Here is a 60,948-nt window from a genome sequence, read left to right as displayed (position 1 = left end):
GTGTCAAGGTTAACGCAGTCAGTGAGGCCACAGGTCCTTGTGCAATAAATCAAGCTGGTTGAAGAGCGACTGAAGTATGCCTGGTATCTGGACTAGCTCAGTTATTCTGCCCTACAGCAACACTTTGGAATGACTAATATTTTTCGCTTTGTACTCATCCATTTTCTTCGATAACACCTCTACACTACAGCCGTCATCACTAACATTAGAGATGGAGCTCATCAAATCAACTTTATTTATAGAGCACTTTTCATACACGGGAGTGCAGCACAAAGTGCTTTACACAAGAAAGATAGAACAATAATAAAGAAAAGAAAAGCCCCTCCCTCCCACCCTCCATAATACCCACACACACACACACACACACACCTGCACACTCTTACTACTGGCAATAGGGAGACATGGCAAGGCACTGAGGATTGAGGAAGCGCCGTCTTTGGGGCTGTCCACACTGGGAGGAGTCACAGGCTGTGCCATGGGGGGCACCAGTGCCCAGGCTCCCCGACCCTGACAGACAACAGCTGGCCGGGCCAAGGGACCAAGGACAGCACCCCCAGCAGCAGCCCAGACACAGCTCCCAGTGTGGAGGACCCCCCTGGGGAAACTCTGGAGTTAAACCTTAAAAACTAAAGACATAAGATAGGATAAAAACCCTGACAAAAGATAACTAAATGGAGTGATCAGTTAAAAGGATAAAAATACGTAAGATAATAAATGAAATAAAATAGTACAGAAGATAAATAAAACAAATACAATTATTTAAAGCGAAACTCTCGCCAAAAAGCAACCGAGGCTTTATTTGGGATTGAATATGAGTCAAACCTTCGTGTAAAAGCATAATTACGACGAAAGAGGCACTTTTAAGATTTACCGTAGTTTCGGTTTTGGGCACATTAATTTTGAACGGGAGAGCTCGGGGCATGAAACGCTAGCATCAAAATCGCTATTTTTAGAACACTAAGAAGGCTCGACACAACATGAAGCTTTGAGACCCTAGTAATGCTACGAGCATATGTTTTATGTTGTGTCGAGCCTTCTTAGTGTTCTAAAAATAGCGATTTTGATGCTAGCATGTCTTGCCCCATGCTCTCCCGTTCAAAATTAACGTGCCCAAAACCGAAACTACGGTAAATCTTAAAAGTGCCTATTTCGTCGTAATTATGCTTTTACACGAAGGTTTGACTCATATTCAATCCCAAAAAAAGCCTTGGTTGCTTTTTGGTGAGAGTTTCGCTTGAAGATTAAAATTGTCTCAAAAAACAAGATAGAAGGAACAACATAAATTGAGACATAGAGAGAAGGGTCAACTTTCTGTAGGTCTACTACTCAGCTGTCCCTCCTATTGTGTACAGGGCCACAATGTTTTTATAAAAGGAGTTCCCAATTAAAATATTTTCATCATCTATCCATCATCCACAATAAGCTAATCGTCATATAGTCCTTAGAATAGTCATATCTAAGGTCCTAATTACTGGAGAAGTGAATATTTCAATCACATAAGAACCTTATGTGCTTGTAGTGATTGTCTCAGGAATCAGTCAAACTCTCAGGAGTTGCTTGTGAAAAACATTATACAGAGTTCGTACACATTTTTCAAGGTCAAATTCAAGCACTTTTCAAGCACTTTTAAGGGTCATTTTCAAATTTTTCCAGCACCATATCGCTGGGGTAAAATACATGATCTACAGGAATATATAAACTCATTTTAATTTTTTTTCACTTTTTATCACAATTATGTACATTGTGTTATGCTGTAAACTTCTAAAATTATGTTTCATAATAGCAAAAAGTTTAGAAATTAAAGGAGAACACAAAGTTTTATCCAAAAAAATGGAAGCTACTTGCCGTTCTTCAGACACACTCGCACCGAGACAGAGAGACCTGAGAGACCTGAGAGCACCCTGTAATTTTTTTTTTTGACATAAATTTGTATGTTTCAAAATGCATCGTTGGGAGTAATGCATTACAGAAGTAATGCAATCACTGTAATGCATTACTTTTTGCTGTAACGCAGTAATGTAAGGCATTACAAAAATTTTTTTTTACTTGGTACAAATCCCAGTAACGCGTGTTACAATGCATTTTAAACCCCGAAATTAAGTGGTGTGTTGTTTTTATACAAATTTGCCAACAACTTCCTGTTAGTGCTGGAGAACTATTGATTGAGGAGAAGACGACTGCAGCAGCAGACAAGTTGGACTCTACACTCGCAAGATGGACATACGCTCATTATTTTCAGTTCCTCAGAGACAAGGATGTGAAGAACATTATAGCTACGTGCACTTTGTGTGCAAAACCAAAAGATCTCTCTACCTCGCGAAACAACACAAGTAATTTAACGAAACATCTAGAGCGGTGCCACACTAACATTAGGCTAGTAACCAAAAGAAAGCAAACTGAGGATGAGAGCGGAGAAAAAACTAAGCAGCAAAAACATTCTCCCGTTCTGCGATGCTTGAACCTCAAGAAGTGAGGAGACTGTGGCAGAGTATGTTGTCGAAAGTATGCTGCCACTTTCAACAGTGGATTCTCCGTCTGTTAGAAAAATTGTGAGCAAGATCCCCGTCCAGGCTAGCAATAACAAGGTAAGCTATCATTGCCTCAACAGGTTAGTGCTGCTGGGCTACTGACTATAATATATCAGCCAATAGAACAGCGACATAACGTCAATCTGTTTCACATCAGTCTGTATTAGGGTTGCCAACCGTCCCTTGAAAAACGTAATCGTCCCGTATTTAGAAACAAAGTTACGCGTCCCGTATTGAGCTTAAAAGGGACGCACTTTGTCCCGTATTTCCGTGAGAATCAAAATGGTCTTTAAAATGTCAATGGAATCAATGAATGACAGGGCGTTTTATATGAAAATATACGGTAATCTTACTGCCAGCCCTCTCCTGCTCTGTGACCAATGAGCCGACAGCACACTCACACACGAGAATAACAATGCAGAATCCGGCTCTTCTCATTGGTCGAGGTACTGTCGCTTGCAAGAAGATACCGGAAGACAAGAGACAACTGGCAAAACAATCCAGCATGGCTCACAACGACACAGGTTCACAGGACACTGCAGACGGTACGCCTTCCACCATGCGCAGTAACGTTACTCCCCCGATAAAAAAAGAAAAGGCTGCAAAAATACAGACTTGAATGAGAAAAAGAAAACGTGGCTGGAAATAGTGTAGATAATGTCTGCCGGCGCACTTTTTCTGTAGCCCACGGTGAACTGTTTGACGTGAAACAGCATGCATCTAGTGGTCTACACGTGAGGGACAACCAGGTGGACCCTTGACTGGTTTGTTGTCCACCAGGCAACACCAGAGGCAGATATGGAATGTAGAAAAAATAAGAATGTTTTTTAAGTTCAATAAATGTCAGTATTTTGTGGCCAAAAAAATGTTTAGTGTAATAAACACATACAACTGATAGATGAATACATAAAATAGATAAATATTACATAAAAGTAATACATAGATGAATAATAGATAAAGAATACACACTATACTATACATACATATATACAACCTTACACATGTCAGTTCAAACAGTCCATAGATAGATGTGATGTGCATAATTTGTACTGCACAGGCAGTTGATATACACATGAACTATATATCAGTAAGAAAGTAACAACTTTCTATTGTTTTCTGTTATTTTATACTGTTTTCAGTTAAGCAGGACAGTTCTGTTAAATCAGTGGTTCTCAAACGGGGGGGGGGGGCGCGAGTAGGCTACAGGATGGGAGGAAAAAAAAAAAAAAATCATAAAAATTCCCCCCATGTCGAAATGCAAGTGGTTGGACTATTATTATTTCTGGCGATGTTTTGTCAAAAGCGACTAGCTACAAATCTAGTGACTTTTACTGGTGTTACTGGAAACTTTTGTTGTGTTTGGAGACTCTGACTTGAAAGCACGTATCACTCTGCAGTTACTGTGCTCAACGAGCAGCGGGTGCTGCCGTGAGTCCCTCCCCCGTTCAAAAGCACTCACAGGCGGTCAGTCTCTCAGTACCTCGTGCAGCAGTCCAGCCTGCAGTCAGAGCAGAGAGGAGACACACACCACTCCGCCTCCAGGCTGTAAATGAATCGCGGATGCGCATGGCCGCCGCCGCTCCAGCGTAGAGAGCGGGGTGTAAATGTACCATATATTGCCAAATAGGCGGGTTTCAATTAACCGCAGGGTCCCCTCAAAATGCCAGGTGCAGGTGTATATTTTGATAAATAACCTACGGTTCCAAATAAATGCCGAGTCTAATTCATTTTTTTTATCAAGGAAGAAAACGTGACCACTGACATTGCACGTTTTTCTTCTTCGCCTTTTTCACATATTGTGCTGCTTTCTGTCAGTCAGTATCACATTGATGATCGCCATGGCTCCGGTGCAGCAAAAAAATAAAAAGTACGACTAGAAATTCAAACTTTCTGCTGTAAAATATGCAGAGGAAAACTCGGGAGAAGCAGCTGCTAGATGTTCCTCTGTCGACCCCAAGACAGAACCCCTGTGTTAAATAAATAAATATCTATTTTATTCTGTCAAGTTAAGCAGGACAGATTTCTGTTAAAAATATCTTTTATTTAGCACAAAAAAATTGATTGTTGAATAATATTTTTTCCATGTATTCGTATCACTCAAAAACATGCATCAAACTAAATTCACATTCGAGTCAAATTATTTGGAAATCGTTTCACACACAAAAAGGGCCAAAAAAAAAGTTACCAAGCCAAGCAAGGGGGGGGGGTTCCCTTATTTATTTTTCAGGGAGTTGGCAACCCTAGTCTGTATCCAAATAAAACATACAAAAACTTCATAAACATTAGCTAAAGGGCCTTACAATGTAGGCTAATCTTACTTTATTAGAAGTAAGTCATGAAAATGGGAGAAAAGTGAACATTTCCTTTTCACACTTAAACCTCTTAACGTATGTTAGTGCCTGGTGTGACGTTACAGAGACAAACTGAACAGTCAGTTTCTTAACTTAACTTACATTTCTTGTGACTGGAGAGCGCAGGCTCTCCCATTGCACAAATCTGCAAATCTTTTTTGCAGACCTTGCATGACGCCACTCTTTGATTCGGTCTTATCTTAACCATAGTTTGTAGTTACCATTTTCAAGCCAACGCTTGTTAAAACAGCAGTCTCCCGGCATTTTGTCATCTCCTGCTGTCTCTCTTCGAAAGGGGCGGGGTCACACACAGACCGGCAGGTCGCGGAGAGGAGCAGAGAGGCTCAGCGGAGCCCAGGAGGAAACATCTCCACATACGGTTCTCTTACTGATTTTATTTCTCCTTGTTATAAGCAAACTATCCAGTCTGATCCCAGTTTTGTGAAAGACGTAGAGTATATGACATTAGCATAGACATAATGTCAAGCACTTTCAAGCACTTAAACTAAAATCCAAGCACTTTTCAGACCTTGAAAACACAACATTGAAACTCAAGCACTTTCACGGATTTCAAGCACCCGTACGAACCCTGATTTATAATTTGATTACAAAACACACAAAAATATACCACAATCAATATCTGGGAATTGATGGACTTCTCTGAGGCAACCCTCCTCTATGACGTCCATTAATTCCTGATAATGCGCAGCTCATCAGACATTACCATTACTGAATCCCAGTGTAAACAGTTTGATTTGATGCTTGCTTACAATGCTACAATATACTACTCAGTTAGGTTGAAGAAGACATACTGTACATCAACTGCTAGTGGGATTACAAAAAATAGACCTGACACCGTATTCTGTCAACATGACATGACTAAAGAAATAACCAATTCTGTTCTGTAAACTAAATCACTTGCGCACTAACTAGTGCTAAATATATCTCAACACTGTTCCAAAAACATAGGAAGACAGCATTGTCACATTCCTCAGCTTGCATGGGGGTAGGGCATATTAGCAGTTAACACGGCATTGTGCATTTTTGACACAGTCTTTGACTGATTTGCAAATTTCGTCAGTGGACAGTAAATAAACTGAACACCAAACACAAGATACGCTGGGATCAGAAGACAATGTTTTATTAAAACTATACATTAAGAAATACAAATTGATGAGATATCGTTAACATACATAGTATGTTTGAAAGCCTTACTCCCACAATTCAAAGCATCTATCAGAAGCTGGTGTTTGAGTTTGTGTCTGCTTGAGACGAGCTGGTCGGCAGGTTTTCTCAGACTGGAGACATGGGCTCTTGGTCCTTACAGGGAGTAATCTTCCTTGCATCTCTAGAAAACACAAGATGGTTGGTTTTAAAGGAATTCCATTCGAAACTACTCCAACTCTTATGTTGGCTATCACAGTGCCAGTTTGTTTCCATCATTTTTCAATGCAAGTTGGAGTCTGTCTACTTTCACAGTGTTTTTTTTTAAACAATGTGAACAATCTGGTTTCTACTTCAGTTTGCCTCGAAAATGTACTGTGATGAATAAGCGGAGCAAGGCACAGACATTTGGCTACTGTCTACCGACCCATGAATTAAATTCCTTGCTATTAAATTATCTAAAAGAATTTATACTCTGTGACAAGCTGGGTGGTAAAACCTGGTGTTCACCCAACTGTGTGTAATTACACTATAAATCCCAAATAAACTTTGAAATGGTCAATGGACACTGCCTTACAAATGTTAATGCATAGAAATAAGCCCTCTGATGGATGGTTCCCTTTCTAACAATTCACTCAGTACAAAACCTATTGGATGGGATATCACACCCTCATGTGGTCTGACTGAAGACACCTCTAATCATACCTTTAAGGCAGATAACCTGTGGTGACATACACTACCGTTCAAAGGTTTGGGGTCACTTAGAAATGTCCTTACTTTTTAAAGAAAAGCACAGTTTTTTCAATGAAGATAACATTAAATTAATCAGAAATACAGTCTAGACGTTGTAGAAATGGCTGATTTTTAATGGAATATCTACATAGGTGTACAAAGGGCCCATTTCCAGCAACCATCACTCCTGTGTTCTAATGGTACATTGTGATAGTTAATCATGTTAAAGGGCTAATTGATGATTACAAAACCCTTGTGCAATTATGTTAGCACAGCTGAAAACTGTTGTGCTGATTAGAGAAGCTATAAAACTTGCCTACCCGTGAGCTAGTTGAGTATCTGGAGCATCAGCATTTGTGGGTTCGATTATACTCTTAAAATGGCCAGAAAAAGAGAACTTTCTTCTGAAATTTGACAATCTATTCTTGTTCTGAGTAATGAAGGCTATTCCATGCGAGAAATTCCCAAGACACTGAAGATTTCCTACAATGGTTTGTACTACTTCCTTCAGAGAACAGCTCAAATGGGCTCTAACCAGAATAGAAAGAAGTGGGAGGCCCCAGTGCAAGACTAAGCAAGAGGACAAGTACATTAGGGGCTCTAGTTTGAGAAATAGACACCTCACAGGTCCTCAACTGGATGCTGGCCTTCTAGGCAGAGTAGCAAAGGAAAAGCCATATCTGAGACTGGCCAATAAAAAGGAAAAGATTATGATGGGCAAAAGAACACAGACATTGGACAGAAGAAGACTGGAAAAAGTGTTATGGACAGACAAATCTAAGTTTGAGGTGAGGCCATGCCATACCCTGTGGACAGCGCTTGATTGGAGTCAGTGTCCTCCTAAAACAGGACAATGACCCAAAGAACACCTCCAAACTATGCAAGAACTATTTAGGGAAGAAGCATTCAGCTGGTATTCTGTCTGTAATGGAGTGGCGAACGCAGTCACCAGATCTCGACCCTATTGAGCTGTTCTGGGAGCAGCTTGAACGTATGGTAAGTAAGAAGTGCCCATCAAGCCAATCCAACTTGTGGGAGGTGCTTCAGGAAGCGTTGGATGAAATTTCTTCAGATTACCTCAACAGATCTACAGCTAGAATGCCAAAGGTCTGCAAGGCTGTAATTTCTGCAATGGAGAATTTTTTCAGCAAAGTTTGAAGGACAAAATTATTATTTAAAAAAAAAAAAAAATCATTATTTCGAACCTCGTCAATGTCTTGAGTATATTTTCTATTCATTTTGCAACTCATTTGATGAATAAAAGAAAAATACTTATTAGTATGAATTAATGAATCATCAAACATTAATAAGGTAATTACTTACCCCTTTTAGACCATTAACAAAGGAAATCAAAAATGGTTTGCAAAAATAGACTTCTAAGATGCCTTTAGTCTCAAGTAAGCAAGCCCGACTCAAATACATCAAATTCAAGAAACCCTTGTTAGGGTGAAACAAAACTCCTTACCCGTACATACAGTATAACATGCAACAGGAATTCGTGCTCCTGAGACGTTTGCAGCTAAATAGGCTGTCACAAGCCTCATTGTCTGTCTAATGGTGAGGAAGCTCTGTAAACAGTTGAAATTCTTCTTGTAAAGAACTATGATTCATGGCCCAATGATGGATATTTAAATGCCAAGATGAATGGTCTCCTCAAGCCTGATAAAAAAATAATTTATTGAACTACATATATTTATTAAAAAAGTAACACAAGTACTTCTTTTACTTTTTGAAGCTGAAGTTCTTCCAGAGGCTGCTGATGGTGGCCTGGACACCAGGCTTATTCTCATTATTGGGAGAGGTTTTCCTCCCACAACCTACAAGCCTTTTCCTCAGTCCGCTGGCCCTGGCAGGGCCCAACGTTTGCACCTTCGCTGATTGATGCCGACTGCTGGATTTAAGCTTCGACAGACCTGAGACCTGTAGGGAGAGAGACAAAATTAAAATACCAAGGAAAATCAACACAATTCTAAATTGAAAACAAAAGACAGATTTAAAACCAATCCATATTCCTGTGTACACAACAAGAATGAGAACATGGCAAGCATAAATACTGGAAGTACAGGGAAACAGCTTAAAGTTTAAATATGTGCAGATTAATTTGCTATTAAGGCTGTAGTCTGTAACTATTTTTTGGTTATATTTGTTAAAATTGTCTTTATGATCTGACAGCAGAGTAAGATACAAGTCAGCTATGTAAAAATCCATTGTCTGTAGCTCCACCCAATGGCTGTAATTTTATTTTTCAAGAATCTACCCATCCCGGTAGAATACAACCAATCAGAGCCAAAGAGAGTGTCTGAGAAGTGTCAATCACTCTCCTGCATACAATGCTGGGGCACTGCTCCTCCCCCGCGCAGGCGCAGTACCTGCTCTTACTTGGTCGGATATGTTCAAGCCCAAACTGTAAACAATGGTGGAGAACAGACAACAACAACAGAGCCAAAAAATGCCTCACCATTGCCCTCATCAAAGAGAAGAAATAAGAAGACTGACGAAAAAAAGCAGTGTAAAAAGAAAGAAATGGACTGAGCCAGAGAGAAAACACGGATAAATATCGGAGCGTCATTTCAGAGGTGGAGAGAGCTGAGGGATTTGTAAGGACTCAAGAGTGACGCAGAGTTAGCAGCTTTTCTGCTGGACAAGTAAGGACCCCTGCTTTATATATGTTTCATTCTATGTTTTAACCTCAAGGCTACGGTGGCGGCGGTTACAGTGAAACTCACAAAAGCACATATGGCTGTATGATGTTGCAGCCGAGCTACGTAGCTTGTTGCTAAATCTAGCTTGTTAGCTTGTATGCCAACTCCAGTGTTTAGCTTTGCGTTTATGGCTACTGGTTAGCAAAAGTGTCTTTCAAGTGACCGGGCAGTTATAATCTTAGTTTGTGTTCTGTATGCTTTGAAGTGGTTGAATTATTTTAGAGAAATAACGTTACTCATGCTTCAGAGAAAAAATACTGCGCCGGGTAATGATTAGCTGGTAGTTGTATTGGTCAGAAGGAACACAATCAGGGCTTATGTTGTTGCTATTTTGAATGCGCTGTCTTGGTTATCTGGCGTCCTCTGTTACCGTGGTTACAAGCCTGCTCGTGCATGGCAGGCTCCTCTGTGGGGAGGGGCTTTGAAGGCAGGGCTGCAGCAGCAAAGAGGAAGAAGGAGGGACCTGGGAGCTGTATCATTCAAATTTTCAGGCTAAGTCCACTTTTTTCTCAACACTCCAGATTGCAGCTTTAAATGTACTAAGGATCAAAGTGGATGACTGAGCACCTTCATCAATGTAAGGATCAAATATTTAGGATGATTAATATTTGAATAGTAGCTTTGTACTCATTTTGAAGTGTAATTTATTACAGTCATTGCATTTTACATGCAAACTTCGCTGTAAGACATAAAGTGGATTATATCACAAAATTAAGGATTCATTAGTTTTAATATACATTGATTGATGCCTGTGTTATGACCTAATGTACCAGTGAGGTATTTTTGATTCATGCAAATAAACATCTAACTGAACATAATCTAGGCAGCGATTCAATACTCCATAAAACCTTATGAAAACAGCTCAGTATTATACAAATGGTATCACTAGGAGATAGCATGATTATCACCAATGCATACGTCACAGAAGAAGAGTATTTGCGCTGCATCTTTGAGATGGCTCTGCCACAGTGTAAATAAAATGAATTCATTCATTGATTCAGCCCAGATGTCTGTATAGAAGTATGGCACAAACCCACCTTTGATCTTAGCATGCCAGTATTCTTATCTGCATCTACTGAATGCGAGGGACTCTGCTCTGGCTCAGAATCTTTACTTGAATTCATATCCTAAGAAAGCACAGGAAAGACACATGTAAGAACACAAAGCAATGCTACAAAAATAGCTTTCTGCAAGCTCACTCAATGAGGCATGAAATTCTGATGAGTAATGTGTGAAGGCTTGTAAGGAGATTTGTATGAACGTACAGATATAGCATCCACCTGGTAGGATGGGGGGGGGCTGAAGGTGGAGTCTCCCTCGTTGTAGCAGGAAGCAAGGCTAGGCTGGGACTGGGAGAAGAAGGCACTGTCCTGAGATGGAGGGGAATCTGGGAGGTTGTCCTTGTCCTCTGGGTTTCTGTCAGTGGAGGATGGACATGGGGCTGATGTTTCCCCAGAGGATATGTGGGTTTTTGTGGAAAAGGAAGAAATGTCCTTCTTGTATTGAAACTGCTGCAGGGCAGCCAGGCTTGTAGTGGAGCCGGGCTTGCTTGAATGCTCGTTCGAGGTGGTGCTGCCTGACCAGTGAAACAGCCTTAGGCCCTGACTGGCTGATCCAGGAGACGTGGTGCTAGGTGATGGTGGGCTGGGGGTATCCACAGACGAAACATCAGGACCATCACTGTCAATGGTCTGAGCGCTGAGAGAGTTGATCTGAGTGGGACTGAAATAGCTAGGCTCCACATGCTGAGGTAAATCCTCCCACGCAGACTCCTTAGTGCTCAATCTGACTCCTGATCTACTGAAAAATCTGTGTGTGGGTATAAACACAACTACATCAGTGCAATTAGTGCATGCTGCTGCCACACAAGGAAAAAAAACAAAATACAGCAATTGTCTGTGGCCTCCACATGCAAAACTATTCCCTTGTTGGGGGTGGCCTTGCTGATGCCTCTGCATTGCACCGGTTGTCACTTCATTAGCACCAAAGCAGGTGAAACTGATACACAAGCCTCTTTCACACTGCCGTTTGCATGCGGGGATCCTGCGCCATTTCTCCGCACCCTCCTCTGTGTGAAAGTTTCAGATGCGGAGAGGGGGGAATTTTCGCTACGGTGCTGATCCGCCTCTGGAGGTAGTATCAGGGCTGCATTATTGGTGAGCCGTCCCAGTGTGAACGGATAATCCGGAGGCGTGGAGCGGGGGCGTGTTGGTCTGACAGTCTGATAACTGCACAGGTCCTTCACTCAACTAAATACAGAGAAATGTCCCACAAAGCAACGTTACAGGACCGAACAAAAGTAACGTAGTAACTGTAACTGTCTTTAGCAACTTATATGAGGAAAACAAATACCACAGCTGTTCATGGAGAAGCGTCTGTCCTACTGACTCTTCCTCACATTTCTGCTCAAAAAACAGTGCCTGTCACCAGCAAAAAACTTTAACTCACCGAGTGTTTTTTATGAAAATAAATCACTTCGACCGTCAGCCTCCATCCCCGCGAGTGACAGAGTCAGACAGCGTCCTGTTTACTGATGGTGATTATGTATAATTATGTAATTTAGCATGAAAAACTTAACTCCGTCACTTTCCAGGATGTTTGGTGGGTCAGGATCTCAATCACTACACATTATAACAGCATCCATATGATTATAAACTGTCCGCGGGTTTAGATTAACAGGGGAACACCTGGGAAACACCAACGTCATCAACATGACGTGTACTGTCACACCTCTTTAGAAGCCGCAGTGCTGGCTTTCTGTGTGAATTACACACGTGAAGGCGGAGATGCTTCGCTCTGTTTGAATCACCATCGGCGGAGAATTGGCGAACCACCGCGGAGACGCTGTTTAAAAAGGGCTACAATCACTTGTGCTTCCTAAATGGACAGATTGATGTCCCTGAAGTTTCGGGGCTGTACAGAGTACTTACACAGTGATGTCAACCATGCTTAATAACAGAAGAATCTTTTTTATTTTTTAAAGTATTTTTTGGCCTTTTTGATAGTGCAGCTGAAGAGGGTGACAGGAAACAGGGAGAGAGAGAGGGAGAGTGACCTGCAGCAAAGGGACCCAGGCCGGGAGTCGAACCCGGGTCTGCTGCAGAGCCTCAGCACATGGGACGCCTGCTCTACCAACTGAGCTAATTGGCGCCCCAATAACAGAAGAATCTTGCAGCAATGATTTAATCATGTGAATGAGATAAACAGCACTATAACTTTTCATGTTATTACAATATAGATTATCACGATTTAACGTGATATATTAAGTTGCGTCACAAAAGCATTTAACTTATTGTAAACAAATATAGACATTAATAAATATTCAAAATTACAATTATTTCATCTTTTGATATTTTATTGGGCAATTTTTTCCATTGTTTTACCAGCTCAAGGATCAATGGTCACGGAAAGGCTAAATTAAATTATAAGGAAATTGCTCTTTTAAATGCCTCATTCAAATCTGTATTCTTAAATAAATGGCTAGATTCACAAATTGAATTGTCTTTCTGAACTTTTGAACTAAATTCCATCATTTATTTATGCATTTATTAATATATTTTTAAATGATGTATTTATTGACTGTTAAATGTTTCTGTAAATTCCTGTTTAATTTGAACTTCTTATTGATAGATTAGTATTTCATCCTAGATTCTATTTGTAATTACTCTTTTTTAATACTGATTCGAACACCAAATAATGAATTACTTTGTATTTTCTAGTCCATTAATGAATGCCTATTTTTATTAGACAATTAATAAATTAATTAGTTAACTAATTTATTAATGCCTATATTTATTGCACAATTAGTTAAATGTTTTTTTACTATTTCCGTGAGGGTGCCGTTTAGCTTAGTGGGTAGAGCAGCGTCCCATGTGCAGAGGCTTTGTCCTCGCTGTAGCGGACCCGGGTTCGACTCCCGGCCCGGGTCCCTTTGCTGCATGTCACTTCCCCTCTCTCTAATCCTGTTTCCTGTCAAAGTCTTCAGCTGTCCTATCAATAAAGCAAAAAAAAATAATTAAATACCATTTCCGTGAAACTTATGGTCCTCCATACATTATAACTTGATGTTTTTCTCTCCCCTTGTGTGGCAGCAATACACTTGCGTATAAACACATTATAATGAGAAACAATTATTATGAACTTATACTTTCTATACCATGTATCAGTGATTTGAAAAGTTTCCCTAAAAGCAATAACTAGTTTGATTGCAGTTTAAACACATCTGATTTTTGGTCCACTTGAAAATCTTGTTTGTCACTGGACCAGTGGTCAGTTTCAGGGGTAAAATCCCCAACATGTAATGTACAAATTTCATGTGCACTCATTTCATTCAGCCCAGTATCATCTTCATGCAAACATGAGTGTTTATACAAGAGTTTTTCAACCCTCTAATTATCAGCACACTTTTCCCATTGCCAGTGGACAAGATGGCCTGTCTGTTGTTTTATTATGTCTCTTCCAGACATCTAGCGCCTTTCTAATATCTGATGCGAATGCACACTGAATGATGTCCAAGCGCTGTTTGACAGACAGATGGAAAGATAACAGCAAACGGTCTGAACTTTGAAACACGTCATAGCATCGCACCTGAAAAGATGCGCACACACACTCTCCCTCCCTCCCTCCTTCTTTCTCAATCTTGCTCTCCCTCCTTCTTTCTCCCCTTGCTTTCACTCCTTCTTTCTCCCTCTTGCTTTCTCCCCCCTGCTTTCTCCCCCTTGCTTTCTCCCCCCTGCTTTCTCCCCCTTGCTTTCTCCCCCCTGCTTTCTCCCCCTTGCTTTCTCCCCCCTGCTTTCTCCCCCTTGCTTTCTCCCCCCTGCTTTCTCCCCCCTTTTCTCCCTCTTTTATTGGGGTTTATTTGACTATAGGGTTATATTATTAAGGGAAATGGGCTATTGATATTTAATACGATGTGAGTGTTACCTTGAAAGACAACAAAGAGGGCACATGGATCAAACATCGGGATGGAAAAGGACAGAGGACCACAGATAGCAACAGATGAGGAAAAAGGAAGAGAGTAGGAGGTGAGAAAGATGAGACAAGCTTCCCAAAAAAATCCTAAGACATGACATTCAGATGTTATCTTGATGTTACATGGTGACGTAATATTCTTAGATTGATTAGCCAATAATAGGCCTAATAGGGAGATGATCATTAGATGAAATTGAATATCTGTGATGTCACCTGCTACATGTGGCCTGGCCATCCTCCTCTGCCTCCTGGTTCCTCCTCTGTAGCAAAGTAGGGAGGCGGCTACGCGGCCAGGGCTGCCTGGTAAATGTTGGCTTGTCTGGCTGCTGAGCTGACCTGGATCGCTTCGGACTCGAGGCTGAGTACTGCTGCAGCACATCCTGGTCTGATATACTGGAATCTTTGGAGGACGAAAGACAGATTTCATAATAGGTTGCTTTTAGTTTTTTAGCTTTGTTTGATTATTTCCATTCTTCAGATCCTGGCAAGTAGGTTTCTTTGTTGCCAAAGTGATTCAGTGTCCTCAAAAGGACCAATGATTCTCACTTTAAGATTGTACACAAAGAGTCCACTTAACCCAGTAGCAACTGGCTTTTGTCTTCAATGTGAATGGGTACAATTAGCATTCATCCCCACGTCAAATGACTCTGCGGTAGTCACAGGTGTTTTTGGCTCCAGCTACAATTGGCTGTGAAGGAAACACATGGGTGGACTCTCCTTTGTCAGACACGATAAGATGCCATGTTGAAATTAAGGGTGCTGGCTTCTTAAAATGTTTCCGTCCATCTCTGCTCAACATTGTTTTATCCATGTTGACTTTGATGAGACGCAATAAAAGATTTTTGAAAAGTAACCACTATTACTGAGCCATGCCGGCTGCCTCAGAAGGGCACACGCACGACTTTCAACAGAGATGAGAAGGAAACAAGATGTGAGAAGGCACAGTAGTGCCTAAGGTTTTTTGGGGGCTGATGTTGGAAGTAGCTTATTCAGAATGATAATTTATATTAGTTAAGACCTTTACATCTTTTACACCTTCTGGATGTGGTCTGATGAGGTGTATCTGCCATTCATTTTCAGGCACGTGATGACAAATGTGATGCATACGAAAATGTTAAATTTTCAACAAATTAACAACAAAAAAAACAGAAAGTGAAAGAGGTTTCATGGCAATTAAAAGTAGTCAATAATGTATTTTTAGTGGGTTTACTTGTGTTTCAAAAAAAACTGCATACAAAAGAGAACATACTGAGTTGGGTCAGCTCATAATGCACTAAATTTGATACATGCCTGTATCAGTAAAAAGTACAACTGCAATTCAGTTAGTATCAAGTCTTGCTCATTTTTACATTTTCCCTACCTTAAGCTAGTAAACTTTAGGTAGTCTCCTCAGAAATAATGTTTCAAGGGTTTCATAGAGACCATACATTGGCATAAAAAGGTTTTCCCTTTCACCTGACAATGCACAGACACGTTAAATGCAGTCTCTACATCAGAAGAAAACTACTTAGACTTGCAGAGAATTGAAGAAAAAAAAGGTACCCAATTATAACTGTAATTTTTCATGTTTCTTACTACTTGAAGCTGACAAAATGATTCTATTGTGAATCCATGAGTCTTTTAGTATTTTATTTCACATTCATTTGGACCCTTACAATTATTTGCTTTTTTGTTGACTTGCCTGTGTTGTAAACTGCATTTAAAAGTTTTTTTTATGCAATATTAAATGGACATTTCAAACTGCATAAATGATTTGATAAGAAAAAGTAACAACAAATCACAATAGTGTTTTACAGTGCTCTATACAGTAACTATGGTCAGTAGAAATTGGACAGGAATGTTTACAGGTTCTGTGTCATAAATCTATTTTATTGGCCAGCACCTTCCTTTCCATTATCCAGGTCTGTTACAGCCCTACATGAAATAAAATGTATGCCAATTTTCCTTACTGAATGTTGATGAATAATCAATTTAGAAATATGATTATGATTATTACTCATGCCATCAATCTAATTATTTATTAAATTACACTATTTTATTAAGTATATATTTAAAGCAATAAGCAATAAAAAGCATGTCATGAATGCAACATTTTTTATTTGATTTACCTGTACAGTTGGAATATCATTATCATTAGATTCCCAGTGAGGCATTATTATCCCACTCATGATCTCATACCTGCCCTACAGAGATGTCTTTGATGTGAATGTGTAGAGCATAGCTCTGATTGATGTGTTCTCTATGCTCGACTCAAACTGTAATTTCACACAGTAGCTCTTGTAATGTCTGTTTTTCAGCAGTTATAAGCTGTAACCTAGTTGTGTATGTTGTGCAAACAAACAGCCAGTGGTGGAGCTGATGTATTGGACTGTGAGCCCTAAACACTCACAGTATAGAGCGGCCCCAGAGGATGAATGACCCTCACAGGGGCAGCCGAAGTCCAAGGGACAGGCCGAAGTGTTCTGTGTGTTTTATTGCAACACGATAGCTTTTAAACTACCGAAAAGCAGAGCAACTGTGTGTGAAGCTGCACTGCAGAAATCAGACAACTGAGGTAATGAGTTGTTTTGCTATGAAAAGACCCACTGTCTCATCTCATCACATTGGTGTAAATAGGTATGCTTTAAATTGTTGCACATTCGAGTGGAAACAAGTCTTAAAGTGAAACTCTCGCCAGAAAGCAACCAAGGCTTTATTTGTGATTGAATATGAGTCAAACCTTAGTGTAAAAGCATAATTGCGATGAAAGAGGCACTTTTAAGATTACCGTAGTTTCGTTTTCGCAGAGGCACTCCGTTGAAAAAGAGGCTTGCAGCTAGCAAGCTGGCATCAAAATCGCTATTTTTAAAACAGTAAGAAGGCTCGACACAACGTGAAACTTTGCCCGTAGAATCACCAGGGTCTCTACACATGGTGAGATGTGTAGAGACCCAGGGACATCACGAGCATTGAGAACATTGTGTACACAGAGTTTACTAAAAAAGAAGGTTTTTGGACAACTCATGATAGCAGTAGCATCTCCGGCGCGCCGCCGTCATGGCAGACAAAAAGTGTCTATCCCCAAGTGAACAAAGCAAAGTTTCATGTTGTATCGAGCCTTCTTAGTGTAGTGATTTTGATGCTAGCGTAAAAGTGCCCGTAGCACTCCATTGAAAATCAGCTTGCCCGAAAACGAAACTACGGTAATCTTAAAAGTGCCTCTTTCGTCGTAATTATGCTTTCACACGAGGGTTTGACTCATATTCAATCACAAATAAAGACTTGGTTGCTTTCTGGGGAGAGTTTCACTTTAACCTGTCCTGTTGTGAATTTCTGGACTAAATTTGCCACAGGTGAACTTGTCATTATTATCACATATCATCAATCAATGGTGAAATGGTATAATTGGTGTATTTGTTTTAAAAAGGCATACAAAAGTCGAAAACAATGCATATTAACAGCTTACCTTCTCGTGGTCTCTTCACCTGCAGTTCTCGACAAGGCAGTCTCAGACTGTCCAGGCCGATGACCCTCTCCTTCCCCCTGGTGGAGAGAGGCTTGTCTAGGAAGACAGCATTTTGGGGCAGGGCAGTATTTGCTTGCTTGAAGTCTCTACTCCAGATACTGGGCCCAGTGGGAGCTGGTGAGTCATCCCAGCTATGACTCTGGGGTTTAGAAGGCTGAAAAGGACAAAGCTGTTCTAAATTAAATGTGAAACCTTATTCTGATCATCAGGAATCCATTCAATGATTGCAATCTAATACCTGAAGAATGGGTTTGTCCGGGCAAAAGTCATCAATCTTCTTCATGGTATTGATGTCAAGGTTTCCCATGGCCATTTGCAAGCCTGTGTCATCTCCAAGATTACTGGATTCAACGTAATGAAGGATTAATGGTCCCAAATTGAAAGACAGATTTCTGTGTCCTTTTTGATTAGTCAACAGGTCTACGTGTTAAGTGATCACCACTAAAGTATGAAAATGCTCAATTCACAGAGAAATGCTCAGCTTCTTTTCAGAAAACCTATTCAAATGAGCTGTCAAAACCTCTGTATGGTTGTAATGTCATCTCTATATATCATCACCCTCAAGTCATGGCTGTGCTGGCAGAGAGGAGTCAAAATACAGTGAGCAGTACCTGCTATGGTCTGTGAGTGTAGACCAGGTTTTTTTGGGTACACAACCTTAAAAAAGATGGGCACTAAAAAAAGGACATGCAAACAGTAGGTTTGAACATGAAAATGAAAATCTGGCATGAAAGACTATGCACGTGGTGGAGAAGAACATACAATTTCACAACAGTAAAGTAGAATAACAGTAAGCACTTCCATTATTTCCAAGTTGACATGTCAGATGTGATTCACAATAGGAGGATACAGTCCAGCATAGCTGAGGCTGGCTGGGTCAATGTCCTCTGGGTATTGGTTGAGGGGTACAGTCTTCCTTCTGACAGGATCAAACACCAGCTGGTATAGAAAGGTGTTATTGGCTTTGATGAATCCCTCGATGTACTCTTCTGGAACAACTAGATTCATCTTTAGGTATTGGCTCATCTTTCTGATCACCTGACAGGGCAACAAGAGCTTTGTAAACAAAAGTATACACTGGAGGTGTGAAAATTTCGTGATTATAAGATGCATCTTGATGCGGACTAGGGATTCTGCATCGATACAGAGACAGAGCATAATCAAGACTCTGCAGCTTATGGTGATTGTTGACACACCGGCCACAACTGAACAATAGAATTACACCGTGATGTTGCTCCCATGCATTAAACTGTGGGCGAACATCTGCGTAGTTAACAATCGTAATCGAATCTTGAGGCCAATGAATCCCGACATCACTTTCTTATTATCTGGACTCACCTTCAGTATATCAGGGTCTTTGGCCAGCCGTAAAACCTTGCAGGCCTTGCCCAGGCCAATACCATGCAAGGAGGGCAGATAATCACAGCCAGAGAGGATGCACATGTAGCGAAACTTCTCCTCTGTTAAAACATTACCCAGGGAACGACAGCGGCCCAGGTTACTTTGGTCTATCTCCAAGCCATTTCCCTGCTTGTCCATTTTGAGGATCACCTGCAAAATTGTGAAATAGAATTGATTATCAAGTTGGTAGCAATGTCTGAGCAGTGGTTCGTGTTGCTTTCTCTTAAATGCTATGGTTTGCTCTAAATATGACGAACACTGAAGGATGCAATTATGTTGGACATTGTTGTTCTTAGCATTGTGCACACAGTCAGCAACAGGGCCTTCTCCAAGAATGCAAAATGTTATCTGGTTTGAATGCTGATAACTTACTCCACCCCCCTGGGTCTAGTATGGTATACCTTTTTGCAGCCAAATGCCAGCAGGTCAGAGTCTTCTGTGATGACAGCGTGGGCCAAACCAGATTTAGTGAGGTAAGCTAACTGAGCATCAGCTTCATATGGAGCCACAATGCAATCCACCCCTCTTGCTCTTGCAGCCTGGTTTAATAAGACAGGACATAAAAAATTCAACATAATTTTCCTAACATGCAATATTGTTACATTTAGCCACAGAGAATGAAGCAAACATGAGTGCAACATGTGCATTGCTCTGTGTATAATTATGCAGCTAAAAGAAAAATGTAGTGATTCAACTGACAAAATGCATGTCAACTGAAGGTTTTCTAATCCAATGTTTCCCCTATATGCATCTAGCAGTGACACACCTCGCTGCTAAAATATGGCCGATGACAATCTACTAATTTATTTTTAACAGGAGGATAACAGAGGAGAGGGCTCTGTTTTATCTGTAACGGTAGGCCTTATTTTGCATAATATATGCTTCATATCTCGGTCAATTAACACACCCGCAATTATAGTATTCTGTCTTATGACTGTTGGGCCTCACCCCACATATCTCAATCAAAGGAGAGGCCTGTAAGGAAAATCATCAAAAAAAAAAAAAAATCAGCCTAACTACAGGGGCCCCCAGAATTTTTAGAACAAAGGAACTGAGCCAACGCCCAAAGGTCTGGCAAACTATAATTTGAGTTATAGTGCTTCCCCAAACTTTCACCCATTCCCTAGTTGCAGCTCAGAACTTAAAGGTCAGGAGACCCCTCTGAACGCCTAATTTCCAGGGTATGATTTCCCACATTTGTATGCGTTATAACGCACTCTGGGAGCTCATTTGCGCTGATGTAGTCGTGTGTGACCACAGTACGTCATATGGTGGTGCTCCCTGATCATTCATGAATTGTAGCAATCTACATTTAATCAATAAACAATAACAATCTAATTAATATTCAATTAGCTAATATTCCCTATCGATTTTCAACCTAACTGATGTTATATTATTTTTTCGATGTCACACACTCGTTACTTCTGCTTTTTTCCGTGAGGGTCCTGGGGATGTTTTATCCCCCTTTTTCAGGAAGGGTTACTGGGGCCAAATCCAGTTAGCTTATGGGTGAAGGCCTGGATGAGTTGCCAGCTCATCACAGGACCCTTCTAATGGCTGCCACACAAGTTGCCAACTGCACATCAGGAGCAATTGTGGGGTTCAGTATCTTGCTCAAGGATACTGACACTTCGACATGTAGCTCAGTGCCACTCCAGGGGAACCGGGATTCGAACCAGCGGCCTTCTGATCACTAGTCCACCAGCTCTACCCACTGAGCTACAGCCGCCCCGTTTCTCACTACTGATGCTTCATATCCAGACCAATTCACACGTTTGAATAAAGCATTATAAGTAGGGATCGACCGATATGGATTTTTTAGGGCCGATGCCAATACCGATTTTTTTTTCCATCAGCCTTAGCCGGTGACCGATATGGACTGCCGATTTTCTTGAGCCGATTTTTGGAGCCGATACTACTTCTGCTCCCTCAATTTTTTCATCATAAAAATTACACAATGATGATAACAAATGTTATGAGTCTCAATTTTTAAAAAAAGAACATTTATTGAAATTAAAAAAGGTGAGGTAGAACAAGAACAAGTAAACAATATTTAACAAATATTAAAAACAGGTGAGGTAGAACAGTGCTCTATGAAATGCTGCCACACTGGATTGGTTTTCTGCTCTGCCATTTCTTTAAAAAGAATAAACAAAAACACAGATCAGTGTCAATCTTGAGCAATCATCTTACATTCATATCACCCACATTATGTGTGCATCATATGGATGGGTGCATATGGTCAACTGTGCAAGGGTAAAAGGCTTCCACATCTACAACACAGACTTGATGATGCATTGCTTGCTGACATATAAGACAGATATAATCAGGTCATCACAAAATGTCTTTTGTCAACACATTTAAATAACTTAAGAAACCAATAAATAAATAAGTAGCCATTGAAATAAAGTGCTTGATTTGTAATTTAAGACTGCCATGGTTTCAATTTTGCGAATCAGCGCGGTGTGTGGGAGGGGCGGAATACTGTGTGCGCATTGGTTTTCTACGCACTCCGTTCCATCATTTCTTGTTTTCATTTTTGGATAACTGGCACAAGCCTAGCTGTTATTATGTCCGTTCAGGACGAATTAATCTGTGTTCGTTTGGTAATGCCTCGCTGCACGTTTAGTATGCAGCTGTTTTTGTCTGAAATAGTTAAGTTTGTTTTGATCAAAAGTAAAGAGAGTTGCGTGCATAAACCTCTAGTCCAGCATCTTTAACACTAGAGCCACCGGCTTATTGCATCTCGCGCAAGTGCAGAATGTACAAGCTACTGTGGAGCTGGCAGCACGTCGAAGGGGTGTGTTCAGTGCAACTTTTCTGCCGAACGGGTCAGACGAGAGGCAACAGAGTGGTCGGAGAGTGGTCGGAGAGTGGTCGGAGAGTGGTCGGATAAGGCAGTTGGACGTCTGGGCGCTGTGTGGGGGCCTTAAACACTAGTAAGGCCATCACGGTGCTTTAATTAATATTCAACTACGTATAAAACATATCTCTCATCATTAAAGCTCTTCTTGAGGGGGGGTTGCGCTATGATATCACCACGATGGCAAGGGAACTCCGCCCCACTCCAAGTGGGGAGAGAGGGAGAGAGAAACACACACACGCGTCCAAACCTCCAGCCAGGTGGTCGCTAAATAAACAGGCATGAAAACGGGTCAGGGGTGAAAAGGGTGAGAAGGATACGACCCCTCTCAGGGGGTTCGGGGGCATGCTCCCCGGACGAAAATTTTGAATATTTCATATTTAAAACATCAATCTGATGCATTTTGAGAGCAAAATCAAGCAGAATTACAAGACAGTGAATGTATCTATCTATACATTGTCACATTATGCTATATAAGAAATAAGAAATTTGCGGCTAGGTCCGCAGATTTAGACAGAAGGCGGTATATTGGAGGTCTGTTCTGGTCCGCCAATTTGCCGCCTTGCAGGGTACACCTCAGATGCTACCTAAATCCGTGACGTCGATGTGCCGGCTATTGTGTGAGATGGGCGGAGGTGTCGATGACATGCACTAATGTGCGACCCACAGCCGAGGAATTTTAAAACCAGAAAACAGCTGATCACAGCAGTCAGTCCATCACTTCATCTGCGGACGTCAAGATGAGTGACTGGAAAGCCGCTGAGATCCAGGAGATGCTAGCGTCTCCGGCTAGAGTCCTACAGAGTCTCTCTTAAGGCACTCTAGTAGCGGCAAGCTACTAACGGTCGCTGCTTTCAAATTAAAAGCCCCCCGCTAAGAACCCAGTTCTAAACTCCAATGGGTTGCAATGTAAGCTCTTATTTTGAAGACAAATTCGTTGTCTTTCTATGGCGCGCAGGTGGTCGAGTGGTTAGAGCGCATGCCATATAAAGCAGCCGACCCCGGTTCGATTCCGGCCGGAGGTCCTTTGCTGCATGTCACATTCCCCTCTCTTTCCCATATTTCCTATCTGTCTGCTGCTTAATAAAGGTGTCTATGCCATAAAAAATCTTTAAAATAAAAAATAAAAAATTGTTGTCTTTCTGACAGAGAATGCAAGGTACTTTACCTTCAGCCAGTCCCCTCCCCTCAAATGAGTTGTAGAGATTTTAGAAAAGTTGTTTTTATCGAATTCAAGGCTCCCTTCAGGCGCACAGATGCCCCCCCCCCCCAAAAAAAAAATATTTTCTCATTGGATCTACACGATTCAAGTAGGTCACCTATTTTGGTTCCAAAACGGCTACAACACCACGGAACCACGGAACAATGGCGGCATTACTTAATCCTATGACCAGTGTTCGTAACAGCTACCGTATGAATACATATTGCCACAATGGCAAGCAGTTTTATAGACGAGGCATTTCGCATTTACCATTTGGAACCACAAACTTGCTTAGCTATAGTTTCAAGCAAAATACATATAGAGCATGCATTTGGCATTCGTGTTTCCACTTTCAAAGTGTATGGCAATGTTTCAGCTAAGTTAAACAGTTAAACGATGCTTTGAAAGTTTAAAACTGAAAGTTGAAAAACTCTGGTCTGCATGTGCACTGCAGCGTCTCCAGCAACACGGAGCTGCCTGTGGACGCCCGTCTGTAAATAATGCCAGATCGGCAAACGCAGCAGCCCGCATCAGCCGATGCCGATACATGTAAAAAATGCAAAAATCGGCCAATAATATCAGCCGGCCGATGTATCGGTCGATCACTAATTATAAGCACATAAATATGGAACTTAACGCTAACCTGATTATGTCAGCCCGACAATTAATACAAAAGCTTCATGTAGATGTCATCACTGAAGTAAAGATTCATGATTATTATTATTGCAGAAGGGAGAAAAAACTGTCCTGTATATTATTTTAACACAATTAATGATGTCAATTCAAATATGTTCAGTACTGTTTGATAATACAACACTGTGGTGATGCAAGTCACTTGTAGAAAAAGGCTAGTTGAGAATACAATTTTAATAATAATAATAATTTAATTAATAATAATTTTAAATCATAGCCACACCTAGAGAATGTAAATGGAATCTTGTGGGTGATAGAGGTCACACATTTAATAATGTTGTTTGTAAAATCCCATATGCTTGTCCTTGGGGATGTGTGTGTGTGTGTGTGTGTGTGTGTCCTATGCTGCTTCAACTCAACCGTAGGGGAAACAAAATAATCAATCACCCACATCGTGAACTTTGGGAAGTAGCCCCAGATATGAAGTCTTTACCTTAATAAGATTATGAGCCATGGCTGGGGTGATGTTAACACAGCGGGTAAAACAGTCTCTGGCCTCAGACACCTTGCCTTCACGTAGTAATTGTCGGCCTCTCTGAAGGTTGGCTTGTCTGCGTCTGAGAGGTGCATAAATGAAAAAGAATGAAATGAATGAAACACTTACAATTTTAACCATCACAAGAAATGTGTATAATTGAGAATATAAACTGAATGCTCTGTTTCTGGGCAATGGTTTAAAACATTAATAAGTCCACTTTCTTTTAAGGATGCAACAGTACACAGAAATCTGGGTTTGGTTCGTACCTCAGTAAAGGGTTCATGGTTCGGTACAATTTTTGAAGAAACAGGAAAAGTGACAAAAAAATAACTTTTGCATTTGGCTAGGTTTCTTTTAATTATTTTTCACCTGACATCAGTGCAATTACAGTTTGTTCCACCTAGTAAAGATAAAGAAATGCTCAAAACTGCATTTCATAAGACGATAAGAACAGCATGGCTTGGCTAGACAGGATTTCTTTAGATTCTTACAGCTGCTACACCACATTGATAAAATAATTAGTAAAGACGATCTGGAAAAATCAGGATCTGGGATTGGTATGCTAAGAGTTTATATTTCAGCATATAGAGCTGAGTCAGGTACCCAAACTATTTCTAAGCTGTACAAGGGTCTTTAAGGAACTAAACAGGGTGATCACATCCAACATTAGGGAAAAATGGGAAAGCTTTGTATTATCAACAGAGGAATGGGAAAACCAATGGAAATCAACCAACTCTCTGTCTAGCCTTGGGAGAGTTTAACTGGAAAAATATGATCAGATACTTTATAACACCGGTTCAACGGTCCAGGGTGAGGCAAAAAGCATGCTGTAGATGCTTTTGAAAATCAAGATGAATGTTTTCAGGTCTTTTACTTAGGTAAGATGCCACAACAGATTCTTGGCTTTTCTAAGGCGTACATGTTCAGAATAATTTTGGTTGCCAGTAAAAAAAAGCCATCAACAAAAAATGGCTAAGTCAAGGCTCTTCCCAATAGCAGACTGGTTTAATGTATTGCATGATATTTTTGTAATTGAAAAAATAACATTTTCTTTGAGACTCAAGTCAGAGATATTTGATAAATGCTGGAGGGGATGGGTTGAATTTATCAACCCATACAGAACAGACTTCAGGTAAAAGCACCACATTTATTGTAACTAGGGATGTCCCGATCAGGTTTTTTTTTTTACCCCGATACTGAGTCCTGATCCGATATTTAGCCTCGACTAATGTTTTCCTAGATAATACAGCTGCATTAAGAAAAAAGTATCTGCATCGAAGCTGTTCCTTAATAGGTTTTTTTTTTATTTTGTTGAAACAAAGTATATACTTGCATATGGCTCTTTCTTATTCTGCATATGCTATTGCAACATTGGCCTACCACCTTTCTTGTGTTAGCATGTGAGTCTGTGATGCTGCACTGTGACAGCAGACCCTCGTGTACAGCCAGCTGAAGTGTGTGAGACGCAGCTCACGCTTGGTACCTCCTTATCATCCATTGCTTTTTCATATTCCTTACTCTGTCACTTAAAATGACGTGGACACGTTGCTTGTGCATTTCACTGTTCAGAATGTACTCGATTGCCTTTTTATATGCTGTGTCATCGTTCTGCCACAAATTGTGCTCCGACGTAATAAAAAATGGACATGGGTCCATGTTCAATGCCAATCCCGATCAGTGAAAAAATGCCCATATCGGCCGCATCCTTAATTGTAACCCCCCTGGTTCTCTGATACACACAGACTCTTGGAACCAGTGTCTGGTAGGATGATTTTATCAATCAATTTGGGGTTCCTTATGACTGCATGTGAAAGGCGCAGCAGAAAAAATTAGGACACCATGGAGGCAGCATGCATGACAATTAACCCGAGTGACAAAGGACCACTAATACAATTTGGACTCACTAATGGATTTGTTTTTATGCATATGTTTATAGGTTTGCCGGTACATGAGAGGGTTGGTTATTGTTTAGCTAATTTGAATGTGTTATTTAGCATTAGCCTAACTAGCTTAACTGCTGTGTTTCCATTAAAATTTACTTGTGTAACTAGACACAAAGGTATTGTAAATTGGAACAGTGATGATACATTAAAAGAGAAAAAATAAAGCAAATAGAATGTGTGTGCACGTGTCAATATTGCGTTTGGCACAATACATAAGTGCTTCAGAGAAACTGCGGATGAAAGCGTAACATTGTTTTATTTGTTATTTTTTTCTTCATAAAGCATTCTCTGTGGAGTTGTTCCGTTTTAATGAAGATGCAATTCTTATCTGCTATATCTCCTTTTTTCCAACTTTTGCCTCAGTATTTGTTGTGAAATACCCTTTTTGGACCTTCAACATCTTCACATTTCTGAGTTAGGTGTAGCAACTAGCAATTATATTTTGATTTTCTTTGTTGATTATTTTTTCAAATTATTATCCTTTAATGGCTTCCTCTTTAAAGTTTAAAAAAAAACAGTAAAAATGCCAGCTTAAAACGAACAGGATGGTGATGTATTACGACCAAGATAGGTTGTCTGTGATGGCATTTCCGAGGAACCTACTACTCTGTTTACATGCACCCCACCTTAGTTCCAGTGATGTAGACAGGGGTGTGCGTCTTTGCCTCCTATCTAAGATTATCCTTGTTTATAATACAGCCGATGATGGTGATGTCATCCAAATCGTTGACATTAGAGTTGTGAGAGACAGGAAGAGGCTGAAGCAAACAGCAAAGCAAACAGCCCCAGGGGGCTCCAGTGTTGCAGAGAGCTGTCCTGAAGCCCATTGTGTTTAGTTTTCGAATCAGCTTCATGGGTAAGATTGTGTTGAATACTGAGCTGAAGTCAACAAACAGCATCCTGTTCTTATTCTCCAGGTGTGTGGTTACTGACATTGGCCAGTCCTCTGGATGAGAAGTAGACTTCACAGCTGTCTTTGTTGAGGAGAGCAAAGCAAGTATTAAATGTGTTCAACATATCCAGCAGTGTGGCCTCACACATAAGATGGGGGCACATTTGTAGCCTGTGGCATTTGGAATCTCCCACCACATATCTTTAGTGCTGTTGGTGTTGAGGTCCCTCTCCAATTTCTGCTCATGTCCCCTTTTTGCCTCCTTAATTAATGCCAGGCTCAGACATATTTAAATATGTAAAGAAGCACAGTTCAGTTTACAATGATGTGAAGTAGAAAAGCAGTAAATGCTCTCCTATTTGCAGGGACATTTTTAAACTTTGTAATCATAAAGGGAATTTAACTGCCTGTATTAAATGAGAAAAAAGTAGCCATGTTCATTAAAATAGAAAATTAAAGATGCCATACATTGAGATGCATCAAGAAGTGTTATGCATGCCAATCATTGACGAGTGAATTGATATAAAAAAGAATTCACTCTATCCTGTAGGAAGTGTAAGTATACTAGAAGATGGATTGTTTTCACAGAACCTGGTGAGGAATAAAGGCGTTTTAAGATAAGACAGCTTACACCTTTATTGTGTGTTTATGTGTTTCATGAAATGTGCAAACATTTATCAAGCTCTATGAAAAATCCATTGGTTATTACTTTGAATGTTTATAGTGTTTCAGACAGTGACAGCTGATAGAGGTGCAGTTCAATGCCGTTTGGATAGAACATGTCTGAAGACCAAACTCCTTCAAATGTATCAAAAGAAAATACACAAATTACACCGTTTTCCAATGAAATCTTATCTGAATTAGATTTGTGTAATCCATAATTATTCTAGGAGCTCTGAGATCATATCATAGGCTGTCCAAGATGTACTATGTGATATGCATCTATACACTCATACACAATTAAGGTAAATACTCACTCTCTGCGGGTCTTTTCCACAGCTTGTTTTGAAGGCAGATTTCGTCCATCAAACACCAGAATTGGTTTGACTCTGAAGGTCAACAGCATGTCCACAAATTTCATGCAGTACCGTACGTACCTAGGACCGGACAAATTAGATATTAGTTCTGGACATTTAATCGTCATAAAAAAAGGTTACAAAGTAGGGGTACACAGATATGAAAATTTTATTTTGGCTAATATCGATACCTGAAATAATACATACATTCTTTGTTTTTTTTTGTGTCTATGTTGCCTTTCCTGCCAAGCAAACTCTTTATAATAAAACAACTGAACTGTTAAAGTCATTCTATCCCTGATTACACAAGTTGCTGGGATACCCCTCTTGCTTTTCTGGTCTGACTTCCTCAAGAATCTCCACAAACATGCCATGCAGAGAAGACTGTGCCCTTTTCATTCACACCCTCATACTCTGTGGGTCATCTGCCCTTTCCTTCTCTTTACCAATCATCTCATCTCATCTCCAGCAGCAGGCCTATCAATCTGTTTCATGTAAAGTGCTGCTGTGCGCGTTGTTTAACATCCAGATCAAAGTAGTGGTCATTATATCTGGGATCCAGTGATGTCGCAGTTCAGAAAATGGGATTGGACTCCATTAGAACAAAGCCCTGTTTACAGCTTCTAATAACAAAACCTTTGTTGTTCTGCTTATTTTAACACCATGGTCTGTGTCAGCTTCCGCTTAAAAGACGTCTCAAGACTCTCACCGAGTAGATTGTGTCAGCAAAGGTCATTAGAATATCTTGCAAAATGCAAGTCACTGATCTTTCTCTGACTCACTGCAATACTCTCCCACGGTGAACATCTTCTTTTACTTCTTGTTTGTTGCTCAACATCTGTGTTGCTAGAGTCGTCGACTAAGTATTACAAGTATATGACTTTGGTACGTGGAAGCAGGGTTGGACAGGGTGTGTATCCAGTGCAATAAGTGAGATGCAACAGATTAAAATCAGACACAGACATGAGTAAAAGCCACCTTATTTGCTGATAGACAAATAAATCAACCACCACATCAGCCGATACCAATGTTGGGCTGATAAATCTGGGCATCCCTATTACAAAGTAAATATTAACATATTTCTGATATTTCATATTTCTTTTTTTTTCATTCTGCAAGAATAATAAACATACTTACTGATCTGTTGGTTCTCCTTTAGCAAGCTTCTCAGCACATGAAAATGCTCCTTTATGCAACCAGCAATATGTGTCCACAGCCACGGTCTGGCCTTTGTATTTTTTCACATTGATGGGCTCTGCTGCATCTTTGATGAACTGCAGCAATCCAGAGATTCCCATTTTCAGCTCCCAAGTTGAATCACACTGATTCTGAAACTGAAGGAAATTGGAAAATACTGACAAAAACAACTCGGGCAAATACAAGGAATCTCTGTCTGTGTGTGTGTGTGTGTGTGTGTGTGTGTGTGTGTGTGTGTGTGTGTGTGTCTGTCAGTCAAATATCTCTGCGGATAAGGATCACACTGACTCGAGACTTTCAACATGGCTGCTGCGTGGTTCAGTGGTGTGCATCTAAGCATTTGTTTGGACTGCAATGATACCGTGAATAAATTATTTCATAAATGCTTTACAAATTCCGCCGAGCATTGTCCACCGGAGCCACTACAGTCACATGCGCACCAGAGCCAATCACTGCACAACGTGGCCACGTGCGCACCAGAGCCAATCACTGCAGAGTTCAAGCCCACGACATACCTGAAGAAACAAGCAGATTTATACCTGCAGCGGCGCGAGCTGGACCGGGATTTTGCCGGCGGTTTGGTCCCGTTCTGTTCTGTTCTGTTCATCTAAACTGACTGTAGTGGATTAATGAGATTAAACGAGTCCGGACCGAGTCTGTTCGGGTCTGAGGAGATCCGGAGACGCGCGGACAACAAAGTGGAATCGGAATCTGTGGATGTTCGTGTGTAGCTAGCTAGCTGCTAGCGGTTAGCTAGCTGCTAGCCGCTAGCTACACGGCCCACCTCCCGAGGCGACGGACCGGACGCATCAGCATGTCCAAAACCGGACCTAGGGTAAATAATGTCCGCCACGCTTTTTTCGAACATTGCCGTCACGTTTGCTTTGTGTCTGGTGCAGGAAGAAACGGTAAAAACGGGCTTTTGTCACGAAAGTGTCCAAGCAGCAAGTTTGGTTGTTGAGGAACAGGAAGTTGTGGGAGGGACCTAGGCGGATGATTGATATGCAACGATGGTCGGTGTGTAGACAGCGATATTGAGAGTTGAGAGATTTGTGACATTTAGCGTGTTTGGAGTGTGTAGTTAGTGTGTTACGTAGTGTTTGGTGTAGTGTGTTTAGTGTGTAGTGGAGTCGGTTTTTTGTTTAATGAGTCAAAACAATGAGGAGAGGCTGAATGTGGAGCAGGCAGTGCAGCTCTTCATTCAGCTGGAAGGAGCTCAGGCAGACCTGAGCATTGCCTGCATTTAAATGTAAATAGTTACATATAACTTTGTACATTTATTAAATGAATGCACAAATTTAAGGTGAAATATAATGGCAAAATCAAAAATAGTCAAAAACAGCCAATTATACCCTGGAATTTCGGATTTCACAACAAACCTAAATATCCCTGACGTCCCACCTTCAAACACAGCCTCATTTGGCCATCCATGAAAAAGCTGCTTAACCTCCCACTTTTCTATAGGAATACACTTTTCTTACAGGCACTGCACTAGTTAAGGTAAAAATACAAACTCAAAAATATTATTTTTTACATAAGTGAATAAACAAGCTGTTCTCAGAGGAAAATAAGGTCCCAGAACACTGATTGAAGCTAGAAAGGTGGCAGGGTCTGCCATATACAGGCAAAGTAAAACAGTATATAGTGTTGTCCTTTGAGGTCAGTTAGTTAATGCAGTCATGAAAACAAAGAGAGTTTGATCATTTAATTTGTTTTGGCAGAACAAAAAAAAATAAAAATAATAAAGATCATCCAATAATGATGTTTCTCTGCTTATTAACATTAATACAGAGTGCTACAAAGTGCTCCTTTAACACAATTAAGTACAGCAGTTCTGTTTATGGTCACTGAGTGTCATCCTGTTATGAAATAATATTAATTAATAATTATAAATCAATTAATTAATTTTAATTAATCAATACTTTTATTTGTTGCTGCGGGAGCACCCTCAATTTCATTGTACTCTCCTGTACAATGACAATAACGACTATTCTATTCTATTCTATTCTGTTCTATGTTAAGCTATTGAATCCTCACATTCAGAGGCACAATCTTTAGCCCAGGTACAGAACCAGAACCTGCTATCACCCCTCCATTATTCAAAGAGAGGCAAGACAAGAACCCAACTACATATTAATACATCAACATTGTTATTATATCATACTAGAAACTCTTAATTTTTGCGTAAGTGAATATATGTGTTGGCAAGAACCAAAATGTCTCCTTTGAACCATGAAAACAGTCACAGATTGAACAAGATCTTTATCTCTGAGCAATGAGTGCGTTTTGTATAACCAGCAGATCCAAAGTTTAAATCACTGATCACTTGATTTTTTTTTCTTCTGTTTAATTAACAATGTCAATGACTGTTTAAATGTAAGAAAGTTATAAATGTGAGAGCTGCCTCCTTAAGTTTGGAGTTTTGTCAGACTTTGCACTGAATTACATGAAGAAATCTAACTGTCCATCACACATGTTCTTTATGATGTTCAAACTAAATATTTCTCCTTTGCAAACACAATGAATTTAACTTATATGCAGCAACAAGTTCGGCGACAGACAGGGACAGGGGGAAAAAACGATTTACCTTCCGGGCATAAACACCTGCCCGCACAAAGGTCGGTTCCTACTTAAAACATTCAGTGCTAATAATTACAATAGTGATATGACACCCGGCTACATAATTCACATTTTAGCAACACTACTATGGCTCTTACACTAGGTTCAAGTTAAACGTTTGAAACGTTAGTTGGTTGATGCCTGTGGGTTATTCCTGCCAGCACATTAGAGGAGGGGAAAGCTAGCGAACACAAAATACTACTTCCATGTTGAGTTAGTTAGCCAGGTCAGTTAACAAACCAGAATTTAACACACAACCTAAAATAAACATGAATGTTGTGGGGTTTGTTATATGTCCTGTATGTGTGTTTAAATAAGCATGTCAACATAAAATCATACATTTTTTAATAAAGTTATCTCTACGTAATGGTACAGCTAAAAAGTTAACGTTTACAGAGAACCTAGACGACAGTTTGTTCGCTCACAACGGTGGCTACAACCGATGTCCGTGTAGATGAGACACGCTAATAGAGACAACACGCTGAAAGACATAGTGTTAAAGTCAATGCATGCTATTTAAATTAAAACTTACTTTGTTCGTTGGCTTTATCCACACATACAGGAGGCAGCTCGGCGCGTCCAGAAGCCTAAGCGAGTTTAGTTTTAGCGGCAAAAAGAAGTGATTCAGTATGAGCTGCTGCTATTCGTCAGACTGACGGAAGGGGCGGGGTTAATGGAATGATGGACATGTCACTGCCTTTCCGTTAAAGACACCATGGGACCGTGTGCTTGATGTATGTCGGGAAAAATATGAATGGAGACAGAGACATTTTGATCCTGTTTGCATTTCTCAAGTTGAGAAAGTCGCAGTTTGTCACAAAACCTTATAAACTCTTCAAAAATCTTTGTAAAATACAACAAAGTTAGGCTTTTGTCTGCATTTATGTAACCTACATAGAATTTGGCCAAGATAATCAATAGATTTATGACAAATGCCTTTTCTTCGATTTTTTTCTCATTCTTATAAAGAGACAAAACCTTAATACGGACTTACGTTTTTATAAAGTAAGTCTATTGAAACTAGGAGCTATTATAGAAATTGCCTTTAAATAGCTGACAAATTCATCAGGGTTGCACAACTACAGAAATACTTGAGATGGAAACCTTCCATTGAAAGTTGCAACTGCCAATGTGCACAAGGGTGAGAGGGCCTGTTCAATGCTGCACGCTGCTTTCATTTATTTTATAACTGCAAACAAATGGAATTTTTTTTTGATAAAAAATGTAATTTAATAAATCTAGTCAGATACAGGACTGTGAATATACGTCATTATGCAGCCAACACTGATGGCACTTTTTCTGTGCTAAGGCAATGGCCATGTTGCTGTTGGTGACTAGTTCACTAAGATGTTTCACACAAAACTAGATGATATTTTTTTATAAACAGATGGTTAACATTCATTTCATTTGTTCTCCTTATCATTCCCCATATGTTATCTGTATGCTGTGTTGCAGCTTGGCAAAGTGGACTCAAATCCAGGACATAGACTCAGAGGAAAGTGAATTTCAGAGGGTGATGTGGAGAAGAGATGATAGTTGGCAGGAGCCAAAGACCAGTGAGCATGAACACTACAGGGGTTAGCTTGGAAGAGATGGCTGGCAGACAGGCAGGTGATGATCTCAGGGCGGAAGACAAACAGGTCTGCATACATGAACATAGAAATCATACAAGAACTCAAGCTAAGTTGGACTTAAAGTATATCTGCATGTGAGAATGATCCAGGGACAGGAAAGGTTGATATACTGGCAGTCTGATGAGCTGATGGACAGCAGGTGAGCAGGTTCAGAATCCTTGGTGTGCTTCAGCAGACATCCAGCAAGCAGGGGGGTGAGTGAGATACTGCCAAGCCCAAACCACAGGCAGAGGGAGAGACAGACAGGAGCAAAGGGGAACATAAGGAAACATGAGGGACAAAGAGGGGCACAGCAGTAGTTGTGACATTCTGTCTCTCTTCCCAAATTACAAATTTTCCCCCAAAACTCCCTTTTGCATTTTGATTTGTTTTCATTGTCTTTGATTGTTATCTTGAAAGTATGTTTTTTAATTCATGCTCTTTTGTCTACCATGGTAAGATTTGCTTTGCAAACTCACTTGTCCTTGCAATGGACTGCTCCACAGCACCTAAAATGTTCCACAAACAGAATTATTTATGTTATCTACACCTTCATTAACACAAATGTTTTGCATTTAACATTTTCTCTCAATGTGTCCCTCTCAGCTCTGAAGGACTAACTAAGCCTGCCTCAGCTTTGCCAGCATAGGCCAACTTCGCTGTTCCTATGTCCCAGCTTTATGACATCTCTTGAACGCATCTTAAGACGTGTCTCATTTGCTAAACGCAATGTTTTTACCAGAGTGGCGAGGTGATGGCCCGCCCTACTCTGCCTCTGATTGGTCAGAAGTCGTTGCCTTCATTTGAGTATGATTGGTCACGCTTGCGGTTAGGGCGGGAACATCAGAGGAAGCCAATCAACCCCTTTCCCTGCTACGTCGGTACTTCCCTGCTTTTCAGCGCAGACGTGACAGAGACGAAAACAAAATGCGATAGTTAAACTCTACTGGTGAGGTGTGATCAATGCCAGCGTTATTAACGCTTCCACGCACATTTAACTGATCGGTTATTTAAATGCCATTTCTCTGTACCTGAGGCGTGTGGTAGGAATATAAAATAAACGATGCAGTTCTCTCCCACCAACGGAGATTTCACATTCGTCTCCTCGACAGAGGCTGAAGGTAGGCTGATGAGAGCAGATCTCCCCGGCTAGCAGGCCTTAAAAGACTGTCGTATCAACGTGCTGTACTTCAGTTAATTACGAGTGACAGTTAGCGAAGTCATCCAGGTACAAATGCTTTCAGTCTACGAATAATTCTGACCATGCTATTTGAAATGTGCTAACGTTATTAAACGACCAAGCTATCTTTTGCTAGCGTTAGTTAACTACAGTACTGATAATTATCGTCCACAAACGTTGCTAATTTGAATAATTGGAAAAATTGGAGGCTTCTTTGGTCTTGTTTATTGTAAGGTTACAAGACCATTTAAATGTGACTACATAGGGCTGCTCTTTACGTTTTTAACGTAGCTCTGTTACGCAGCATAGCAGGAAGTTCAGCTATCTTAGCCTAACTGAAGCTAACACACAACAATGGTAAGCCTTCCACTACACCATGTAGTATCGTTACCTGTAACATTTTGTGGAAATGTCTTATGGGAACCGATTATTATAACAATCTGTAAGCTGTTACGTAACCAATGTATGAGCACAAGTCATTACAAACGATTTTGAGGGGTTTACGAGCTATTTTTAATACTGATCTTAAAGTGGCAAGAGTCAACTTTCTCCTCCAGCGTTTCAAAGTGTAACGTTATTGTTTAATTGTTTGACCCAGAGTCCCAAATGAGACAGAACACAGGAGATGAGTTTATCTGATTATTTAGTCTATAAAAGAATGGATTGCCTCTTAACCTTCCTTTTCCCTGGTGACCATGTGCCTGGTGGCAGACATAATTGTTTAGTGATAGCAACGTTTAAAGAGAACACTGATGTTTACATTAATCTATAGTCATTACATTTTGCTATCAACATTTACTTCACAATGATAAGGTGAAGCAGAAAAGTTGGCTATTGCCAGTTTAAGAATTGATGCATTATAGCAGTCCATCAGGTTTTTGATGTGAATGCCGCTGTGAGTTCACAGTGTGGATGTTTACCACACATAGATTTTATTTGTACGGTGGCCGGGAGGTGCAGACCAAAATTACAAAATGTGAAACACTTTTACGAAGCTTGAGACAAATTTCCATTTTGGAAAACATTTTTACATATCATAAAACAAAATTACATGACCGAAACAAATTTACATTTCAGAAAACAAATTTACATTTCAGAAAACAAATTAACATGATACAAAATACTTTTTCAAACGCCGAGACAAATTTACATTTCAGAAAACAAATTAACATGATACAAACACTTTTACAAACGCCGAGACAAATTTACAATTGGTGAAACACTTTTACAAGTCCCAAAACAAATTTACAAATAACATCAACCGGAAAGGGAATGTACCAACTCCGGGGTTGAACCGGAATTATACAACAAGTAGTTCCGACCAAGCAATCTGATTGGTCAACAAGACATTTTGACCGTGCTCAAATCAGCATGACAGCACGCCTGACTCATTACTCAAAATATTAGTCCGCCAAGTCTGTGGCAATAGTGTATCCATCTCCATGGCAACATAGTAACTGTCAGAGCTGGAGCAAAAAAAAAAAAAAAAGTACGGCTTGAAATTCAAACTTTCTGCCATAAAATATGCAGAGGAAAAGTCGGGAGAAGCAGCTGCTAGACGTTTCTCAACCCCAAGAGAGGGAGAGAAAAAACGGAGCTGTCCGAGGAGGACAGCAGCAGAGCCAGGCTGCCTGCTGGAGGGAGGAAGAAGGCTAGTGAGGAGCCTGAGATAAACATGCGGGAATAAGTTATCAGCAAACGGGCACGCCACGAGAGAGTGTCCCACAAAATGATCAGGGCGATGGAGAAACAAATGTCCGCCACCGTAAGTGACAGCAGAGATGAGGAGTTATCTGTGAGTGCTGGTCGGCTGAATTGTTTCCTCCGCCGCAACAACTTCAGTTGCAGAAAACAACTATTGCCCAGCAGGATGCCGGAGAATTCATAGAGAAGCTGGCGAAGTTTGTGACATTTTCATCCCGGATTTTAGAGAGGAAGGAATTAAACGCCTGTCCCAAATTGCCCCCTGGTCCCAAATAAACGCCTTGTCTGGTAAGTGATTGAAAAAAATAAATGCCCCGGCTATTATTTATTTTCCCTTCAGTGTGAGAGACACTATTGTGGCCGCAGTGAAAGCGTTTTATAAAAATATAAAAGGAAAAAAAAAATCAACATCTTTGTTATAACTTGGGCGATAAAAATAAGCCTTTTCTGTTTATCTGTGCAGTATTGATTTAGTTTGGGAAATTCCGAGGTAGCGATAAAACATGAACGTCAGCTCAGACTTCACTCTTCTGGGACTAGAAAATCCTTTCTGTTGCTAGGTCGTTACTAAGGGTTGGATTATTTGATGGAGTGGTAAACTACGTTCCATTACACATATGAGTGATTTTGTTTCAGTTATTAGTCAGATAGACCCCATGTGTTTCCATGGAAACGCGACACACACTCGCAAAAACCTTTAAAATTTGAGAGCAAATTGTCCATCAACATGGATATATTTTGATTATACATTTTATTTGTGTTGGTATTAGTTGTATAATCGCAATATTATCCTCGAGGGTGTGCTTTAACGTAATTTGAGCACTTCAGTGCTGCTTGCGGGTTAGATCGATGGACCAGATATGCTGCAGCAGTGCATAACATATTTTAATGAGGGACACTCGTACGCTGTAATCGTGGACATGATGTCATGTTTACACGGTGTTCACATCAGCTTGAGGTCTCTGAAAAGCAAACTGAATGGAGCCGGGTTATATCGCAGAAAGGATTACTCCTCTACTCCTGATGTGAACACCGTGTAAACATTAGAGATGCACCGATCGATCGGCAACCGATCGCAATCGGCCGATAATGCCCCTATCGGTTTTGTTCGGAGTTCTCAAAATAGATCACATCAGGCCGATCAGATGACGTTGTAGTATAAAGACAGTGCATTAACTGTATGCAGGGAGGGAATTTCATGGCCGCCGCTGCCCCGCACTTTGGCCCTGATGCTCCGTGAAAAAAAACTCATCGTACGGCCACAGTGGCCTCTGTGCCCCTGGCCCGGTCAGCGTAGCGGGCTTGCCTTTAATTACAGCCACCTGAGTGCACAGTAGTCACTCACAGTAACTTCAGTGAGTCCGCGGTTCGCGCAGGTGGAGTCTCATCATCACGATGATCTCACGTGAAAGCCTCTCAAACAGCAGCAGCGTCTCAAAACAGAAGAACGAAACTTACAGCACAGCGAGCGAGCTCAGCCGGTTTTGACATGATACGTAACTGACTTATGTGGTAGGATTTAGTCCGGTAAAGTTGGAAATATATTCACAGATTCGAACTTCCCGGATCAATAACTCATAAGTGAAACCTTGTTAAAACACAAACGACGGCTCTTTCCTACCGTAGTAAGGAAGACAACGAGCTACAACCGTATGTTAATCAAAGCGAGCGTCTGGACATTAACTCTGGTCTGTATGGTCAGCCAGCTGTGAGACGAGGGCGCAGGGACCGTCTACAAAGTGCAACACCGAAAAGAGAAACTACAAAAAAAATTCAATAACTTCACTATTATTCAGAGTGTAGTGTCACCAAAATCACTCCACACATCAGTGGTCTCCTGCTGCTTATTCTACAATTTTTTGTTTGGACAAAATGTGCTTTGCCATAATTTTGGGGAATTTCTATTGAGAGAAATATTCAATGACACTAATGTTCAGTGTGGTGTCACAAAACCCACCTCACTCTAACTCTACTTAACAAAAACTACTTTCTAATGTAACTTTAACTTGATTTTGGTATAAAAAAAATGTTTTAATACACAATCCATGTCTTATTATAAATTAGGATGTTATGGTATCAGTCTGAAAGGTAAATCAACACATTTTACTCAGTGGCCTTTGTGCCCTGTCATGTGGCCTTGGTGCCCCTGAAAAAAAAAAGTGAAGGCCAAATGGACTTGCCCCTAAAATGACAAAATTCCCACCCTGACTGCATGCATTCCCACTAGTAAGCTACAGTTACTCTATGTAAGCTGAGTCCAAGTTGTCTCTAAGAGTCTCTAGAGTGTGAAATATTGCACATTGCCTCAGCCTGCAATAAAACGGTGGTCAATTCATGATACTTTCTCATCTCCTAATTTTTATACTTAATAATACAATGTCAATGTTGTGTAAGAAGAATCATTAATTAAATATATGAAAGTTACACAAGACAACAATATAGAAGAATTTATGGATTTGACACTGTGATCGGTGATCGGCAATATCGGGATCGGCAGATACTGCTTTTGGTGATCGGTGATCGGCAATATCGGGATCGGCAGATACTGCTTTTGGTGATCGGTGATCGGCCCCAAAAATCCTGATCGGTGCATCTCTAGTAAACATTACATCATGTCCACGATTACAACGTATGAGTGTCCCTCATTAAAATATTTTATGCACTGCTGCAGCATATCTGGTCCATCGATCTGGTCCATGCCCCTTAAAAACTCTACAGACCGACCACACGAAGAACAAAACCGCGTTAAACGGCTCATATGTTGTCCACAAAACAGGCAAAACCTCACTCGATGGCTGTCCATCTTGAGCTCACCATGAACTCCATCAACAACAACAACTCGAATTCGCCGCTGCTGGGTTATCACTTCCGGTTCAACCCCGGAGTTGGTACATTCCCTTTCCGGTTGATGTTATTTGTAAATTTTGTTTCACCACTTGTAAATTTGTTTCGGCGTTTGTAAAAGTGTTTTGTATCATGTTAATTTGTTTTCTGAAATGTAAATTTGTTTTCTGAAATGTAAATTTGTTTCGGTAATGTAATTTTGTTTTATGATATGTAAAAATGTTTTCCAAAATGGAAATTTGTCTCAAGCTTCGTAAAAGTGTTTCACATTTTGTAATTTTGGTTTGCACCTCCCGGCCACCGTACACTTGGGCGGTCTGCCCAGGTAACGGATGCCCAATATATTTGGTGAGTTGTTTTGCCATTTTGGTAAAAAAATAAAAATAAAATAGAAAAAGAAGGGCATCTTTAATTGTTTCAAGTAGTGGACAGTCAGCCCTTGCCCCTTTCTAATGTTTACTATCGTCTACCATCGAGAGAGATCGAGAGAGATAGAGAGAGAGAGATCGAGAGAGATCGAGAGAGATCGAGAGAGATAGAGAGAGAGAGAGCTCTGGTATTACATTACTCCTGTAAACCCTCGTGGTTGCTGCGATGTCATATGGTGCACGTTGGTTTTGATTGGCTTCAAACGTAACAACATGCTTCCTCCACACGAGGCTCAGTTGCTGTTATGACAACCGAATCATGATTGGAAACAAAATCATAACCTTGAGGTGTGACTCTTTGTATTTCCTGTGCCACACCACAGAGTTCAGCGGAACTATCAGTGCCCCCGACATCAAACTTAGCATGGCCACTGAGAGCAGTAAAGACCCATACGCCACCACCTTCCTGAGGCAGCGAGGCTATGGCTGGCTGCTGGAGGTAGAGGAGGATGACAGTGAAGAGAGCAAACCTCTTCTGTGAGTACATGTTGTGTATTACTTACTTTATGCTATTGATTTAGCAATCTCTATCTTTTGAACTGCAACCAGTAGTGCTGTAGCTTGCTGTCAGTTGATCTGTCCAGAAAGAAATGTTAGTTTGTTTGTGTGTGTGTTCCTTCCAGTTGAGTGGTGAAGTGATGAGTCATTAATCTCAGAAATAAGTCAGCATTTTTGCACAGTTTTCCCTCATCTCAAAGTCAATGTGTTTTCAGTTAAATGTATGAAATAAGTTGTGTGGTTATCACAGTCTGAACATATTTGCACGTTTTGTTCTCTGACAAAAAAATCCATCATTAAAGGGATATTCCGCTGTAAATTTAATCCATGTTCTAACACACCGTGACACCGAGTAGGACCCCCCCTCGAGAGATAAAGTTTGCAGACCGCTAGCTTACGTAGTTTTAGCATCCTCAGAAATGACCGCACGACAACAATGCATTGCAGTAAATGGGTCCAAGTATAAACCGCCCACAAAAAGCCACAAATAATGCTCAGAACAGCACCAAACTTCAGCAACATTAGAAACAGGGTCCCAGCACATATTTCGAGGCATCAAACATTTGATATCGTTGCCGGATTTGTCGGAATAGATAAACAAATCTCACCACCCGAGAAGCCCTCCTTGTTCTGGGGAAGCCCTGTGAGTCGATTACCGAGCGCAGCTCAATGATGATCATTACTGCTTTATCTCTCGAGGGGGGGTCCTACTCGGTGTCACGGTGTGTTAGAACATGGATTAAACTAACACCGGAATATCCCTTTAAATGTCCCACAGTTTAATCATAAAGCTCTTCCGTGGGTTAAAAAACGGTAAGCGGTTTCTAACAAGTGTCTGAATGAGACTACAGAGGTTGTCGGGGACATTATATGTCCTCAAAGCAAACGCGGAGACTCATCTACTCACTAGTCTGTCTTTACAGGCCCACTTTAGTTACACACTATTGTAACTCTGACTTTACAACTTGTACACTGATCAGTGTATGGAGAACCTGTATAGTAATTGTGAGATTGAGATGAGAGAGAGATTTAATTGTTGAGATTTAAGTTCAGAAATCCCACAGGCCTTTTTGGGTGCCTTGTGAAATTTAATTGTATTGTCAATATTGGATCATCTTAGTTTTGGTGCAACAGAATTAAATGTAAGCTATGTTTAGAGTAAAATCTAAAGTAAAAGTTAAAGTTAACCGTTCTTTACTTTACGATTTTGATGGTAAAGTAGTTCAGAAATTCAACATTTACTAAATTAATAAAGTAAATAAACAAGCTGTCCTCAGAGGGGAATCAGGTCCCCAGAATGATATGTGAAGCCAGAAAAGTGGGTACTTAGAAGGGTCTTACAAATACAAGCAGAGTAAAATAGTATTCAATTATATTTCCCTTTCATGACTGTTTGTTTACACAGTTTCTTCAGTTGTGAAAAAGACTTCTCTCTGTTACTCAAAGTTTGGTGCAACAGAACTTAAACTTAAAACATGATTTATCAGGTTTAAAAGTGAATCTGTGTTGGTACAATGCAGCCTTAGTGTATTAATAGCTATCACATTCTAATTGTTCATACATCTCCAAGGTACATGATCACATTTAATCTTTTGCCTTTCCTAGCCATTCTCCATGCAAAGCTTCTGTCATCACAATGTCTTGTCTGTGTGAGCAGGGAGGAGCTGGACATTGACCTGAAAGACATCTATTACAAGATCCGATGTGTGTTGATGCCAATTCAATCACTGGGTTACAACCGACAGGTGGTCAGAGACAACCCGGACTTCTGGGGCCCTTTAGCCGTGGTGCTGCTCTTCTCCATGATCTCCATCTATGGACAATTCCGGGTGAACAGGACACAATAATCACATAAACTATGATCATCATACTATTTTCACACTATTCCAGGATTGTCTATTAGCCCTTCCCAACTGAAGGGACTTAACTACCTGTAACCCTGAACCTTGTGAGGCTTTGGTAGAAGGGTCTTCATCAAATTCGTTGTGCTTTGTCTGAAAGGCAACGGTGGAATACGTGGGGACGATATAATTTATTTTCTTTCATGTTTTCTGACTTATTTTAAAGTCCTAGTCCTTACAGAAGCAGTAATACAATAGGTCACACTGTTGTGTTTGTTGTAGGTGTCCTTGTGATGAAATAGAACATTTGCCCCCATCCCCTAACTTGGAACTAACTTTTCTAGTAATATCACCCTCTGAGCAGTACCCAGATTAAGATCCAGGAATGTATCCCCAAAGCGTGCAGAGAACTGTAGAAATAAGGGTAGAATCTGTGATCATGCATACACATTATGTTACATTTATTTAGTTCCTGCAGTGGGAAAAAATTATATGTCTCTCAGGGGTCTTTGCATCACTCTGGTGAAAAATACAGGAGAATTCAATAAATGCTGAACTGTTACAATTTAGGAACATTCAAAGTCAGCTCCTTCAATTTGAACACATCAAATTTAATTCAAAGACATTTATTTGTGGAGCTGTACTTTAGTAGATGTGGCTACGGTAAATAAGATAACAGTCTATTTTGGGAGGTGTCCTGTCAGTAAAAAAGTTTTTAATCACAGCCGATTTATCTAAATGCACCATGTATAAACACGTTGTACATGGTATTCCAAAACTATTCAATATGTTTTTATTTGGGACAATCAAAATACTCATTACATCTTAAACAGTGCCTGTTATAGGTTTTTCTTAACTGAACCCTAAATGAATGAACTCATAACAGTAAGTTGGGCTAACAGTTTCCATGAAACTTTTTTACAACAACAGGGTACATTTGGAGTCTGCGTCAACCTCAGTCCCAGAGTTAAACAGAGCACCAGCTTCTGTTCCATCTGGTCGGTTTGAAATGGAGGTCTTCAGGAATGCCCACATAACAAGATCTGCCCAACTCTCTTTGATCCAGCTGCACACAAGTCGCCACAGTGGTCTCCTCAGAATCCCATTAGGTGTAAAGGAAAAATCACCTGAAAGCTAGTCCACTTATTTCTGCCTAACTTGATCTTTATAAGGCTTGTTCACTCCGATGTCCAGAGGCTACAAAATCCTGGTCATCCTGCTGTGAGTTTATGCCACGTCTAGGACTACATTGAAATGAGATTGCTTCTGTCCAGATGTTTCCGGCACTGTTTTTTCTACCCTTTTATTAACAGTGCTTTCGGGTGGCATGTCAAAGTGCATGGGAACCTCATCCATGTTCCTTATCTGTCCAGGTTTATAAGAATTATTCTTCGCCCATGTTAATTATGAAGCATTGTAATGCTTTTCTTCATAGTACTTTGGAATCTTTTGTGAAATGTGAGTGCACCAGCAAAGTGACAGTCCCTCCCTCCCCATAAACCTGTCAAACAAGATAGTGCAGCCACTGGAATCAACACCCTCCTCCCTTTGCCACAAACCTTTTTTTCTATTAGCTCTTCTTTGTTCATGGCCTCAAGCTGAGCTTTGCCTTGCCACCAGTAATGAACAAACCTCTCCTAACATTAAACTGTCTTCCTGCGTGGCAAGTCAACAGTGTGAAGATGCCATTCAGCTGTATACCTCCTCCTCAAAGTTTTCTACGTTGTACCATGTCCACTTTGTAGGATCACACAAAATAAAATAATGCTAGCTCTAGCTGTAATGCACTGCGGCATGATGACACCGGCACAAGCTCTAGCTTTCCATCTACTAAGTGTATGTTGGATCCACGTCATAGACCTGTAATAAAGCCATATTTAATATATTTGTATTATTATTATTTACTAGATTTTACTGTAATTATGTGGATGCTCTTTGTGGTGGTAACCTCTCACCATTTTAAATGTTGACACTAAACACAGCTTTTCTTTGACAGGTTGTGTCCTGGATCATTACCATTTGGATTTTTGGATCACTAACGATTTTCCTGCTGGCTCGTGTTCTTGGTGGTGAGGTTAGTGCAGCGAACACCTAGTCATCTTCTGCCTGTCAGTTTAGTCACACATGAGCCTCACTTGTTGTTGTTGTTGAACATAAACATTTCCTTATAGTGTCCTGTTGTTCTTTTGAGCAGGTGTCCTTCGGCCAGGTTCTGGGAGTGATCGGATATTCCCTTCTTCCTCTCATCGTTATAGCTCCTCTGCTCTTAGTGATTGGAGGGTTCGATGTGGTTTCTACGCTGATCAAAGTGAGTTAGAGACCACACATTAATAAAAAGTATTATATTTTAAGTATAAAAATAAAAACCTTTAAGTTTACAAGCTTAAAATAGTGTGGCTGATTATACTCGATAGTATGGAGAATTGAATCCCAGCACCTGTAAGTGATTCACTTTTAAAGGCGTTGTAGGCAGCAATATGTGATGTGTATGAAAACACCTGCAGCTGTGGATTTCTGTGTAAAATCATACATACCTGTGGCTTTGACAGTAATCCTGCAGAAAAGCATTCATTACGTTCACTCCCTGGATTGACATGTCAGCTACTCTGCTTTGACTAGTATGAGGGTCCCTGAGCTTATGTTTATTAATGATTACTTGTTGTTTGTATGTACCATTTGTTTCAGAAATGTTTTTTTTTCTCAACTTCATCTAACACATTTATCTTTGATTTCATGTCGTTGACATAAAATAAAATATATCATTAGATCATTTGTATTTTAATGATCCTGTTCTAATTCCCTCAGTTTTTCAGTAGATGTTACATTTGACTCTATTTGAACTCCTTTTGCATGAGGTTCCCCCCTAATGAAGACCTTCATGGCATCTCAGAATATTGTTGGATCTACTGCTCCATTTTTATTTGCCTTAATACATCCCTTAATTTCTGCTTTTACCCTCTCATTTCTTTGTTCGTTATACAGTATCCCAACATTCAGTCTCCATACTGTTTGCCGTTTCCTGTTGTTTAGACAACCAACAATTTGGTTTGAGCTTTTGCCATATATCCCAATTTCTTCCACATTTGTCCTTTTGAAACTCTATCAAGGTGCATATACATTTATCCCAGCACTGTTCTGTGCATCTAAACTGACTGTTGTGGATTAATGAGATTAAACGAGTCCGGACCGAGTCTGTTCGGGTCTATGGAGATCCGGAGTCGCGCGGACAACAAAGTGGAATCGGAATCTGTGGATGTTTGTGTGTAGCTAGCCGCTAGCTAGCTGCTAGCCGCTAGCTACACGGCCCACATCCCGAGGCGACGGACCGGACGCATCGGCACGTCCAAAACCGGACCTAGGGTAAATAATGTCCGCCACGCTTTTTCGCGGAGATTGCCGTCACGTTTGCTTTGTGTCTGGTGCAGGAAGAAACGGTAAAAACGGGCTTTTGTCACGAAAGTGTCCAAGCAACAAGTTTGGTTGTTGAGGAACAGGAAGTTGTGGGAGGGACCTAGGCGGATGATTGACAGGCAACGACGGTCGGTGTATAGACAGCGATATTGAGAGTTGAGAGATTTGTTACATTTAGCGTGTTTGGAGTGTGTAGTTAGTGTGTTATGTAGTGTTTGGTGTAGTGTGTTTAGTGTGTAGTGGAGTCGGTTTTTTGTTTAATGAGTCGACACAATGAGGAGAAGCTGAATGTGGAGCAGGCAGTGCAGCTCTTCATTCAGCTGGAAGGAGCACAGGCAGACCTGAGCATTGCCTGCATTTAAATGTAAATAGTTACATATAACTTTGTACATTTTTTAAATGTATGCACAAATTTAGCAAACAACAATTTATATTTGCATTATAAGTAAAAAAAAAAATGGTTAAACATATTTGTGGTTTTCACAGTAAAAAAATCTAACTTTTTCTACTCGGATTTTATGTTTGTTTTTTTTTTGTGATTTTAGGTCCATTGTGTTAATACAGTATGTCAAAATAAAAAAAAATGAATAAATCAATCAAAAACGGCCAATTATACCCTGGAATATCAGATTTCACAACAAACCTAAATATCCCTGACGTCCCACCTTCACAGCCTCATTTGGCCATCCGTGAAAAAGCTACTTAACCTCCCACTTTTTTATAGGAATACACTTTTCTTACGGGCACTGCACTAGTTATATACATTTAAAGAAATCCAAAAAATCTAATATTGCCATTGTGGACCCTAACTTCTTTTTCATGGCCATGTTGTCATGGTGTGTATCCATACCTGTCATTCCCCCTGATCCAAAGTGTTACCTGTTTCCTCAAGCATCAGCAGATGTGAAATACTGTCGAGCTTAACAAAAAAATATTTCTTGCTGAGTGAAGAAAAATAAAAGACAATGGATGGTTGGGGGAAGGTTTCAGAACCATCACCTTTTCACCTCACTACATGGAATACTTGCAAGGGTCAGAGATCCACTGTAAATAACTGGATTAAAGAGCCATGAGGAGCCTGTACACTAGTCTTAATAAAACCCAGTAGATATCACCTGCTGTTTCTAGTATTAAAAAATGTTACATTACTTAACGAGTTAGCAAGAGCAACATAAAGATCTCTCGTGGAAACTTGTCACACTCAGTCAGAAATATTAATGAATAAATGTAATGATGTTTTTTGTCTGTTCTGATCTTTCAGCTGTTCGGTGTGTTCTGGGCTGCTTACAGTGCTGCTTCACTGCTCGTCGGAGATGAATTTAAAACGAAGAAGCCCCTTCTCATATATCCCATTTTCCTTTTGTATATCTACTTCCTATCGCTATATACTGGTGTGTGACTGGACGAGTTGAAACTCTGGACCTTTGCATCAACAGTGACCCTGGAGTTGGGGGAAACTGTCAAACTATGGAACCAGGATATTTTGAAAATGTGGTTGTTTTTTTTCTTTTTTTTTAATAAAAAAAACCCAACTAAATTCTAGACAGTGGGGATGTTGGAAACAATTATCAATGTATAAAGTTTTGTCACTTCTGTCTTTGGTCAATAAAAAGCATATGGTTTTACAGCTTAAAATTCTAAATACAGACTTCTCGGTCACCAGTGCCATACAGTCCCCATAGTCCTGCATTGACTTGTACTTCATGAAACAGGAAATGGTCACATGGTTAAAAAGTGATTAAATTATTGTTTGTACTTTTATCCCACTGAAGATTGTTGTGCCAAATATTTGTGTGTGTATATTTTAAATGAAGACTTTGAGAAAAGAGACAGTAGCACACAGAAAGAAAGATTGCTGAGCAACATATTCTTCATTGCGATGCACTGAATGTACTGAGAAGTGACCATTTATGCTTTTCACTTACCACAGACTTGTTTTCGTAATTTAACGATTACAGCGGTAGTAGTGGGTCAACTGGGGCAGTTAAAGTGTGATAAACCGTTGTCTGCTACTGAATGCAGGGCCTTGGTTTTCCTGGGCAACAGTCCTGTTTCCTAACTGTTTAAAATAGCAATGTAATCATCTGGTCAATAATTACAGTAAACTGAAATTTTTTACTTCAACATCTGGTGTTTACTGACTGATTACAGTTAGCACAGCTAGTCACACTGATCTATCAATCCATGTCGTATTTTGCAGAAACCTTAATGATCTCAACAGGTTGGATTCACTCACAGCATTTCAGTCAATGTAATTGGACAGCAAAAATATCTAGCAGATTCCATAACTGATCCGAATCCTATAGGTGAACATGTACATGCAGGCATATACAGGTACACCAAACAAGACTCTGGAGTCAACAGCCTGCAGCCATACATCTCTGTGCTCTATGTAGACGCAGCTACATTTTATCAAAATGCTAACATGTTAATGGTAAAACAAGAATATTATTCGTCATATTTGCTAAAACTTGCTTGTTAGCACTTAACACAAAGTACGATATAGTGTAAGGATATCGCATGTTGACCAAGATCCAACTCAAATGTGGTCAGAAAAGCCTTAAGCTCCTGATCTTGAGTTTTCATTTCTGTTTCCTGTCTGTGGCAGTGGCAAAACACAATGTTGCTTTGAAAAAAAGTTGTTGTACCACAAAGTGCTTTATTCAATCTGCCACAAACACAAAATGGTTGTTCCGAAAAAGTTCCAGCCTGAAGACATCTGCATGCCAATATTTACAACATATATTATACAAGCAACATATATTAAGAACAAAATATATATGTATGTAATAATATTATATATATATATTAAGAACAAAATATATATGTATGTAATAATAATATATATATATATATTAAGAACAAAATATATATGTATGTAATAATATAATATATATATATATAAAATAGTATATATAATATTATATATACATATAATATATATATATATATATATTATATATAATATATATAATATATATATATATATATATAATATAATATATATATATATATATTATAATATATAATATCGTATATAATATTATATATATATATATATATATATATATAATATATTAAAGATCAAATGTACAGTTTAAATAATGTGCAAAAAGTGCAAACACAAAAATGATTGTCCGTATTTTTGCTTGAGTCAGGTTACAGAAGGGGGGAGGGTGTCTGACTCTCTTAGGAAGGCATTCTAGAGTTTAATGACCACAGGCAGGAATGATTTCCTGTGGCGCTCATTGGTGCATCTGGGTGAGAGGAGTCTTCCACTGAATGTGCTCCTCTGCTGGGCCAGTGTGTCATAGAGAGGGTGTGTGACATTATACAAGATGGACTTAAGCTTGGACAGCATCCTCCTCTCTGCCACAGTCGTCAGAGTGTCCAGCTCCTCCCCCACGTCATCACCGGCCCTCCTGATCAGTTTGTGTAGTCTGTTGTTATCTGCTACCTTCAGCCCACTGCCCCAGCATGTGACAGCGAAGAAGATCGCACTGGCCACAACAGACTCGTAGAACATCCTCAGCATCTTCTTCCGGCAGATGTTAAAGGACCTTAGCCTCCTTAGGAAAAAGATCACCGGATCACCGCTGTGTTTCTAGTCCAGTCCTGCTTATTATTAACGTACACCCCTAGGTATTTGTACTCCTCAACAGTGTCCACGGGGAGCCCATGGATGGAAACGGGTCACTGGTGTCTCGCCCTCCTCAGATCCACTATGAGCTCCTTTGTCTTTGTTACGTTGAGCTGCTGATGATTCAATTCAGTCCAAGTGACAAAGTTGCCTACAACAGTCCTGTATTCATTCACATCACCCTTCTCAATGCAGCCAACTATTGCTGAATCATCAGAAAACTTTTGAAGGTGGCAGGACTCAGTGCAATATTTGAAGTCAGAGGTGTATAGGGTGAAGAGGAAGGGAGAGAGGACAGTCCCCTGTGGGGCCCCAGTGTTGCTGACCTCCCTGTCAGACACACAGTTCTGTAGGTGTACATACTGTGGTCTGCCCATCAGGTAATCAACAATCCAGGACATGATGGGGGCCTCAACCTGCATCGCAGCCATCTTCTCACCCAGTAGAATTGGAGGGATGGTGTTGAAAGCACTGGAGAAGTCAAAGAACGTGACTCTCACAGTGCTTGCCGGCTTGTCCAGATGAGTGTAGACTCTGTTCAGCAGGTAGATGATGCCGTCCTCAACTCCCAGGTGTAGCTGGTAGGCGAACTGTAGTGGATCAGTGAAGGGCCTGACCATAGGCCTTAGCTGCTCCAGGACGAGCCTTTCCAGGGTCTTCATGATGTGAGATGTCAGGGCCACTGGTCTGTAGTCCTCAGGGCCGCTGGGACGTGGCGTCTTTGGCACAGGAACGAGGCAGGACATCTTCCACAGCACAGGAACCCTCTGGAGGTGCAGGCTCAGGTTGAATACTTTACTGAGTACTCCACACAGCTGGGGGGCACAGGCTTTAAAGTCCGTGTAAAGCGGCAAAAAAATTGTGTTATGAGTTTGTCACACCAAAGAAGCATGTATCATTGACCACTGAGCCAAATTTAAAAGATTAAAAAAATTGTTAAGTATATAAAATTAGGTCTCAAAATCATGGAAAAACAAGCACTTCTTTCTGCTGTGAAACGCTGGGGGCGTGTCAGCTAGAGGCGCTGGAACCACGCCCATGCGGCGCGGGGGGGGGTACACGTCATGTTAATGACGTCGGTGTTTCCCAGGTGTTCCCCTTGTCTATCTAAACCCGCGGACAGTTTATAATCATATGGATGCTGTTATAATATGTAATGATTGAGATCCTGACCCACAAACATCCTGGAAAGTGACGGAGTGAAGTTTTTCGCGCTAAATTACATAATTATAAATAATCACCATCAGTAAACAGGACGCTGTCTGACTCTGTCACTCGCGGGGACGGAGGCTGTTTTCTGGGGGAAAGTTCCCTGTAGTCTCGGTCAGGAGGGCTGACGGTCGCGGTGATTTATTTTCGTCAAACACTCGGTGAGTTAAACACTCTTGTGACAAGCATGACAAACGTTGTTTTCTGAGCAGAAATGTGAGGAAGAGTCGGGAGGACAGGCGGAGGACGGACAGGAGGACAGACGATTCTGCATGTACAGCTGTGGTATTTGTTTTCCTCATATAAGTTGCCAAAGACAGTTACAGTTACTGCGTTACTTTTGTTCGGTCCTGTAACGTTGCTTTGTGGGACATTTCTCTGTATTTAGTTGAGTGAAGGACCTGTGTAGTTATCAGACTGTCAGACCGACACGCCCCCGCTCCGCGCCTCCGGCTTATCCGTTCACACTGGGACGGCTCACCAATAATGCAGCCCTGATACTACCTCCACATACCGCCGGTGGGACCCGCTGTCAGCGGGACGGAGAGGGTCAGCGGCGGTCAGCAGCGGCCACATCTCCTCGTCAGCGGGAGGAGAGGATGCAAGCCGGGGACCAGTGTCAACGGACTCTGCAGAAATCCGGACATTACCTGGTGATAGTTGCTGAAACTATCAGGGGTAAAGTGGACACTGCAGAGAGGTGTTGGTGGTGATATTTAACTCCCCACAATAACGTTAGCTCCACTTGACAAAATCGATCCACCGTTTCCTTACGTTGTCATCCGAAGGAAACTTAAATAAGCTAACAGCGCCGTCACCCTGCACACTGTGGCATCCAGGAAAGATGCAGAGCGATGTGGAGGAGACATAACTGGTTAGCTGACTGGTTGGCTGGTTAGCTAGCTGCAAACTATCTATCTATAAATACACGGAATCTCTGTCTGTCTGTCTGTGTGTGTATGTGTGTGTTCCTCAAATATCTCTGCGGATCAGGATCAGACTGACCTGAGAGTTTCAACGTGGCTGCTGCGTGGTTCAAGGGTGTGCTATTTCGCATTTGTTTGGACTGCAATGATACCGTTAATAAATTATTTCATAAATGCATTACAATTTCCACGAGCATTGTCCACCGGATCCACTACGGCCACGCGCGCACCAGAGCCAATCACTGCAGAGCCCACCACGACCCCCCACCTTAAGAAAGAAGCAGATTTATACCTGCAGCGGCGCGAGCTGGACCGGGATTTTGCCGGCGGTTCGGTCCCGTTCTGTTCTGTTCTGTGCATCTAAACTGACTGTTGTGGATTAATGAGAAGCTGAATGTGGAGCAGGCAGTCCAGCTTTTCATTCAGCTGGAAGGAGCACAGGCAGACCTGAGCATTGCCTGCATTTAAATGTAAATAGTTACATATAACTTTGTAATTTTTTTAAATGTCTGCACACATTTAGATAAACAACAATTTATATTTGCATTATAAGTAAAAAAAATAAAAAATAAAAAAATTGGTTTGTTAAACATATTTGTGGTTTTCACAGTAAAAAAATCTAACTTTTTCTACTCAGATTTCATGTTTTTTTGTGATTTTTATGGAGGACCAAACCTGACATAAGTATAAATAAATAAATAAATAAATAAATGCATAAATGCATAAATAAATACATAAATAAATGCATAAATGCATAAATAAATAAATAAATAAATGCATAAATAAATGTATAAATAAATAAATGTATAAATAAATACATGCATAAATAAATGAATAAATAAATAAATGCTGAAATACATGTATAAATAAATAAATAAAAGTATAAATAAAAGAATAAATGCTTTTTATTTATTTATACATTTCTGTTCACCTACATTTATTTATTTCTGTATTTCTGTTCACCTACATTATTATTTCTGTATTTCTGTATTTCTGTTCACCTACATATATTATTCTGTATTTCTGTGTCCATATGTGAATGAGGAGGTAGGAGGTCCTAACCTCAGTCAAGAGCATGATTGGTTACAGGAGTGTGCTCGATGAGGGTCTACTACTTCTGCCTTACTAGCAGCGCTGATTCCTGTACACTGTACAGGAATGTTGCTGGCTACCAGCAAGCCCGCTCAGCTAACTGTTAGCTACAGTTGTTGAAATTTGTTCATGTAGCTATGGTATAGTTATGAATTTGACTGGCGTTCATTTTAACTTGCGAGGGTCCCAGGTGTGCTGGTGGTGTGGTTTGAGAATCCCGTCTGGGGAGAGAGGGATCCTCAGCCATGTCCGCTAACCAGGAAAAACATTCTGCTCATCGCTCCAAATCATGTATATGTGTATCTAGACGAGCGCTACAGAGCACAAATCGTCCAAAAGTGCATGTTGTCGGTCTCATATCTTTGTCGTGAATGTCTGTACTCTCAAATAACTCATGGGTGGAACAGGCTGAGGCATTTGTTCATGCCGAGCGGCTCGAGAGCGGAGTGGAGACCCCTTTTAGCTCTTATGTTAGCTGTTAGCTGCTCGCTGTAGCGCAGCGTCCAGGCTACCTTGTGACACAGGTTACCATCGGGTATTTTTCATTCCGCACTGTTCAAATGGTCGCTTAAAGCCATCGTTCCGAGCCGCATACATCGTTATTAAGCTGAAGCTAAGTCAGTGTGAAAACTGTACACTGTCATACAGCCTGCTGGTCAAACAGTCTGCAGAGTACTTTGACATCCAGCCCGAGCTCAGCGTCAGGTCAATCCAGCTGTGGCAAATCGTGAGACGTCCAGATCAACCTGTGATACAAACACCAGTAGCGACAATGGTTCATAGGAAAGCCCAGACATGTATCTCACTCTCGATGGTAACATGTGTCAACAGTTAACCTGGACGCTACGCTCTTAGCGCTACAGCGAGCAGCTAAAAGCTAACTAGCAGCTAACTGCTAACAGCGATGTCCACACCGCTCTCGAGCCACTCGGCGTGAACAAATGCTTGATACTGTTCCACACATGAGTTGTTTAAGAGTACAGAGATTCAAGATAAAGATATGAGACCGACAACATGCACTTTTGGACGATTTGTGCTCTGTAGCGCTCATCTAGCAGTGGTTTGCAAGTCGCAGCCCCGGCTTCTCCATGTGGATAGAAGTGTTCAAGCCACGTCAAAACGAATACACATATACATGACTTGGAGCGATGAGCAGAATGTTTTTCCTGGTTAGCGGACATGGCTGAGGACCTCTCTCCAGACAGGATTCTCAAACCACACCACCAGCACATCTAGGACCCTCGCAAGCTGAAATGAACGCCAGTTAACCTGTCACACTGGTCGAGGCCATTAAGCTAACTGGAGCTGGTTTACAACGTTACAGAGAGGGAGGCTTGAGATCAGGAATCGTTTGCTTTTGTCTGGCTCTCCGATTTGACCAATCATGCTCTTGACTGAGGTTAGGACCTCCTACCTCCTCATTTACATATGGACACAGAAATACATGTATATATGTAGGTGAACAGAAATACAGAAATAAATAAATGTAGGTGAACAGAAATGTATAAATAAATAAAAAGCATTTATTCTTTTATTTATACTTTTATTTATGTATTTATACATTTATTTCAGCATTTATTTATTTATTCATTTATTTATGCATGTATTTATTTATGCATTTATTTATTTATACATTTATTTCAGCATTTATTTATTTATTTATGTATTTATTTATGCATTTATGCATTTATTTATTTATTTATTTATTTATTTATACTTATGTCAGGTTTGGTCCTCCATAGTACGTATTTATACCACCTCAGCAGCAGGGCCGGGTTTATGCAAATCATATGGCCGCGTTACGTAACGCGGCCATGATTTGCATGATTTCTGACCCGCCCATTAAATCCTGAACACAAATGTTGAAAAACTGTTTGTGAGCCTAGCTCCAAAATTAAATTCTAAATGGTCGAATGGCTTTTACATGTTTTAAGTAAACACATTTATGACCTGTTTAAAGTGTTTAGAAGAAAATGGCTGATTTTGCTTTACACAGACTTTAGGTACCCTGGGAAGAACACCGTCAGGGCCTGCAGCTTTGCCGGAGTGGAGTCTCGTCAGCTGTCTTCTCACCAGGTCAGGTGTGAAGAACACTGTAGAGTTGACAGTTGGGGGAGGGGTGAGGTCCACAGGTTGTGGAGGACATGATGTAGAGCAGGGGGGAGGGGTGGAGTAGGTGGGTGTGAATTGAGGTGATGGGGGGCAGACAAGAGGTCTGTAAGGAGAAGGAGTAGGGGGAGGTAAAGTGGCAGTTGTTGTTGGGCAGCCAGCAGCAGAGTCTTCTTGTGGGAGAGGGGCCACAGTATCAAATCTATTGAAAAAGAGGTTCAGTTCATTGGCCCGTTCCACCCGGCCCTCCAACCCCATACTACCAGTCGTCTGGAACCCGGTGATGATTCCACTCCACACATCCCTCATGTTATTTTGCTTGAGTTTATTCTCCAGCTTTCTCCTGTAATTGTTTTTAGCCTCCCTGATTTTAAGTTTGAGAACCCCCTGCACTCTCCTCACCTCATCACGGTTGCCCTCTCTGAACGCTCTTTTGTTTTCATTAAGGATGGCCTTAATGTCCTCAGTGATCCAAGGTTTCAGCCGCTGCTGAACGGAGGTCTTGTATGGAGATGGATGGAATGTTGTTCAAAAATCCAAAACATAATATAATGTAATTATATATAATAATTATTATTATATAATTATGTATAATCACATAATCCAAATGTGTGCTGAACATGTCTGTAGGAGTAAAAAATATGGATCCTTTTGAAGGGGAATACAGTAACCATTCTCTTGCAACATTTTTCGCCATTTGCCAGTTTTCTTGTGAACAAACTTTTAGTATCACTTTTGATGTTTGTGTTGTCGCTCAGATGCAGCCACATCTGCATCTTTGTTCTGGCATGTTTCAGGCCCCATTTTTAATCCATATCTTCATCAATTTTCTCCCAGTACGTAGGATCTGAGCTCCAGGTAATATTAGCAGGATTGCCAGCGTCTTGTGTACTCTCTGCAGGAACAGGTGATGCACTCGGAGGGATTAGCAGAGGCTAGCATATTGTGGCTAACTCTCGTGGCACTGGAGGTCAAAGCCGATGTGTTTGCTGGCTCTGTAGTGGATGTGCCCGCTGTCTCACCCTCCTCACTAGCTTGAGAAGATGGCGAGCTGCGGTGCTAGCTCAACGTCCTCCACCTCCGCATCTTCTTGACCCCGACAACCAGCAGCATTAAAATTTCCCATTTGTTGTGTCCTGAAAGTTAATACTATACCAGACCAGTAGGTGGCAGTGTTGTGTTACTGTTGTTACTTGACTGGAGAAGAAGTTAAGTGCCGGAAATGTCTGTCCAGTGCTTCTTTTCAATGTTTATTACTACTAAAACACAACAAATTGGCGACGAGATGGTTGTGGCTACTACTCCTTTGCCTCCAGCTTTCCTACAATGTCCGGGAGAACTTGCAATGCCGTTTGAAACATAGTTGAGGATGTTTGAAAACTATCTGCTTGTGATTGACGTGGAAGGAGAAAAGTGGCCCGATACCCAACAGCGAGCTGTACTACTGCATAGCGTCGGTACTGAAGCACAGCGGATTTTCTACACATTGCCTGAAACAGGTACTACCTACGCCCATGCTGTTGCTGCCTTGAGATCGCATTTTGTGCAGAAAGTAAATGTGACTGCTGAGAGACATAAGTTCTGCCAACGAGCGCAGAGACATGATGAAACAATGGCGTGGTACGTCTCCGCCCTACGCGAGATGCTGCCATTTTGTGACTTTGGAAATGCAGAACAAGATATGCTACGAGATCAAATTGTTGAACGGGTTTACAATGGACGCGTACGTGAACGTTTATTACTGGAAGATAAACTAACACTGAATAAAGCCATACAGCTTGCCAACCAAGTGGAATCTGCTGCACGTGATGCCAGTACATTCTCAAACAGTGAAGTGCCAGTGCGGGATCAAAACCGCCAAAGAAGGGAGGAAGACGCTCCCACAGCTCAGGTGGACTAAGGAAAGGTGAAGCACAGTCTGCACACACACGAAAATGTTACAGATGTGACTCAGATAAACACCTGGCAAATTCTACAAAATGCCCTGCTTCAAATAAAATATGCAAATCATGTGGAAAGACTGGGCACTTTGCAAAAGTGTGTCGCTCAGGTCAAAAACATGAAGTGAGGGAGGTAGTTATCCCTGAACTGACTGTATTGTCTCTGCAAGATGCTGCTCCAGTGGAAAAGAAAATAATCAGCAAAGTGGAATTAGGCACATCCCCAAATATACAGCCATGGGACATGATAGTGGATACTGGATCGTCAGTTTCAATATTGCCAGCTCATGTTTATAAGTACACATTTAGTCACATACCCTTGAGAAAAGCAGAGACCCCACTGGTGACATATTCAAGACAGAGGATCCCAGTACTAGGCATACTGGATACACAGGTACATCATGATGGACACTCTGCCCCAGCTTCCTTCTACATCGTTAAGTCAGGTTCACTGCTGCTGGGTTTGGACTTAACCAAAGCCCTTGATATTGCCATCAGGGGAAACAGAGTGATACTCAAAGCAGAACAGGAAGTCAGGGAAATATCTGTTCCACCTACTGTTCCACCTCCACCGTCTGCTCCACCTCCACCTACTGCTCCACCTACACCTGCCATGGGCTGTGTAAAAGATTTTGTGTACAAAGTCAAAATCAGAGATGATGTGAAACCAGTGCAACAGAAATTGAGGAGGTTGCCTTTTGCTGTCAGAGATGCTGTTTCTGCAGAGTTAAAGCACCTACTAGACGCTGGCATCGTCGAGAAAATCGACGCATCTCCCTGGGTGTTGCCGATTGTGGTGACTCAGTGGAAGAATTCATCCAGAATACGCATGTGTTCAGACCTGAGAGAGCCAAACAAGGCCATAGTGACTGATAGTTACCCCATTCCTCACATGGGGGAGCTCTTTTCAGAGCTCAGAGGAGCAACCATGTTCTCTACCATCGACCTTGCCAACGCTTACTATTAGGTTCCTCTGCATGAGGAGAGCAGGGACCTCACAGCCTTCATAACCCATGAGGGACTGTTCAGATACCAGCGAGTCTGCTACGGCTTAGCATCAGCACCCTCAGCATTCCAGTTGATGATGTCCATTGTGCTGCAAGGTCTGCCAGGAGTCCAAGCATATCTGGACGATATCATAGTGTACTCATCTAACAGTGCTGATCATGAAACACGCCTGAAAGCTGTACTCTACAGGTTACAGGAAGCTGGACTACGTCTGAATACAGAGAAATGCTAATTCTACCAGGAAAAGCTGACTTAACTGGGCCACACAATAACCAAAGACGGTTTGCTGCCAAATGATTACCACATTGCGACCATTCGTGATGCCCCAGCGCCTGCAGATGCTACTTCCCTAAGATCTTTTCTTGGCCTGACATCGTGGTTCTCAAAGTTCATACAAAACTATGCCACTGTAGTGGAGCCAATGAGAGCAGTACTACGGGACGCCACATTCACATGGACTGAGGATGCACAGCGTAGTTTCCAGCAGGTAAAACTACTTATTACTGACAGTTCAGCACTTGCCATGTTTGACCCTCACTGCCCACCATAGTGTCCACAGATGCCTCAGACTATGGCATAGGTGGGGTCCTCACACAGATACACCCAGACAGCTCTGAAAGAACAGTGCTGCTGAGAGGAAATACTCAGTAGTGGAAAAGAAGCATTGGCCTGTGTCTGGGCCGCAGAGCGCTGGAGGACCTACTTATGGGGAACAAAATTCACCTTGAGAACTGATCACCAGGCCTTAACCACACTCCTGAATACGAAAGGCATTGGTAGGGCTGGTATGAGAGTAACACGCTGGTCTGCCAGGCTACTCTGTTTCAACTACGACATTGTCTACAGGCCCGGTGCACAGAACCATGCAGCAGACTGCCTTTCTCGTTTGCCACTGCCATACGACCAGAATTGCTCCCCAGACATGGAACCAGAAGCTGTTGCTGCTGTGTCTGTTCTCCTGACTGCTGTTTCAATGTCTGACTTCTCAGATTTCTGCTCTTCCTGCCCAGAGTTGTGCCAGCTCCGCAACTATATGACAAAAGGATGGCCTGAATCCTCTAAAGGTTTACCTGCAGACATGATGCCGTACTACCAGGTTAGGAAGGAACTGTCCATACACGAGTCACTTGTCGTAAGAGGAAGCTACAGGTTAGTGGTGCCAGTACAGTTACGTTCACGCATGGTACATCTAGCACATGAGAGCCACCAAAGCATCGTCCGTACCAAACAGCGACTCAGAGACTTGTATTGGTGGCCCAAGATGGATGCGCTGGTACAGTCTGTCATTACCACCTGTGTTTCCTGCCAGCTGAACGACAAGACAACAAAGACTAACCCTGCACCGATGACACCAGTGTCTTTGCCCCATGGACCTTGGCAAAAGCTGGCACTGGACATTGTGGGCCCATTCGAGACTGGTCCTGCTGACTGCAAGTTCGCTATTACTATGGTGGACTACTACTCAAAGTGTGTTTTGCTCCACAATGCACCACAGCTACAGTGATTCGCTTCATGAGGACTGTGTTTAGCCAAAAGAGAAACCCCATAACAATGGTTACAGATATTGGCCCACAGTTTACCTCCTCAGAACTGTCTTCTTTCCTGGAGGAACGAGACATCCAACACATCAGGACCACAATATACCACCCAGAAGGAAATGGAGCTGTAGAGAGGCTAAATAGGGTGTTGAAGGAAAGCATCCTTACTGCAGAGAGAGAGAAAGATCCATGGAAAGCTCATATTACTGAGTTATTTCAAGTATACAGAGCTACACCACATGCAACCACGGGGATATCACCATTCCAGCTCATGTATGGAAGAAAGATGAGAACTAAACTCTCTGTTCAACCCGACTCCACAGCTGCTCCGGACCATGAACTGAGAGACAGAGTCAAAAAGAAGCAGCTACATATGAAAACATACACTGATGCCAAGCGACATGCCAAGGCTCCTAAGTTGCACCCAGGAAGCCTGGTTCATGTGAGAAACCCAGTGCATGTCAAGAAAGGAAAGTCCAAGTTCAGTGAGCCTCTCAAAGTAATGCAGCAGAAAGGACCTCACAGCTACACACTCACTGATGGGAAAATGTGGGATGCTTCACACCTGTCAGTGCTGCCTGAGACCTTCCCTCTTCCAGCTGAAGAACAGAGGCCGGAGGGGCCTGCTCCAAGTGACAATGTACCAATCGGGAGCCAGCGGATCAGAAAACAGCCAAAATGGCTTAAAGACTATGTTACTTGAGACTACAAGGACTTAAAATGTGTTGTATTAGCAGTGCTTACAAAAGCATAACATGCGGTTGCATTAGCAGTGTTATACGAAAATGTGTTCTGCAAATTGTTGTAGGTGACATGCATCACTACATTCAATAGTTCTTTGAAAATATTTTGCAATTACCCCATTTGGTTTAATGTAGAAGTAATACTTTTAAGAATGGGGGAAATGTTGTGTCCTGAAGGTTAATACTATACCAGACCAGTAGGTGGCAGTGTTGTGTTACTGTTGTTACATGACTGAAGAAGAAGTTAAGTGCCGCAAATTGTCGTAATGGTTGGTTGAATGGCGCGTAAAGAAAGTAGTGCTTCTTTTCAAGTGTTTATTACTATTAAAACACAACACCGTTATTTTGGGAATCTTCACTAATAGTTCTCTGTCCCTTTTTTCTTTCTCCCACTGTACTTTTCACTTCTGTGCCCCGCTGGGTTTTTTGTCAGACATTTTGCCACTGCAAAATGTTGGTTGACAGGTAACGACCGGTGATGTAGGTAGGTCAAATCGAATCGATGAGCTTGACTGGATGAGGTGACCCATGTCTGCCCAATCAGTGCTGTTTTGTTCGCTTATTACCCCACAGACCAATAGAGGTCAATGAATTTTTCCATTAAAGTGTATTTAAATTTCTAAAAAATAATCTGACCAATTCAAGGACACCTCCACACGTGGGGCCCCTAGGCTGCAGCCTAGCGAAGCCTGTGCATTAATCCGCGCATGAGGGTGAAGTTAGGTTTAGGTTGGATATTCGCTGGATATTCACTCCGATCCAGCCGCGACTTTAGTGAGGTTCGCCCAGTGTTAGCAGCAGGAGGACGGTTAGCTCACCTCCCAGAGCCTCGTGCTGAACTGCTGAAAACTGATTTAGGGACCGTCATTAAATTTCTTAGCATAAATATATTAATACAAAATAATTGCAGTTTTTTCGATATCTTCCATGTCATGTGACCCAGTGACTCCGATCCAGCAGCAAATTGT

The 60,948-nt window shown here is 41.1% G+C and overlaps 2 protein-coding genes across 7 annotated transcripts; one reads left to right on the top strand and one right to left on the bottom strand.

Moving 5' to 3' along the window:
- Positions 1–5,994: 5,994 nt before the first annotated feature.
- On the bottom strand, positions 5,995–32,939 carry exo1 (exonuclease 1). Of its 3 annotated transcripts, none has more exons than XM_030440860.1 (14): positions 32,789–32,939; positions 29,578–29,774; positions 28,402–28,521; positions 24,545–24,668; positions 19,756–19,893; positions 19,292–19,504; positions 18,804–18,991; positions 18,192–18,294; positions 17,894–18,122; positions 14,662–14,848; positions 10,743–11,286; positions 10,515–10,604; positions 8,502–8,695; positions 5,995–6,227 (listed from the first exon to the last, which is right to left on the bottom strand). In XM_030440860.1, the coding sequence occupies exons 2-14, from the start codon at positions 29,736–29,738 to the stop codon at positions 6,173–6,175; spliced, it is 2,346 nt and encodes a 781-aa protein (XP_030296720.1). In that variant the 5' UTR covers positions 29,739–29,774; positions 32,789–32,939; the 3' UTR covers positions 5,995–6,172. The 3 variants fall into 3 exon arrangements, with proteins under 3 accessions (XP_030296720.1, XP_030296722.1, XP_030296721.1); XM_030440862.1 differs by having other exon boundaries at positions 10,758–11,286; XM_030440861.1 differs by having other exon boundaries at positions 17,894–18,107.
- Positions 32,940–34,707: 1,768 nt separating this feature from the next.
- On the top strand, positions 34,708–47,899 carry yipf4 (Yip1 domain family, member 4). Of its 4 annotated transcripts, none has more exons than XM_030442174.1 (6): positions 34,708–34,818; positions 40,349–40,502; positions 42,181–42,352; positions 44,361–44,438; positions 44,559–44,672; positions 47,037–47,899. In XM_030442174.1, exons 2-6 carry the CDS (start codon positions 40,390–40,392, stop codon positions 47,172–47,174), a joined length of 615 nt encoding a protein of 204 aa, XP_030298034.1. In that variant the 5' UTR covers positions 34,708–34,818; positions 40,349–40,389; the 3' UTR covers positions 47,175–47,899. The 4 variants fall into 4 exon arrangements, with proteins under 4 accessions (XP_030298034.1, XP_030298032.1, XP_030298033.1 ...); XM_030442172.1 differs by having other exon boundaries at positions 34,742–34,990; XM_030442173.1 differs by having other exon boundaries at positions 34,745–35,097.
- The last annotated feature ends 13,049 nt before the right edge of the window (positions 47,900–60,948 follow it).

The sequence above is a fragment of the Sparus aurata genome, chromosome 15, assembly GCF_900880675.1.
Source record: "Sparus aurata chromosome 15, fSpaAur1.1, whole genome shotgun sequence".
Lineage (NCBI taxonomy): Eukaryota > Metazoa > Chordata > Actinopteri > Spariformes > Sparidae > Sparus > Sparus aurata.
The sequence above is the reverse complement of the archived record's forward strand: the minus strand, read 5'-3'. Positions and strand labels throughout refer to the sequence as shown.

Bases quoted from the DNA above. Each gene is read 5' to 3' on its own strand.
- exo1 (XM_030440860.1), bottom strand. From the start codon at position 29,738: ATGGGAATCTCTGGATTGCTGCAGTTCATCAAAGATGCAGCAGAGCCC. The intron at 24,669-28,401 runs GTGAGTATTTAC...TGCACCTCTCAG, and splicing joins GTGGAAAAGACCCGCAGAGA to ACGCAGACAAGCCAACCTTC. The intron at 10,605-10,742 runs GTACGTTCATAC...GTGCTTTCTTAG, and splicing joins ACCAGGTGGATGCTATATCT to GATATGAATTCAAGTAAAGA.
- yipf4 (XM_030442172.1), top strand. From the start codon at position 34,933: ATGCAGTTCTCTCCCACCAACGGAGATTTCACATTCGTCTCCTCGACA. The intron at 34,991-40,348 runs GTAGGCTGATGA...GCCACACCACAG, and splicing joins CTCCTCGACAGAGGCTGAAG to AGTTCAGCGGAACTATCAGT. The intron at 44,673-47,036 runs GTGAGTTAGAGA...CTGATCTTTCAG, and splicing joins TGGTTTCTACGCTGATCAAA to CTGTTCGGTGTGTTCTGGGC.